The sequence below is a fragment of the Humulus lupulus genome, chromosome 8 (assembly GCF_963169125.1).
Source record: "Humulus lupulus chromosome 8, drHumLupu1.1, whole genome shotgun sequence".
In the NCBI taxonomy this organism is placed as follows: domain Eukaryota; kingdom Viridiplantae; phylum Streptophyta; class Magnoliopsida; order Rosales; family Cannabaceae; genus Humulus; species Humulus lupulus.
Window position 1 is genome coordinate 103,500,655 of NC_084800.1, and position 72,089 is coordinate 103,572,743.

At 40.4% G+C, this 72,089-nt stretch overlaps 2 protein-coding genes across 3 annotated transcripts; one reads left to right on the forward strand and one right to left on the reverse strand.

The window, feature by feature from the left end:
* The first annotated feature begins 26,220 nt into the window (after positions 1-26,220).
* Positions 26,221-55,115, forward strand: LOC133798257 (anaphase-promoting complex subunit 1). Its single transcript, XM_062236493.1, has 37 exons — positions 26,221-26,582; positions 26,735-26,798; positions 27,344-27,428; positions 27,975-28,261; positions 28,389-28,494; positions 28,572-28,732; positions 28,854-29,041; positions 29,159-29,228; positions 29,824-29,991; positions 30,219-30,703; positions 36,860-37,319; positions 37,486-37,824; positions 38,404-38,487; positions 38,588-38,680; positions 38,765-38,824; positions 39,398-39,496; positions 39,801-39,941; positions 40,094-40,174; positions 40,439-40,510; positions 40,810-40,881; positions 41,578-41,671; positions 41,765-41,847; positions 42,038-42,094; positions 42,260-42,337; positions 42,438-42,559; positions 42,647-42,807; positions 43,152-43,228; positions 43,315-43,425; positions 43,514-43,615; positions 44,631-44,771; positions 51,834-52,007; positions 52,148-52,211; positions 52,348-52,487; positions 52,566-52,723; positions 53,351-53,429; positions 53,718-53,816; positions 54,446-55,115. The coding sequence occupies exons 1-37, from the start codon at positions 26,356-26,358 to the stop codon at positions 54,830-54,832; spliced, it is 5,469 nt and encodes a 1,822-aa protein (XP_062092477.1). The 5' UTR covers positions 26,221-26,355; the 3' UTR covers positions 54,833-55,115.
* Positions 55,116-55,416: 301 nt separating this feature from the next.
* Positions 55,417-59,099, reverse strand: LOC133798258 (xylan O-acetyltransferase 1-like). Of its 2 annotated transcripts, XM_062236495.1 has the most exons (6): positions 58,746-59,099; positions 57,946-58,574; positions 57,685-57,856; positions 56,943-57,142; positions 56,629-56,787; positions 55,417-56,076 (listed from the first exon to the last, which is right to left on the reverse strand). In XM_062236495.1, the coding sequence occupies exons 2-6, from the start codon at positions 58,527-58,529 to the stop codon at positions 55,728-55,730; spliced, it is 1,464 nt and encodes a 487-aa protein (XP_062092479.1). In that variant the 5' UTR covers positions 58,530-58,574; positions 58,746-59,099; the 3' UTR covers positions 55,417-55,727. The 2 variants fall into 2 exon arrangements, with proteins under 2 accessions (XP_062092479.1, XP_062092478.1); XM_062236494.1 differs by lacking the exon at positions 58,746-59,099 and having other exon boundaries at positions 57,946-58,693.
* Positions 59,100-72,089: the final 12,990 nt, after the last annotated feature.

Below are 72,089 nucleotides of genomic sequence, written 5' to 3' on the forward strand. Positions count from 1 at the left end.
ATATATAAGATTACTTTACCATGTCGTTATAATTTATAATGCCAAAATTAAAATATAAACTATTTTTTTTTATGTGTCATTGAAAAGCTAAACTTATATAGGCTATGGTCACACTTTGGACTATTATGGACTCTTATGACCTTATTCCCTATTATTATGGACAAGTATTATGACCTGGACTTTTCCGTATGACCATGACCACGACTTTTAGACCAGAACCTTCCCATGGACAAATATAGTATGACCATACGCCTAGACATAAAATAAACAATAAAATAAGAAAAATAGAATAACAACAATCATAAACTAAAGTTACATCATGTAGATTTTATGTAAGTTAATAGTTTGTGTTTTTATCAGGAAGCTAACAATTTCGGTTGTTTTATCAAGACGCAAGGTAAGTAGAATCCTCATCTACAATACAAGTCTTTTATGTGTCTTAAGTGCATTTATATGCTTTATATGTTATCCTGCCATGTTCTTATGCATAAGTTATTTTCAAGAATGTTATATTTATTATGCATAAGCACGCTTAATGTTCACAAACAAGTTACTAAAAGCGTTAAAGTAGAGGTGCTGCTTGGGAGACCTAAGTCCCAAATATGTAAGGAGGGAGATGTACTTTCCTATATATAATGAATGTTTATGAGGGAGAAATTCCCTATTATCATGTTTATGTTCAGGTGGGAATGTGATTCCCTATGTAATGCCGGCAGCAGCATCCTCTAGGGCCCAAAAGAAAGGAAAGTGAAAGAAAGAAAATACATAACATGTTGCACGTTTATTTTAATGCATATGAGGTAGTTATTCTGCTTACTGAGCCTTAGCTCATCAGATAATGTTTTGTATTGTAGGTAAGATGCCCCAAATATAAATGGTTGATGAGTATACGTGGAGCCAACATGACTGTACATATGGGGCTGACCTGAAGGGAGTGGAGTTCTGCTATGCTATTTTATCAATAAATGAGAAACTTGATTTTATAATTATATTTCATTAAAAGTATTTTGTGAACTTTATAATTTACTTAAAGCTTTAAAAGTATTTCATGAACTTTGTAATTTACATAAAGCTTTTCAATTTATCGATTGGATACATCTTCATTTCTACGTTAAAGTGTAGTAACGCCACGAAAATTATTTATAAAAGTATTAAGATTTGTATGTAAGATAAAGTTTTTATTTAGTTGTGAGTATTGTATGGTTTGAGATTATGAACATTAGTTATGTATTGTTTAATAAAGTTTTTGTAAATTCAGAATTTTAATATTGTTATATTCAGGTTAAACTTTGTTTTTACACTATATATATGTATGTTAAGAAAGGAGGTCGTTACAAAGTGTCAGGAGTCTTTCTCTTGAAATCACTGGGGCCTCCGCCCCTACCTGACCCAGAATAAGGAGGCACCACTCTGCGGCCCTCGTGCCTCACTGCACCTTCCTTCCAAATCTTATTCTCCGCTTCCTCAGCGGTAAGAGCCTTCTCAACGGCCTGGGCATAAGTTGTTCCCCCAGGTACCGTTGTGATCCTAACATCTCGGGCTATCATAGCATTAAGCCCCCTAATGAACCTGTCTTGCCTAGCAACATTAGTAGGTACAAGATCTGGTGCGAACTTCACAAGTCTGTCAAACTTCAGGGCATATTCAGTGACTGTCATGTTGCCCTGCACCAAGCTTACGAACTCATTTACCTTCGTTGCCCTGATGGCAACATTATAATATTTCTGACTAAACAAATCTCGAAATCCTTCCCAACTCAAAGCGGTAACATCCCTGGCCTGTGATGCCACTTCCCACCAGATACGGGCATCCTCTCTCAACATATATGTGGCACAGGCTACTCTATCATGCCCCTCTATCCTCATAAAATCAAGAATAGTAGTAATCATAGTCAGCCATTACTCGACCTTCAATGGGTCTTGTCCACCCACAAAGATTGGGGGTTGTTGCTTCCTGAACCGCTCATATAGCGGCTCCCACCTGCTCCCAACCTCCCCTGGCTGTACAACTGGTACCACTGCAGGTGGTACGATAGGGGTAACATTCCCTAATGGAGCCTGCTGTCGCAGCAGACGAATCTGTTCGTCATGGCTCTGTAACCGCACTTGCATATCTGCCATGAGTTGCTGCCAGTTCTCAGGGACTGGCGGAGGAATCTGGCCCTGGTCATCACCCTCGGTCCAAGACCTAGTGCTGGCTAGTCGTGTAGATTTTCTTGGACGCATAGCTATCCAAGTCAATCTGCAATCAATGACTCGGCAGTCAGACCATGATGACAGGGTAAAAGCTTATCCAAAATCCACCAAAGGAACATAACCAATCACAAACAATCAAGATATAAGCATTTATCCACATGCACCGACTGCTAATAAGCATGCCCCAACCTTTCCACACAACAGCTAAGATATACGCATTCATCCATACACAATATGCAGTTAATCATCTAATTATTCATTTACATGCACAGCGATGCTAATAATCATGCCTTAATATTTTCATGCGATAGTCAAGGGTCAGGCCATATCAGTATCTCATGCTTCCTATTAATCCAATAAATAATAACATTCAAGCATATAAGCATATATACATATTACCAAACCCTGAATCGAGCTTGTCTCTAGCAGCGAATGTACATGTCCAGCCGATCTTCAAGAACCCTTAAACCTAGGACGCTCTGATACCAAGTTGTAACGCCATGGATAACCAAAACCGCTACATTGTGTACTTATAAAGGTGCAGGACTTGCTAATCAAGTCATTTAGTGAAAAACGTGATACAGAAACCACTAATGAACTAAGGTTAAAAGGTTTTGTTCTCAAAAGGGTACATATCATATAACTAAACATTTTTACACATGGGATCCCAAAAAGGAACAGCGTTCAAAAGTCAGTTTACAAAATTTCCAAAGTTTAAACAACCATTAGCCACTCTAAGGCAAAACAGACGTTTTTGGCTCTCCTGTTCTTGTCTCCCTCTCAACCGTGGTAGCTGAGCAGCTGATCATGTACATTCTGCTCTCAGAGCTCTCCGAACCAGAGCTAATCAAGCTTGCCCTTGCCTTTACTTACACCACGAAGCACCCGTGAGCCAAGGCCCAGCAAGAAAACATATCGTATTACATAACAAGCAATAACAACATTTGGATAACCCTTTAAGCATGTTCATATACTTAACATACCACAGTAATCACAAAGCATGAAGATTCAACCAGAGAATCAGCTACTCATGACTCAGCTATACAACATAACAATCCACCAATCAATAATAACAAACAAATCACATAATAATCAGGGTCGACGCCTTAGGTCGCACTCTCTGTTTATCCCACTGACTCCGGCCCGCTTAAACCGAGCTCAGTGCATTATAAGTTATCCTCAGCTACCAGTGGCCGAGTCGCGCCCTGTGTGTTAGTGTAAACCTTGGCGCTCTTAGGCCGTTGGTTTACTGTTTACATGGCATAATACCATCCTTTCAATGCATACAAAATAGGGAACTCTTAGTCCCATTATAAATCCACAACTGGGTGCAAGTTTTCTTACCTTTAGTTCCCAAGTGTATTGACTACGAGCGATGCCTCTTGAGCACGATCCAATCCCTGAGCCCTAGCTTAGTACCTAGTCACAACCAAGATAAGGGATACCATCAATAATCATAAAAGGGCTTCTATATAAAGTTCTAGTCTCCAGAACATTGAATTCCACCAAACATGGTAGTAGATTCAATCCCGAGCACCCTAGGTAAAATTCCCATGCTTAAAGTCCCAAAATCCCTTAAGGGTCGCGGCTCAAGCCACCCATGCCGCGGCATAGCCCCCAAACAGAGCCCATCTAGGCTCGGAACCAAATACGGGCCACAGCCTTACTCAGACCATGCTGCGGCCCGCCCTCCATCTCCAGCATCCATCAGCTTCAGAGGGCCGCGGCTCATCAAGAAATACCACAACATATACCAAAAATATGTAAGATATGAGAAAAAAATACCAAAAACAATCATATGTCTATTTCTTTAGGTTTTTAACTAATCTATGATATCCTTGTCCCGATTGGCGAGAGTAAAAAATATCACTAGTTAAATAGAGTTGTAAACTCATTTAATAATGGACACCACTATTAACAACCTACTATTCGATCAAAATAAGAAAACAAAATCTCTTATTTTATGAGCTAGACCCACGGTTTCAATAATCATAGATTTAGTCCTAGTAGTCACTGTAGGGGTGAGTCTAGTAGAATTTGACCTATAATTATCTATCTTTCGAAATCTAACATTGTCAAAATAACTAATAAACATCTTCCGAAATAACTAATGAACATCTTCCGTAGGGGGACGAATCAAAGCGCCTCAAGGCCCCATTAAGCTATTGACTATGTTAAACCAACGGTGGAGATCGAATAAAATTCTTAAAATAAGCTCATTATAAAATTAAAAATAGTATTTTTATTATTTTTAGAAAAAATTTCTAATAAATTTTTAACATGTTTTACACAAAATAAAGCATATATAAAATTAACATCATAGAAAACACAACAAAATAACCTAAAAAATTGCTAAAATTCACATAAAATCAATATGTTTCATAAAAACATGAAAACCATCCAATTATTCAAACATATCAAATAATCCAATTTTAAACATGTTCATGCATGAAAATAAAGATTACCAAAGGCTCTGAGGCCAGTTGTTAGGAAAACTTATACAGGATCTTTATTTATTTTCATGTATATCTAATATTAAACAAATTAATATGAGATAATCTAGAACATGTTTCTAAAATTGAATTCAAAGAGAAACAAAGATTAGAATACTTATAGTATACGCAGCGAAATTAAAGAGTCATTCCTTCAGTTTCTCTAACTCTTGTATCCTCTCTGTCGTAGAGTATTATCAAGAAACTGAATTGTTCTTCTATTTTCTTCACAGTCTTCCAATGTATCCTTAGAATCACCTAGACTAGTGTGAGAAATTCTCAACACATGAGATAGATATAGAGATAAGAAGAGAAATTAATCAAGAGGCTTAGAAAAAGACTTGTGTTTAGAGAGAATCTAAAACTATCAGAAAACCAGTGATTAAATTTATGTTTTGACTTCTCTCTAAGCACTCATTTTATAGACTCAATTAGGCCATTTAATTTAATTAAAAATTAATAAAATAATAGCCATTTTAAATCCCTATGTTGAAATTATCATGGACTTTAGGCCCGTGAAATTTCCTATTTGATTATAAGCCCATTAGACTTAAAAACAAGGCATGTATTATTTTTTATTGATTTAATTAATTAAATAATTATTTAAATCCTTTATCAAATTAATTATTTATAATTTGAACTTTGATTTAAACTTATTTATTAATTTAGATACCAATTTATCTTAATTAATAAATCTGCCATAATTTCTCTTTTCTTCTCAAAATTACACAACTCTGTGAAACTATCCAAAATTGACCTGGTCAACTTTGATAATTCTAATTGATAATTAAATCAATTAATTAAGACTATCTAGATAATTTTATCCAAGATACAATGGGGACCATGGGCCTATGAAATCAAGCTTCAATAAATTATCATAAATCTAACAAATAAATTTACTAACTTATTAATTCCTCGTGACTCTACTATAGACTCGGAATTGCACTATTGAATTCATAGAACGCTCTATAAAAAAATATAGATACGCTATTGATTATCCATTGTTACAACCATAATTGTCACTCAATCATATATAGACGCTCTACAATGAGATAGGACTAAAATGCCGCTTTACCCCTCATTGTATTTTATCCTTAAAACACTTAGTTCCTTGTAAATGATATTTCAGTAAACTAATTTAATTGCTGAAATGAGATCTCTATCATTTAACACCATGAACCAAACTAAAAGGAAACCATCGTTTCACTTCTTCATCAGAAGCTATAGATGTTCATATCTATGATTAACACTCCCACTCAATTATACTACCGAGTTCCCAAGATGTAAGTATGGGCTAGTCCGTAGGGTAAGCTGGTAACGAACAAGTCAAAGAACTCAAATAATACAATCAATTAGAATACTAACCACTCAGAATTGAGATTGAATTGACCTATGGTCAACTATATGATATGACTAGAATAGATAATAACGGTATGTTTACTTATCTTATCAACTGTGAATATCGGTCATGTCCGATGTAACAAATACATCCGATCTTATCTACTTTGCTAATGTTCTGGAAAGAACATAACACTGTAATGTGTAAGTAGATCATATCGTAGATTGGCAAGTCAGTGTAAATCCTGTGCACTGACTAATCTTAAGACTAACTTATTTTGAACATATAATCATATTTATATTCCATTGTGATTACGTCACTATAAATAAGATTAGCTATATGCTCGAGATTTAATAGATGTTTATATTAAACAAATAATCATGAAAATAAAATATGTGAGCAAAGTGATTGACCAAGTCAAAAAATGATTTCTATTCTTTTATTGAAAATAAAATGATATTACAAAGAATTTGAGTTTTAATTAGGGCATAAAACCCCAACACAGTGATGGACACTTGCCGCTCTTTCTAGGCCCAAGGACAAAGCTCTTAGAATTGAAGGACTATCAGATCAAAAAGACGGGAGGACCTCTAGGGTGGTCCTCAGAGGGTGGCCTCACTAGGAGGCATCAGCGCCTAAAATAGGGAACTCGACTTGCTGGGAGGATATTACACTTTGAGGAGCTCTGGGCGAACTTTATAGAGCTTCACCATCCTCCCGAGGAGCCTAATTGTAACGACCCAAATTTACTAATAAGGCTTAAGGGCCTTGATTAGTGTGCCAGGAGGGCATAATTGGAATATATGTGATTTAATGATTAAAAGTATGCTATATGACTATTTGAATATCTAAGATGCATGACTATGTGTATTAGTATGCATGTAGGCCCTGATTAGGTTAGAAAGGGCATAATTATAATTTTGGCCCGTTGAGGGCATAACTGTATATATATGTGATAATTGTTGAGACCACATTATTATGTGGATATATTTGTGATATGTGATTCGAGACGATCCTAGTGAGCGGGTTAGCGAAAAAGTCACGGCGGGGATTTATACCCGGCTCGGGGCAAGCCTAGGGGTATAAATGGGAATTTAGAGAATATATTGGGGTTAATTTTGACATTGAAGAATATAATTGGTGACTAGCTAAGTGTCGGGAAGCAAGCGGTAAATATTAGAGACACTCGAGGAATTAGCGAGAATTGGGTGAAATGACCAAAATGCCCCTAGGTGGATTAAAAGATTTAGAATTAAATGGGAGGGTATTGTGGTCATTTGGCATATAAAGGATAGTTATAACTGAGGCTTTACACTTAGTGGAACTTGTGCAAAGAAATAGAAGTCTGAAGGAAAGAAAAGAAAGAAAAAGAAGGGAAAGAAAGGGGATAGAAAAGCAGGGCTTTTCCAAGGTCGGTTTGGGACCTCTTCATCATTTTCATCTGGGGGTTTGAGGCTAGAATCAAAGGAGCTTAAGGCTGAGATTGTGAGCTTGAGGTCTTGATCAGATTGGGGAAATCTAGCTGAGGTTTTCTTCAGTTTCTAGTTTTCATGTTGAACTAAGATGTCTAAGCTAAATTTGATGGGAATTCTAGGGAATTCAAGCTAAGGGTTTGAGGAGGAGTAAGCCAAGGAGGTGTAGAGGCTAACTTAAGGTCGAATCCCCATTGAAGGTATGAAATTCTAGCTCTAAATTATGAGGTTTTGGTTGTTTTGCTGAAGTTTCTGAGTTTGAGGTTCAACCATGGTGAATTTTGAGATTGGGAGTGCATGTGTTAAAATTTTACGTGGTTGGGATGCTTGGGATGAGTTAGACATGTTAGTAAGTTTGATTCTAAGTTTGGTTGAAGTTTGGAGAAGTTTTGGTAAGGTTTGGCTCGGGGAAAATCGAAGGAGGGAAAAACAGCATTTGTTGTTCTGTGACTAGCGCTATAGCGCTAGCCTTTGGGCGCTGTAGCGCTAGGGCATATACCCTGGGATGATTTTGGGCTTTGTTTGTAGCGCTGTAGCGCCCTCCTTAGAGCGCTGTAGCGCTACCCTGTTTCCAGAAATGGGTTTTTGAGTTATTTTCAAGGGTTTTTGCCCGGGGGTTCGGGGTTCGATTCCACCACCCCGTTTGGTGGAATTGGGGCTTCCCGAGGGCTCGGGATTGGTCCTGAGGCTAGATTTTGGACTTGAGGTTTGGTGATGATTTTGATCTATGGTTGTGACTAGGTGTGCGCTAGGGCTCAAGAGGGATTGTGCCCAAGGATCAAAGCGAACGAAGCTAGCAAATTTAAAGGTAAGAAAACTGCACCTGGTTATGTGTTTGTGATGGGACTAAGTGCTCCCCATATATGTATAATGTCAAAGATGGTATTATGCCATGGGACATGTGATAAATGGCCTAAGGGTGTCGTATACAACATTTGCGCATAGGGCGCGGCTTGGCCACTGGTAGCTGAGGACAACTTAATATTCACTGAGCTTAGTTTAAGCGGGCCGGAGTCAGTGGGATAAACAGAGGGTGCGGCCTAAGGGCGCTAACCCTAGTTATCATATGTGGATTGATTATTGATATGAATTGATATACTTGGTATGATGAACACTTGATTGTCATGAATGCTTAAACTGATTAAGTACATGCTTATGCGATATGAGATATTTGACTGTTTGTTGATTGATTATGCTCTGTTATTGTGTTTTCTTGCTGGGCCTTGGCTCACAGGTGCTACGTGGTGCAGGTAAAGGCAAAGACAAGTTGGACCAACCTTGAGACGGAGAGCTGCGGGGCTGAATGTACATAGTCAGTTGTTCGCCCGCCATGGCCGAGGAGTGGATTAGGACAATGAATGCTTAACAGTCTGTTTTGCCTTAGAGTGCCTAGTATTTAAATCTTGAATCTTTGTAAATGGTTTTAATCTTATTATTTGGAGGTTCCCGTGTAAACAAAAAATGTTATTTATAAGAAATGCGACTTTTGAGACCAAAATCTTTTAACCCTAGTTCCACTATAGTTTCAGTAACACGTTTTTAATTACATGACTTGATTAGCAAATCTAGCACTTTTATAAACACACAGTGTAACGGTCTTGGCTATCCAGGGCGCTACACTAATTGCTTCTCTAATGACTGTCACTTGTCCAATGATGAAATCACAGACAACAAGTGCAATTGCAAATGTTGTGCTAATATAACATTTGTTATTTTAAAAAAAAAAATCAAATTTAGCATAATTTTTAAATAGGAAATTGTGGCAAAAATTAGTAAGTAATCTACAAGGTTGTACTTAAGTCACTAAGTAGTTTTTTTTTTTGTGTGGCAAAAATTAGTAAGTAGTCTAAAATGTAGCATTTAAGTCACTGAGTAATTTTTTCGTGGCAAAAATCACTAAGTAGTCTACATATTGCACTTAAAATCACTAAGTAGTTTTTTGGTTGGAAAAACTACATTTTACACCAATTTTGTCTTTTAACTTATTAATAAAAACTTAAAAATATATATTTCTAATATTGAAAAATTATTTGAAATCTATTTTAAAAATAAAAAATAATTTAAAAGTTTTAACATAAAAAAATTATTTTGTTGACGCGGTTCTTCGCCAACAGGTAATTAAGAGAAGAAGAGAAAGAGATTAGTGCTGAAAGTAGAACCGTCACAGATATGAAATCTTAGAGGATGAACTTGGTGACTCAAGACACGTTTTTAAGTGGTTCAAAGGTTAAAATCCTTTTACTCCACTAGTCAATATTATTGATATCTTCTGAGTATTTGGTTACAAAGTATATCTCTCCAGAGACTATTTGTTCCAACCTTTATCAACTCCCAGGGTCTCCATATTTATAGGAGAAGGCACCTGGAAGTTGGTAAGGAGGTCATCCCGTGACTTTCTTATTTGTCATATCAACTCTGTGACATTCATGATTAATTCCTAAACCTGACACATAAGTATGGTCAAATTGATAGGTAAGGAGATAATGGGCCGCACGGCCCAACCCAGCCGTGGGTGTCTGAATACGCACGTTCCTGCTGCGTGTCCGAGAAGTCGGGGAGATATCGGACACGTGATGTCAGATATAGGCACGTTTATCTTGCGTGTGTTGACTTTACAAAGGGTCAGAGATCCATGAGCAGCTCGTACCACGAGCTTCTCCCTTGACCCAACCTTCGGCCTTCAGACTCCTTCCCCCAGTCTTGGGCAACCTTGGCGAGTCCTTGAGGATACCTCGAGCTAATAGAGTACGACCTCGACAACAGGAGCTCCGGCCTGGGGAAATTTACGGACTAACCATGATTAGTCCGAGGCTCGACCTGCTAATCAGCCCGTGGGAAAACCAGGGCGTACATCTGCCCCCCAAGCTCCTGCTCGTGGTATATGACGTCATATATAGAAGACCACAGTAGGGGCTTTTAGACTTCCCCGCAACCCTTCACATTCAACTTTTTGTGCAGGCGTCTGATACGTGGAACGTCGTGGGTGGTGACGATACGTTTTACGAGAACCGCATTTAATGGCCTAGTCTATGCCCAGCCGTCGTTTCGTATTTCGAATGGAAGGCCTCGGATCCCTCACTAGGGTCATCCAAGAGCCTTCTACACGTGATTCTTCACGTATATAAAAAGGGGGTGGCCACCCTACGCACGGGCCACCCCTTCATTCAAAATTTCCCAAATCTCTTTTCTTCTTCCCTCTCTAACTTTCAGAAGAACGAAACCCTCGACTCTGTTGCTGCCATTTTCATCGTTCAAGAAGCTTAGGCGCACGAGTTTCTCCGAAGCTTTGGAAGCTACTACACCGAAGAAGCTCTTACCAGGGCAACACTCTCGTCTACCTTCCAGCCATACACTGTAAGTTTCCTGACCCTGTTTACTTTGAAAACATGCTACTGTAGCTTAGGTAAAAAAATTTACTGTAGCCGCATGCAAGGGTTTTCTGGGTTGCACGGATATGGAGGGTGACAGCCCTTTTTAGGTTAGGACATACTTGTTGTAGGAAATCGCCTTAGAGCATGGGTTTCAGGATGCTTTTTCTGGAACAATTTCTGGGTAGGAGTTTTGGGAATTTTGAGTGCAAAACCGGGTAGCTTAGGGAACACGCCTCATGGGCGGTTTTGCAATTCCTGCATACTGAAACTTTCCTCCCAAGGCAAATTTTACTCTGAACCCCCTGACACGCGAATTCCGAGTAATCTGGGATCTGTTGGGAGTATACGCGCGTGTTCACTGAGCCGCGTGGTTTCATCTTCCACAAGATGGGCTTACCTCAGCTCGTGCAAATAATAATTATTCTTCCTCCTGCTTGGGTCGCCTTTTCTAAAATGTTTTCTTGTGTTCACTAGGCGACCAGATGGCTCCAAAAAAGAACCTCCCTCAGAAGAACGTTGGAAGCCCGGCCTCCCGGCAGGAGAAAGGAAAGGCGGTGATGCCCAGCTCGCCGATCCCCCACTTTGGGTTGGTCGTGGAGAAGGAGGTCGAGGTGGCCCCCGACGCATTTTTTGAGGCGGAGAGAATCGTCTCAAAGATAACCGATCAGGCGAAGATCAACAACTCTTCCTCACCCACAACATTCCACTAGGGAAAGCCTCCGTTATTGCCCGACCTGCTGCGGAGGGCGAGCGGAGCTGCATGCCGCTCGACGAATCGTTCGCGGCCTGGAGCGGTGAACACTTCAAGGCAGGGGCCTTCCTTCCCCTGGATCAGTATTTCGCTGATTTCTTGAACTATGTGGGGTTGACCCCATTTCAGCTCCCCCCCAACTCCTACCGTCTGCTGGCAGGGTTGAGGTACTTATTCAAGAAGCAGGAGTGGGAGGTCCCCCCTCCTGCGGATATTTTATACTTCTTTTGCCTAAAAGCCAGCCCGGACCAGCGGGGGCGAGGCGACGGGTTCTACTATTTAACCCGTTTTCCTAATACGGCGGTGGTCATCGAGCTGCCAAGCCATCCAAATGACTTCAAGGACCAGTTCTTCATGTCAACTGGGTTCCGGAACTGCGAGCACCACTACTTCAACCGCCCTCGTAAGTGAACCTTGATCTTAGCTCGCCTTTTAAGTGTTATTTTATTTTAGCTCCTCCCATATTCCACTCTGATTCCAGCCAATCTTGCAGCCATCTACGCGAGGACCGAAAAGTCTGTGACCCTCGGGGGTCAATATGAAACACTGGCAGGCTTGCCCCCCAGTGAAAAGGACTATCGCGTGCTCGTGACGGACGAGACGATGGTGTTATGCAAACTGATTTTCCCAAATCAAACTCTGAACCTGAAGAGGCCCCGGGGGCCACCCCCAGCTCGCGACAACAGACCTATCATCGTGGAGGAGGTCGCGGCAGAGGAAGACGAGGAGGACGAGGCGGCTGAAGTTTCGCTCGTGAGGAATAGGAAGAGGACCTTGGAGGTCGCCCAGGGGATGGACGAGGAGAGGATCCAATCCAGAGCAGCCGCGGGTCCTTCCGGTCAAGGTAACCCTCATTTGCTTAAGAATGTAGATAGGGCCACTGCGGACCCCCGGCTGGTTAGGTTCAATCCAAGGCAGATCGTCCATCATCACCGAAGGGACCCGGACTTGAACACACTCCTGCTCCATTGTGTTGACCGGCTCGTGCTGGATCACCAAGATAGCCGGCCTAGGGGTACCATAGTAGTAGATAACACCCTAGCTTTTAGGTCGATCATTTTTTAGGAGTATGGGACCAACTTACGCACATGGCCATCACTCCAGAGAGGTATCTATGCTCCGGGGCTTAGGCAGTATGTAGAAGAGTCTAGCCCCGAGTCAGAACCGGTCCCAGAAGTTGCGCCTGTTTGGGAAATAATCGTCTTAGGTTCTTCCAGCTCGGGGGGTAGGGCTCCCTTAGTATTCGCATACTTTTTGCCTTTAACCTCTTGCTTTTATTTCTGCCTGATTGCTAACTTGTAATAACCATGTTTTTTATTTTTGGCAGAAGAGATGTCTCAGCCCGAGGATAGCCTGCAGGGCATAGACTTCGGGGGGAATCCCCCAGCAGGGCCAAGATTGAAAAGGCTCCGAGGGTCCAAGAGCACGGCTGGGGGCTCCACTAAATCTCCGGCAAAGGAGAAGGAAAAAACCCCATCATCCCAGGTCGAGGGGGAAATTCTTCCTGCTGCCAGAGCAGGACACATGCCCCCGCCGCCCCAGCGATCTCCATCAGCCACCCAGGACGTGGGAATGGAGGTCGGGACTCCGGCTGTAGTGGCCCCCGGCGTACGCTTCTCGATCGATCCCCAGGACCTGGAGAAGATCCCAGAAGCCTTCCGGGGGAAGGTGTACGAGTCGGCGAGCTACGCCGTCAACCATTTCTACAAGTTCAAAGAGAAGGAGCTCCGGGCTATTGAGACAATGAGCCCGGTCCACGTAATAGAGTCTTCGATGGACATGACCCTAACGGTAAGCTGCCCAATTTTTTTTTTTTTTAAGGCTTTACCCCTCACACACCGCCTTATTTTTCTACTTAGCCAATTTATCTTTCGTTTCTCGCAGGGCATCGCTGCCGTACATCGAGGCATCACCAGGACCAGGGCTCAGCTCGAGGAGATGAGAGCTGAGCACCAGGCCACTCTTCAGGAGGCTCAGGTGGCGAAAGATGTGCTGGCGACCTCGAAGGCCGAGTTAGAGAGGACCCGCTCGAAGGTCCAAGAGCTTGAGGCATCCCTTGCCACCTCGCGAACAGACCTTGAGGCAGCGAAGACCGAGGCCCAGGCCGCTCTTGAAGCCGAACGGACCACCTCGGAACAGTCCATGCAGGAACTGTTCTATCGTTGCTGGGCCCACAACCCGAAGGCTGACTTCTCTTTCATGTCGCCGAGTCTCTGGGCGCGCTTGTTGGTGAAGTTCCAAGCCCGCCTTGAGAAAGAGGCGCCGCCCTCGGAGACTGGGGAAGCCTCTGGCGCGGCAGAGCAGGGTGAGACCGCGACCTCCAAGGGGTCGACTGACGGGGCTTAGGGCGCTTTTTCTTCTCTTTTTTTATTTTGAAGTATTTTGTGTAATCCTTATCACGAGGTATTTTTACCTCGAGACAATTTGCCTTGCAATTTTAACTTATGTATTTCTTCATGCTTTTGGCTATAATACACATATATTTTTTTTTGATAAACTTTGTTAACTTCTAAGTTTTATGACCCGGTTAAAACCAGGAGCTTATTTTGAAAACTTAGTTCGTGTCAACTTTTATCCATATCTCGAGCTTCTTTAAGAAGAACCACGATCAATAAATTTAAGTTAACTTCTAAGTTTTATGACCCGGTTAAAACCAGGAGCTTATTTTGAAAACTTAGTTCGTGTCAACTTTTATCCATATCTCGAGCTTCTTTAAGAAGAACCACGATCAATAAATTTAAGTTAACTTCTAAGTTTTATGACCCGGTTAAAACCAGGAGCTTATTTTGAAAACTTAGTTCATGTCAACTTTTATCCATATCTCGAGCTTCTTTAAGAAGAACCACGATCAATAAATTTAAGTTAACTTCTAAGTTTTATGACCCGGTTAAAACCAGGAGCTTATTTTGAAAACTTAGTTCGTGTCAACTTTTATCCATATCTCGAGCTTCTTTAAGAAGAACCACGATCAATAAATTTAAGTTAACTTCTAAGTTTTATGACCCGGTTAAAACCAGGAGCTTATTTTGAAAACTTAGTTCATGTCAACTTTTATCCATATCTCGAGCTTCTTTAAGAAGAACCACGATCAATAAATTTAAGTTAACTTCTAAGTTTTATGACCCGGTTAAAACCAGGAGCTTATTTTGAAAACTTAGTTCGTGTCAACTTTTATCCATATCTCGAGCTTCTTTAAGAAGAACCACGATCAATAAATTTAAGTTAACTTCTAAGTTTTATGACCCGGTTAAAACCAGGATAGGACTTAGTTGGCGTTAACCCTTATCCGTGTATCGAGCTCTTTAGGAAGAGCAACGATCCATAGATAAAAATCAACATCTAAGTCGTTAAGGAGACCTGGTTATATCCAGGTACCATATTCCCCCCAAGTAACTGGGAAAGGGTCTTTCGTAGTTACTTTAAGATTGCACTTGCAAATAAAAAGAAAAGCTTGATTTTTTATTAATACATAAAAAGTGTCCTTCCAGGCCTTACAAGTGGGTCATTGATAATATTTCCTCAAGTGGATGGCGTTCCAAGCCCGCGGGACTACCCTTCCATCAAGTCGAGCTAACTTATAAGTTCCTTCCTTGATGACCTCAATGACCTGGTATGGCCCTTCCCAGTTCGGTCCCAAGACTCCATCTTTGGGATCTTTCCCGGCCAGGAAAACTCTCCTTAGGACCAAGTCGCCAACGCTAAAGGCGCGTTTTCTGACTTTAGAGTTGAAATAGCGAGTGATCTTTTGCTGATAATGGGCGAGCTGGAGTTGTGAATCCTCTCGCCTTTCATCGATAAGGTCTAGGGAATGGCATAGGAGCTCGTGGTTCCTATCTTGGTCGTAGGACTGGACTCTATGCGACAGAACTTTAACTTCCACGGGGAGGACTGCTTCACTCCCAAAAGTTAGGGAGAAAGGAGTGTGACCGGTAGGAGTCCGATGCAAGGTCCGGTATGCCCAAAGGACCTGGGGGAGCTGCTCTGGCCAGACCCCCTTTGCCTCATCTAATCTTTTCTTGAGGCTCGCCTTTAGAGTCTTGTTGACAGCCTCGACCTGGCCGTTTGCCTGAGGATAGGCCACAGAGGAGAAGCTTTTCACAATTCCATGCCTTTCACAAAATTCGGTGAACAGGTCGCTGTCGAACTGAGTGTCGTTGTCGGAGACAATTTTCTTTGGCAGGCCGAATCGACAGATGATGCTTTTAACCACAAAGTCGAGTACCTTCTTCGATGTTATTGTTGCCAACGGCTCCGCCTCGACCCACTTAGTAAAGTAGTCGATGGCCACCACGGCGTAGCGGACCCCGCCCTTTCCGGTAGGCAGGGCGCCTACTAAATCTATCCCCCAAACGGCGAATGGCCAAGGGGCCGAGATCATTTTCAGTTTGACTGGAGGAGCTCGGGCAACCACAGCGAATCGCTGGCACTTGTCGCACTTTTTCACATATGAAATCGAGTCTTTGGACAGAGTCTGCCAGTAATAACCTTGCTTGAGAACCTTTAAGGCCAGGCTTTGCCCCCCAGCATGGTCTCCGCAGAATCCTTCGTGAATTTCCTGCAGGATGGCCTGTGCCTCACCTGGATGAACGCACCGGAGGAGAGGCAGGGAATGTCCACGTCGGTATAACACATCATCGACCAGCGTATACCTCGGAGCTTGATACAAGATTCGTCGCGCATCGTTACGTCCCTTGGGCAACTTGCCCTCGGTGAGATACTCAATGACGGGAGTCATCCAGGTCGGCCTAGCATCAATCATCTCGACCTCTGCCCGATCTCCTTCTGTACTTGGTTCTTTCAAGAATTCTATTGGCACCAACCCCAGGGTTTCTGTCTCTCCCGAGGTGGCGAGTTTGGCGAGAGCATCTGCATTGGCATTCTGCTCTCGAGGTATCTGCTCGATCGATCCTCGCTCGAATGCAGACAGCTCGGATTTTACCTTTGCCAAATAGGCGGCCATCTTGGGTCCCCGCGCCTGATATTCGCCCAGAACCTGGTTTACCACGAGCTGGGAGTCACTGAAGCACTGGACGGAGCTCGCCTTTAACTCCTTAGCTACCCTTAGCCCAGCTAACAAAGCTTCATACTCTGCCTCGTTGTTAGACGCCTTGAACCCGAACCTTAGCGCCGAGTGGAATCTATGTCCCTCGGGGGATATTAGAATGATTCCGGCACAGGAGCCGTTCTCGTTAGATGAACCATCAACGAAGATCTTCCACGATGAATGCGGCGAGGCGACTTGAAGTAGGCCTTCTGATGGATCCTCCTGGAATCCCGTGCACTCCGCCACGAAGTCAGCCAATGCCTGACTTTTTATGGCAGTTCGTGGAGTATAAAAAATCTCGAACTGACTGAGTTCGACTGCCCACTTTAACAAACGTCCCGATGCTTTAGGCTTTTGCAAAACCTGCCTTAGAGGCTGATCGGTCATGACGTGTACCGAGTGGGACTGGAAATACGGTCTGAGCTTTCGCGAGGCTGTGATTAGGCAAAACGCCAATTTTTCCATCAGTGGGTACCGTGATTCTGCTCCGAGGAGTCTCTTGCTGATGTAGTAGACTGGCTTTTGAACTTGGTCCTCTTCTCGTACCAGCACGACGCTAGCTGCATCCTCCGTAACGACCATGTAGAGGAAAAGAGGCTCTCCTGCCCTGGGCTTGGACAGCACGAGCGGTTCAGCCAGATGCGTCTTCAGATCGAGGAATGCGCTTTCGCACTCTACTGTCCCCTCAAACTTCTTGTTTCCCCGGAGCAGGTTGTAGAAGGGCAAACACTTGTCGGTCGACTTGGAAATGAACCGGTTAAGTGCTGCCACTCTTCCTGTGAGGCCTTGGACATCTTTCCGCGACCTGGGGAAAGGAAGCTCGAGCAGTGACCTGATTTTGTCGGGGTTCGCCTCGATTCCTCGGGTATTGACTATGAACCCCAGGAATTTCCCCGATGCGACACCGAACGTGCATTTCTGAGGATTAAGCCTCATGCCGTATTCCCATAGTATTTTAAAACATTCTTCCAGGTCGGAAACATGGTTGTCGGCAGTCTTTGACTTGACGAGCATGTCATCAACATACACTTCCATGTTCTTTCCGATCTGGTCCGCAAACATTCTATTTACTAGCCTCTGGTAGGTAGCTCCGGCATTCTTCAGGCCAAATGGCATGACCTTATAGCAATAGGCATTCGTTGGGGTCATGAAGCTGGTATGTTCCTGGTCTGCCGGATTCATCGCGATCTGATTGTAGCCTGAGTACGCGTCCATGAAGGACATGAGCTCGTGCCCCGCCATAGCATCCACCAGCTGATCGATCCTTGGCAATGGAAAGCAATCCTTGGGGCAAGCTTTATTCAGGTCGGAGAAGTCAATGCAGGTCCGCCATTTCCCGTTGGGCTTTGGAACTAGCACGGGGTTGGCGACCCAAATTGGAAATTTGGCTTCGCGGATAAAGCCACACTTTTTGAGCCGGGCCACTTCTTCTTCTAGGGCTTTAACTCGGGTTGTTCCTAAACGCCTTTGCTTTTGAGACTTGGCAGGAACGCTTTTATCCAGATGGAGCGTGTGCATGATGACGCTCGGACTGATCCCCACCATGTCCTCGTGGGACCATGCGAATATGTCCAAGTTATTCTTCAGAAACGTAATCAGCTCCGCCTTTCTCTTGTCGCAGAGGTTCTTCCCAAGCTTAACCATCCGTGATGGATTTTGTTTATCAATGTTCACCTCCTCGAGCTCCTCAATAGCCTGGAGCTCGGATCTGTCCTCGCCAACTCGGGGGTCAATGTCCTCACTCAAGGCGATCTTTTCCTCTTTGGGATTCTGAGGTTTTTCAATCTCAGGAGCCGCCAAGGGTCCCTGAGATTCTTCCTCGCCCTGAATGGCCATTGCCAGCTGCCCGGGTTTAGACTTTCCCTTCATGGAAATGCTGTAGCATTCCCTGGCAGCGAGCTGATCGCCCTTGATGGTACATATTCCTGTTGAGGTAGGGAACTTCACGGCGAGGTGTCGAATGGAAGTGATGGCCTCGAAAGCTATGAGCGTAGGTCGGCCCAAAATGGCATTGTAGGCAGCGGAGCAGTCAATGACCACGAACTCAAGTAGCTTGGAGACTGTCCGAGACTCTTCTCCTAGGGTGATCACCAGCTCGATCGTCCCTATCGCAGCCAATCCTTCTCCCGAAAAACCATATAGCATCATGGAGGTCGCCTTTAGCTCGGCGACGGTTAGACCCATCTTTTCTAAGGTGGATCGGAATAGGAGGTTCACCGAGCTTCCGTTGTCCACCAACACTCTCCTCACTTTCCGATTGGCGAGCTGGACTGCTACGACCAAGGGATCATTATGGGGGAATTGGACATGGCCTGCGTTTTCCTCCGTAAAAGTAATCGGTTGCTTTTCTAACCGCTGCTGTTTTGACTGATGCTGCTCCGGGATGAACTCTGCTCCGTTGTGGGCCTTTAATTCGTTCACATACCTCTTCTGGGCGCCTCTGCTCGTGCCAGCCATGTGCGGTCCTCCAGAAATGGTGGATATCTCTCCCTCGACCACGAGAGGAGGGACGTCCTGATCTACCCGAGGCCCGGGCTGACTAGCTGGGACTTCTGGAGCGGGTCGACCCGCTGGGACCCTGTTTCGTGAATATTGCGCCAAGGGGCCTACTCGGATGAGAGTCTCTATCTCATCTTTTAGATGCCTGCAATCGTCGGTATTGTGGCCGACGTCGTTATGAAAACGGTAGATTTTTGAAGTGTCTCTCTTTCCTTTGTGGTGTTTCAATGGCTCCGGCCTCTTCCAGGGGACCCGAGCAGCGTTGGCCAGGAAGATACTTTCCCTAGACTGGGTGAGCTCGGTATATGTTGTGAACACGGGCTTGAATTTATCCACAGACTTATTCTTCTTTTGACCGTGCTGGCTATTTTCACCATTTCCCTTCCTTTTGCCACCACTGGGCTGGTTGTTCTGCGCGATCTCGGGGATCGCCACCACGATCTCTGTCCCCGTTCCAGCGGGCTTCTCGGGAACCTGGCTGGTCCCCGCGGCTGAAGCTTTAGCTTCTTCTAAGTTTATCCACTCTTGGGCTCTGTTAAGGAATTCGTTAACCAAGCTGACTCCTTTCCTTTGGATGTCTTTCCACAGGTCTCCCCCGACCAGGATTCCGGTTCTCATGGCCATGAGCTTGGAGCTATCATCTGCGTCTCTGACTCAAGCAGCGACATTCGCGAATTTGCTCAAGTAGGCTTTCAGCGTCTCACCGGGCTGCTGTCTCACGTTAGCTAGGGAATTGGCTTGGATTCGGGCGGCCTGGGAGGCGCAGAACGCCCTTTTGAAGTCAGCTGAGAAAGTCTTCCAGGAGCTGATTGACTGCCTTTTACTCTGCTTGAACCACTGCCTGGCAGGTCTGGTCAGTGTGGAAGGGAAGATCAAGCAACGCAGCTCCAGGCCAATGTTATGGGCCATCATTAAGGTGTTGAACATCCCTAAATGGTCCGACGGGTCCCCGTCCCCATTGAACTTTGACAAGTGGGGCATACGGAAACCAGATGGGTATGCCGTCGCTACTATATTGGGGGCGAAGAGTTCCATTTCGTCACCCGAATCATATTCGTCTTTTTCTTTTTCTGATAGGAGCTTTCTCATTAGTTCCTCCATCTGAGTTAGGCGCTCGAGGGTTTGGTCCTGAGATCCTGGGTTATTCCGGGGCTGTTCCACAGCTCCGGACCCATTGTACATATTAGGTGGGTTGTTGCCCCTCCTATCTTGAGATAGGTTATTTGGGACATTCCCTCTGTTACGTACTTCGGATCGAACTCCCGCCGAGCGGGCCGGGCTACCATCTCTAGCTCGATCCTCTCTGTGAGAGTTGAGGCGATCTCGAAGGTCGCCTCCCTGGGTGGTCTGGTGGCTCCGTGCCGAACTCAGTTGCTGACGCAGGTCTCCTCCGGAGAGATCACTCCCGCGGCTGCCGGTCCAATGACTCCTGTCGGACAGGCTTGGAGTCCGCCTTTGGTGGTGAGGACCTGAGCTTTCTTCAGGCGCCCTGCTACGCCGGGAAGGTACCGCTGATGGTGGGTCTCTCCTACTACTCCCGTAAGCCGGGATGTCTTGGACGGGCCGAGGAGACGGATATCTGATTGGAGAAGGAGGATGCCTGACTGGGGAGGCGATCCTAGTTCCGTCTGGACGGATCAAATTTGGTGGGGGCCTTTCGGCCCTGCCAGCTTGCTGGTCCCGCCCTGGGCGAGCTGGACGAGGCGCAGGACGGTCTTCTGGGACGGGCTGACACCGCTGGCCCTCCCCGAATCTCCTTCGGGAGTTTCCTCGAGCTCTCCTAGGCGTTCTCGAGGAAGGTTGAGAACTAGGAGTTGATATCCTGACCGAACGGCTGTATTGCTGTTGTCCGACCCCAGGCATTTCCCTGAAGTTTACCTCTTGATGGTGCGATGAAGGGGTGGAGTTGGCTGCATGAGGCCTATCCGACCGGCTATGCCTGGGCCGATTACCTCGGTGAGACTTAGGAGCCTCACCTTGCCTCTCTCCAACGTTAACGTTGGTTGTGAGAGGGGGTAGTCGGGCCAGAATATCCTAGATTTGCCGACCGGCTGTTGCTAACTGGCTTCTCAGTTGAGCATTTTTCCATCTCCACCGCAGTATAATAACACGAGTTCGGATTAGGTGGCCGGGGCGCTGAGCTACCAATGTCATCTTGGCCCGCCGGCTGCTTTCCTGGCCTCTGTTGGACTTCAGGAATTTGTTCATCAGGGATGGCAATATGGTGGGCCTCCTGCCCCTCCTGCTGCTCTGTTTCGTTGCCATGCCTGGATCGAGTGGTCACCATAGTTGGATGTTTGTGGCAGCACTAATCGAACTTGCTCTCAATGAAAGCACCAAACTGCTGACGCGGTTCTTCGCCAACAGGTAATTAAGAGAAGAAGAGAAAGAGATTAGTGCTGAAAGTAGAACCGTCACAGATATGAAATCTTAGAGGATGAACTTGGTGACTCAAGACACGTTTTTAAGTGGTTCAAAGGTTAAAATCCTTCTACTCCACTAGTCAATATTATTGATATCTTCTGAGTATTTGGTTACAAAGTATATCTCTCCAGAGACTATTTGTTCCAACCCTTATCAACTCCCAGGGTCTCCATATTTATAGGAGAAGGCACCTGGAAGTTGGTAAGGAGGTCATCCCGTGACTTTCTTATTTGTCATATCAACTCTGTGACATTCATGATTAATTCCTAAACCTGACACATAAGTATGGTCAAATTGATAGGTAAGGAGATAATGGGCCGCACGGCCCAACCCAGCCGTGGGTGTCTGAATACGCACGTTCCTGCTGCGTGTCCGAGAAGTCGGGGAGATATCGGACACGTGATGTCAGATATAGGCACGTTTATCTTGCGTGTGTTGACTTTACAAAGGGTCAGAGATCCATGAGCAGCTCGTACCACGAGCTTCTCCCTTGACCCGACCTTCGGCCTTCAGACTCCTTCCCCCAGTCTTGGGCAACCTTGGCGAGTCCTTGAGGATACCTCGAGCTAATAGAGTACGACCTCGACAACAGGAGCTCCGGCCTGGGGAAATTTACGGACTAACCATGATTAGTCCGAGGCTCGACCTGCTAATCAGCCCGTGGGAAAACCAGGGCGTACATATTTAATTTTACTTAAACTAAGTTCTAGAAAAAATAACTTAGTTTAAGTAAAGGGAAATTTAAAAGAAAAATACTAAAAATAGCAAAATAATTACATATATACAATGACATAGAGAAATTTTCTTTTATACTATTCAAGTTTTTTTTTTCTTTCTTTTTTATGGTGCATTGTGGTTGTGTTCCTTTGGCCTTTCTCCGGTGGGTTTAGATGCAAAAGTGTGGGGCAAAACGTACAGTTAAGTGTGCTGGTGGGATGGTTGGGCGGAGTATGGTGGAGCGATTTGGATGGCGTGGTTGCAGAACAAGGGTAGTTGAAGGTCATCAATGGAGTCCGATTACATGATTATTTTTTCATTTTTACAATTGTGGAGGTTTTTTCTTTCTCTTTTACGGATTGTCCTACTCTTCCCATCGACAAGAACCACTACATTTGCAGAAGAAGTTTGAAGATGAAAAAAACTAGTTGTGTTCTCCAGCAACTCACTATAACTTTTTCTTCCTCTTTCATTTTTCCCCATTATTTTTTTTCCTCTGCAAATAGTCAAAGAAGGGGGTTGAACAAAAAATGGGAGACCCTGGCCGCTAGTAATTGGATTTTGACCTATTGTGGGTGTGAGACCACATTATTTTGTATGTAGGCATGACAATGGTGTGGATTGGGGATGGTCTTTCAATTACCATTCCTATCCTCATATGTTAATTATATAATCATACACGCCCCATTAACCATTGGGAATGGGGTAGGTATTAACCAATAAATAATAAGGAATAACCATGATTACTCGTATCCATTAATAATAATAAAATGAAAAGAAAAAAACTTCTTAATTAAATGAAATGATCATCAATTTAATTTTATATTTTTATAATTTAGATACGAAAATAAAATAACATACTAAATAATATCAAACTTAAAATCTAATAATCATTTATTTTAATAATTAAAATCTAATAATCTCAAAATATTATATATTCAAATTTTAAGTAAAATATAGTAAAACATAGAAATTTTTTTTTAGTTTTTATTAATATTTCTATAAGTATATTATTTTTAATAATATATAAGTACAATAAAATTAGATATTTATAAAGTATAAAATTACATAAATAAATGAATTATTATGTATATCGGGGCGAGTATGGAGCGAATTATGCTAATACCATACCCGCACCATACCCGTGTATATGTGTGACAAATTATTCCCCACCCTAATCATTTTCCCCGCTTGAATGGTTTTCCCCCGTCCCATTCTACTCAAATAACCATGGGTACCTGTAACCATGGGTTATATTGCCATTCCTATTTTGTATTTGTATGCATATTAATATATGTGTGCACTTTTAATGGTTACTACCCATAAATATTTACTTTAATATTAACTATTGGGTTAAGATCAATGATCCATATTTATAGTTTTTAATTAATATTTCTAAAAATAAATTTTGATTTTTTCAAATTTTTAGAAGGATTAACTCAAGAAAAATGTGTATTTATTATGAAAATATATTATTGTAAATTTTTCATTTATCAAATGCATGTCAATTTCTAAATATAGCTAGTGTCTCTCATTGGTTGGAAACAATATTAATTATGGCAAAAAAAAAAAACTAAATTCAAAATTAATGTAAAAAAAAATATTTACCTGTTGGTGACTTCTTATACCAAGTAACTATGTTGCCACATCATCATAATTGTTAGTACCCATATATGAGTGTAACCATTGAAAACTCTTCCACTAATATATATATATATATAAATATATATATTTAATTATTGCTTTATTTATTTTTGAAAGATGCCTGTTGCTTTATATATATTTTTGTTACACGTTCTATACTTTTATATCAAACATATATATATTATTAATTTGGCTGATTTCTTTTTTTTTTAATGATTGATTTTTGGTAATTTTGTCAAAAGTATAACAACTAGGCAAAAAAGCTCGGTTTATATATATATATATATATATATTAATAACTTAGATTAATTTTTGGTAATTTCATTGTATATGATGGGTTAATTTTCGTTTTTCTAAATTTATTAAATATTATGTGTATTTTTATAATTTTTTGTGATTTATTTTAGTTTAATTTGGGTTGATGTTTAGTTAATGATATTATTAGTTTATTTTTGATATATCTAGGGTATATTTTTAATTTATTTTTGGCTAATTTCTAGTTGAAAATATTTTTAGTTTTATTTTATTTTATTTTAGGTATACCTTGAGTTTAATTGTAATATTTTTCAAGTTGTTTTTAGTTTATTTTGGTATATGTTTAGTTGTTTGAGTTTATTTTGACACATTTTAAAACGCATGTATATATTTTTCAAAGTTGTTTTTTAGTTTATTTTGGGTTGATGTTTAATTAATTTATAATTATTTTTTCACCACTATATTGTTGTGGGGTTGTTGTTTAGTTGATTTTAAATTACTTTTTTAATACTGTTTGCTATTGGGTTGATGTTTAGTTGAAATTGTATTTTTGTAATTATAAAACTTTAGAATTGTATTTTTGAAAGCTTGAGTTAGTAAAATTGAAAAAAATAAAGACATAAAAATGTAAAAATATGTATTTATAAAATAACCCACAAGTAAAATAAAATAATTTATTCATGTTAGAAATTTAAATTTTTTTAAAACATATTTCAAATATTTTTTTAAAGTTATAAAGTGTATATTTTTTAGATTTTTATTAATGAATTAAAATTAAGATAAAATTGGTATAAAATATGATTTTTTTTCAAAAAAAATAAAAATGACTTAATAACTTAAGTGCAATATTTCAAATTACTTATTCACTTATGTCATAAAAAAATCACTTAACTACTAAAGTATAATGTTTTAATCTTCTTACTAATTTTTGATGAAAAAAATTACTTACATTATGTTTGGTAGAATGGAGAGAGAGATGAATGGAGATGAGACATGGACGCAGATTCTCTCCCTACAAACTATTAAAATTCAATCATTTCAAGAAAAAGACAATCAAAATGTATAAAATACTATTATTATCCTTTTTAAAAAAGTAACAAATATTTATGTTACAAAAAATAATATAATAATTTGAATAATTATTCTTCTCTTCATCCATCCTTCTAACTTCATTTCTCATACTAAACAACATAAAAGAAAACTACTATCATCTCCTTCGATCATAGTCTCCATCATATCTAAACTCCCCATCTATCGTAGGTAGAGCTGTAAATGTGGGTCGGCCCTACCTGACCCATTTTATAATTGCAAAAAAAAATGTGAGGATGGGGAATTGAACCCTCTACGTCTTCTTTAAGAATCAATAGACTTACCACCAATCCAAATACATTTATTTGTTTAAATTATAATTTTAGATTTTTTTATATACTTTTTAACAATATTTTACACAAATATATATCAAAGATAATTATTAGAATTTGAATACCTACTAATAAATGCTAAAAAATTTAACTCACAAATCTTAAAATAAATTTATATAATTATAAAAATATAAACATTGAGAAAAATAAGTTCTATTACTATTTTAATTTATTTATATAAATAAAAATTTGTTATCATAATTAATGTGAAAATATCGGGATTTTTATTGTGTCATGTTTTCGGGCTAGTTTGTTCATGCTTTCGTGTCGTGCCATGCCGTGCTCAGGCCCATGTTGTGCCGTGTCGTGCTAATTTTCAATTCGTGCCGTGCCTGATCTAAACCCATATTTTTTCGTGCCGTGTGGTACTCGTGCCTTCCGGGCTCGTGCGGTACTCGTGCCTTCCAGGCTCGTGCTGGTTTCGTGCCGTGTTAGAAAGCCCGAGCCGTATTTAAAGCTCTAATCTTAGGGAAACATAGCCTTAATGATTTATGTATTACTTTCCAGGTTACCTCCTAATTTTTACACAAAATTGGCCTTTTTATATCATGAGAAGCCAAACAAAATTCCTTGCCGAGTCAGAACGAAACTATCCGCTGAGCCAAACAGGCAAATTTCTAGGGTTTCAAATGGCGCTAACGTTTTATTACAAAAATTAAAAAAAGAAAAGAAAAGAGCGGGAGGGGAGTGTCGCCTGCATAGGCATTAGCCAGTCTACTCCACTACCAGAAATGTCGATAGGGGTTCGTGGGCTCACAGTGCTGGGCGAGTTCAAGCCCTTCGGCTTGATAGCCGAAGCTCTCGACGGCAAACCCGCTGATAATTTTACCGACCACTATGACTACTTCCTCTTCGATTCGGAACTCACTCGGCAGAGAGACGAAGCCGACGATTTCGATGCCTCGGCTGCCCCCCTCAGTGATCGATGCGATCACGAGCTTTTCATTAGAGGAAATCGGTAATGTTGTGGGAAATTTTTTCGTTTGGCTACTTGGAAAGTCGCAAGAAACTGCAAGAGGAAAATTTAAAACTTAAGAGGATTAAATTGAATTTTCGTTTGGTTAAACATAACAAATAGCAGTTGTTAATTTGAATTTACCTTTGTAACAGGATAATATGGTCAACAGGTGCACGAGTGTTTAAGAGGTTCACTTTGTCGTCCCCAGTCATTATGGTATGTATTCGAATATGACATGATACAGTAACAAAAATATTATAATTTTGCTACCGTAGATGATGAGACTTTTCTTACATTACATGACAAGGTTTCTTGTTTCATTGAATCACTCATTTTGTTCGTTTCTTGCTGTATTTACTCTATAGTTATCTGCTTCCTCTAGGAGTTACAACAGTTTTATAATCAAAATAATATATCTGTGGTTAGTCTATAGCTGATCTTGAGGGGTAGTTCGACTGTTGAAGCTCATCTTTTGTTCAACTGAATTATGGTGATGGGTTCTATTCTCTATGGATAAATTACCTAGCAATGTGCTGTAATTTTTTTTCCCTTTCTTTTTAGCGATTGTATGGTTTAGAGATATTCCTGGCTGTATATTCAGAAGTTGATTCACTTCTTTGTATCTGTTTTTGTGTAATGTTATGTTAGGGAAATATAAATCCATACACACACATATATAAGAAGTCTACTCACTTTTCTTTTCCTTTTTATTATATCTTTTATATATTAATTTTCTGCTTAACTTCCTATGCAAATTTAAGGCGCGCTGGTGTCGTCTGGGTGATATGGCTGAAGCTCTTCTCTGTGTTTTACAAATTGCTTCTTTGACGATATACAACACATCAGGTGAGCTGACCAGAGCACCACATTGTTTAGAAAACATATACACACTTCACAATAAGCATTTCTTATAACAAAGATATACTCCAGCAGTCCATCGTGGTAGAAGTCTTTACCTTGTTGTGTTAACATTGCAAAATATTTGCTTATGGACAAGAACCATGAATTCCAAAGGATTTAATTAGAAGTTGTCAAAAGAGCAGGTGCAAGACATAGATTCAATAGTTATAATGTATCTTTTTTAGGCTTACACTAATTTAAATCTAAATTATCTGAGACTAAGGTTAGTTACAGCTCTTACCTACAAATCATGAACTGTATTGTTACAACTTGTATTTAAGCTTACTAAAAGTAGACTGTAGTGAAAAAACATTTTACTAGGTGTAGAGATTATAGATGCATTTGGAACTGTTTTAAAATGTTAATACATCCAAATTTCTTATAACTAGCCATGACATACTATGTTGCAAGACATATATATTTTTTTTTTTTCCCGTTCTTTCTTTCTTGCCATGTGATGTATTTTTTGAAATCATAGCCTGCTTTTGATAGGCGAAGTAACATCCATTCCTCTTTCACGCTCCATTGCATCAATATGGGCCCTTCCTTTTGGGTTACTATTTCAGCAACAAGTAGATACAAGTTCAGTGAGTCACAATCCCATTTCATCTACTAGTCCTTTATTTGGTAGGCGTGAAGTATCTCATCTTAGAAGAGAAAATGAATACAGTCCACAGCATAATTTGAGTTTGCTGAATGCCTTTGGAAATTTAGTTAAGGGGGAAACAAGTTCAATGTCCTCACATATGATTCTGAAGGATCCACTTGAAGAACCACAAGTATTTTTCTTGACCACTTGTTTCTTTTAATTGATTTCATGTCAGATACTTGACCTTGTTGTTTGCATTTTTTGCTTCTACTCTTGATTTATTAATGTTGAAAGATTTTGCTTTTTAAAAATTTCAGTTGACCTATATAGAAGAAAGAGGAAAGTATAACATAATGAAGGAATTTGATGAAACAACAATTTGGACGAGTGATCAAGTACCTCTTATGGTATCATATAACAAAGGTTTTTCAATATCAAGCTCTTTTCTCTTTTGTTCTTGTTTTGACTTTCTCATTCTGACACTATTATGTTGTCTGCAGGAAAGAAGCAGCACTCAGTTTGGGTTGTAGAAGTCATTAATTCTAACCTTGAAGTGGCAAATGCTAATTTTTTGGATGCTATTCCTTCTGGTGTACTACAGAAACAGTTCTCTTTCCGTAGAATATGGCAAGGGAAGGGTGTGCAAACAGCTGCTTGTAAGGTACCACTTAATTTTTTTTAGATACCCGTATTTATTTTTTTCAAGTGCATATGAAGGTACTTTGTAAAACTTGCCAAGTTTTTTTCACCATTTTGTTAAGTACCCTTTAAATTTTTGTTAGGTTTTTCTCGCAACTGATGATGATGCAGCTCCTATAATTTGTTTTCTTCACCAAGAACAAAGGAAACTATTGTCTGTAAGGCTTCAGAGTGTTGAAATTAATAATGAAATTCTCTTTGATATTAAACCTGACATGAGCTGGAGTATACCTGCAATTGCAGCTGCTCCTGTGACTGTAACACGTCCAAGGTAAAGTTGTGGCTTTGTGCTTTTCTCTTCAGTTTTTAAGAGTTAGTTAATTCTCATATAATCTTGTGGACTTGAATTTCTCATTTGACCTTTTTTTCTTTGTCTTTTTTTTTTCAGAGTGAAAGTTGGCTTGCTTCCATATGCAGACATAATTGTTTTGGCACCAGAAAATTCCCTTCTTCTCTATGTAAGATATGTCTGTTAATCATTGATAATTGATATGCAATCATCCATTGAATTTACATATATTTGTACTGCATTATACTTGTTACATTTATCACATCGAATTTACATATTCATTTGCTGGGAAATTTTTTAAAAGATCTTTTGGTGTATTAAGATTTGAATATTAATGTATTACCACCTCCACATAATGTTTTTCCCCCTCTGCATGATGACAAATTAAATGTATTGTTTTCTAATTTTTTTAGGTCATGATTTTCAGTAAGCATTATATTATATAAAATGATTGCTCTCTTTTGAGGCAATTACAGAATATTATTTAAAAAAGAAATAAAGAGAACCTAACAGGTGATTACCTGTGTGTGTGTTTACATGCTGTGGAAAGCTCTTTCAGCATTCTTGGGAAGATACAAGAGAAAATTATAATCTGGAGTTTGTGCGGTTTTTAGTAGTTTTGGTCTGTTTGAATTAGAAACAATGACTGGGAACTTTAGGCACTGCTTGTGAAAAGGGTGTTGTTTGCAATGCTATTAAGCATGATTTATATCGTGTCCACTTCATTTTGTTATTTATGTATAATCAATTGTTTTCTATTGCAGTCAGGGAAGCAATGCCTATGTAGATATGTTCTGCCTTCAACGTTAAGTAAAGATAGACTTTCCCATAATCTGGAGTTCAGGGAAACATCTGTTTCCCATGATCTGAAAATTATAGGTGTAGCTGATGCTATTGAGGGCCGTATCAATATCATAGTAAATAGTGGGAAGGTGCGCAGGCTTATGTATTTATTATGGTAATAATTATTCAATTTTTCTAGATTTGTAGATTCTGGTCAAACAAGTGTGGAAACATTTAGAATGTGGAATCACTTGAGTTCACTATGAGCCTGGTAATAAGCTATGATGCATCTATTTGGCTATGTTTCTTGTTAGTTATGTCTCCCAGATTCTAATAGCTTTTAATATCTTTATCATTCTTATCATACTTGATCCAGATGTATAGGTGTGCAATACGAAGAAGCCCTTCATCTTTACTGGCAAATGATTGCATCACAGCAATGGCTGAGGGGCTTAGTTCCAGCTTCTATAGTCATTTTGTTAGTCTTCTTTGGAAAGATGGTGACTCTGGATATTTGACAGAGGCTGATTATGGTGTTAATACGGAATGGGATGCTTTTTGTAGTATTATTCTGAAAATGTGTAGATCTTTTATCAGTACTCTAAAGCATTCAAGTTCAACAATTGAGTCATCTTGGGAGTTTCTTATTAGTAGCAAGTTTCACAAGAACTTCTGCAAACATAACTTTGTCACTGGAGTTTCTTCAATATCAGTTCATGGGCAAGAAATGGATTCTTTTGGATCAAATTCAGAAGGTACAAAAATAATAGAAAAATCATTTTACTCTGAACTAATAACGGAGAGCTTGGGTTGTTTACATGCAGTATATGAGAGTCTAAAACTGGATACTCTTAGGAAGAGGTATGTTTTTTTTTACTGTTTACTTTAATTTCCTTTAAAATGTTTGAACTATTCTTCTTGATCCCCACTTCATTTATTTAATGGTATGCACTGGGCAAGCGAGTTAACATTTCATTCCTTAAAACTTGTTTAAGCAGCATAGATTACTTTAGAGCTAAGAAATGAAGGAGATGGGGTGTTGGTAATACTTTCCAGCTGAATAACTTGCAAGAAATTGGAGGTGTAAGTTGTTTTAGCTGTTGCAAGTTTCCATTTTCTTTTCCCTCATAGGTAGGCATGGCTGTGACAGGTTATAGTGATGAGGACAGACGATTAGGGGATAGAAAGGGTAAATTTTAGGCTTTTTCTTGGAGCTTCTTAGGGTTAAAACATGGCTGAATGAACCTCAAGAGGTTTCACTGAACTGTCAAATAAAATATGATCTGTTTACACGTAGAATAAGTCATATGCAGGCGCTGTAAATTGATTATATCCAACCAATTGAATCCTAGGCGAATAAGAACCGAAGACTAATTAATTAAGACTCTTAACAAACTGACTAATGGAAGATTGCAAGAAAGAACATGATAGACCCCCCTTAACATACGTCTATGCTAGGAGGCACAAGAGGGCACACGTGGAGAGGGCTGTAGGGGATACTACATTCTAATTCTGTTATGAGGGGTATGTTCGGGTAGTACCTAGGTGCACCACTTATCCTAGAGGCTATGTATAAATAAGAGGATTAATTTCATTTGTATTCAGGTAGATATTTTTGGAGTGAACTCTGTCTCTGTAGGAGGGTCCAGGCTCTCTAATTCCTGGTTATTACAGAAATACAACTCTATTTCCATTCCATTGGTTCTCTTGCTGTTTGTTTTCTTCATTTTGTTCCATTATCGATAGACAAGGTTCTATCAATTGGTATCAGAGCATTCGCTCATGGGGCCTAAGAAAGATGCGATGGCTGAGTTGATTGATGAACGTGTGGGTGCTGAAGTGTCGGATCTGCGCCTGGAAGTGTTGAAGCTCAACGAGGGATTTCAGCAACTTCACGAGAGTTTACAGTCGACGATCGAGCATTCAGTGGCCAAACACCTCGATTCCGTGTTGTCAAAGCATATGGAAACGATGGCAAGTCAAGTATCACAGATGCTGCTTCAACCAGCTCGGATTCCGCCCGATGCCGCAGCAACCAGCGCCGACCGTCAACGACGTGCAGTGGAGGGCCATGCCTCGTCCATCAGCGAACCCAACTCCATCGGTGTTCCTCCAGCTACTCATCAGTCGCCCGCGCCACCACGACCACCGATTCCTCAATCGGTACCTCAGGGTGTGAACCCACCCATCCCACCAATTCAATTGGGTTCGTTTTATTCCGGTCCTACTTCCAGCCAAGATTTCCGTCCTCCTCGGATGGAAATTCCCTTGTTTAATGGAGAGAATCCCGATGGCTGGATTTACCGTGCCGAGCGGTATTTCTTACTAGCCAAAATGACGGAGGCAATGATGCTGGAGACGGCAATCGTGGGTCTCGACGGTGACGCGTTATCCTGGTTTCAATGGGAGAACCAGCGCTGACCAATCACTTCTTGGAGTATGCTCAAGCACTTGGTCCTTCTCCGATTTCGAGCCGTTCCGGTGGGTTCTCTGTCCGAAGAGTTTCTGTCCGTGGTCCAGACCGGTACCGTACAGGAATACAGAGTACGTTGGGAGGTCTTGGCTTCTCGTGTTCCCGATGTGCCCGATGTGCCTGACCACATCTTGGAGGGGTCATTCGTGAAGGGCCTTCGGGAGGAGGTCAAAGCTGCTCTTCACATTCTTTAGCCCAAAGGATTGGGCCAAATTATGGAGACAGCCCAACGCGTGGAAGAAGGCCATCACTTACTCCACTTGAGCCCACCGTCCAGGCCCACCACCTCTAAGCCGAGTCTGAGCCCTATTCTTCCCTCGCGGCCCACCTTCAGCCCCTACGTCGCACGAACCATTCCGTCAGGATCCCAGCCTCGGCCGAATCATTCTCCCACGGCATCCTCCGTCCCGACGGCTTCCAAAGGAAGCAGCAACCGTCCATCGAGCTCACCCGCGTACCGCCGTTTATCCGAAACTGAGTACCAAGACCGCCGAGCAAGGGGGCTGTGTTTTAAATGTGAGAAGAAATTTCACCCAGGGCATGACTGTGACCAAAAACTCCTCCAAATCTTGCTCACTTCTGATGAGGAGGACTCCGAACCCGCGGAGGAGAACCCTCCCCTCTCACCGGAATCAGGGGATACCATCGCTTCAGACGAAACCTTGGCCACTCTCTCTTTGAACTCGCTCATCGGGATTACATCCGCACATACGATGAAGTTGGCCGGACATATCGGGCAGCAGCAAGTAACGGTCCTCATCGATAGTGGCGCCACCCATAACTTCGTCTCCACAGAAGTCGTCTCCGCGGCGAGCCTGCCCATCACAGCCACCACTTGCTATGGGGTTCTACTGGGTACGGGTGGCAAGGTGCGCACAGAAGGAATTTGCGCACAAGTTGAACTCGACTTGGGTGCCATTCGAGTGGTCACTGATTTCCTTCCCCTTGAGCTTGGCGGGGCAGATGTTATCTTAGGCATAAAGTGGCTGGAAACCCTTGGCAACATGCAAGTTAATTGGCGGACTATGGTCATGAAATTCGAAGTGGCGGGTTCATGGGTTACTCTGCAGGGGGATCCCAGTCTGTGTAAATCGCCAATCTCCCTAAAAGCCATGGTCCTAGCAGTGGAGAAGGGGGCGGAAGGTTATTGGGTTCAGTTGGGGGCAATAGCGGGTGAGGCCGACTCTTCAACCCGCACGGCGTGTCCTCCAGTAGCCCAGTTGTTGGAACAATATACCGATGTCTTCGACATGCCCCCGGGACTTCCCCCAGCCCGAGCTCGAGCACACTCCATCACATTGAAACCAGGAACAGAACCTATTTCAGTCAGGCCATACCGATATGCCCATATGCAGAAAGATGCGATAGAGCAGATGGTGCGGGATATGGTCAAAGTGGGTATCATTCAGCCGAGTACCAGCCCCTTTTCGAGCCCAGTCTTGTTGGTCAAAAAGAAGGATGGTAGCTGGCGGTTTTGTGTCGATTACAGGGCCCTTAACCGTGAGACAGTCGCTGACAAATTTCCTATTCCGGTGATCGATGAACTGTTGGATGAGCTACATGGTGCCACGGTATTCTCAAAGATAGATTTAAAGTCAGGTTATCATCAGATTCGCATGGCTGCCAATGATGTTGAGAAAACAGCCTTTCGCACTCACGAGGGACACTACGAATTCTTGGTCATGCCTTTCGGGTTAACCAACGCGCCAGCCACTTTTCAAGCCCTTATGAATGATATATTCAGAGATTTTTTGCGCCACTGTGTCTTGGTGTTCTTCGATGACATTCTGGTGTACAGCCCTTCATTGGAAACTCATTTAACTCATTTGAGTTCTGTTTTGCAGCGATTACGTGAGCACCAGTTATACGCCAACGGTAAGAAGTGCATTTTTGCCCAGCCCCAAGTGGAGTATCTTGGCCATGTGATTTCGGCGGCAGGGGTATCAGCGGACCCAAGTAAAATAGAAGCAATGGTAAAGTGGCCAGTTCCGAAAAACATCAAAGAGTTGAGGGGATTCTTGGGTCTCACAGGATATTACAGAAAATTTGTTCAGAACTATGGGAGTATTGCGAGACCACTTACCGATCAATTGAAGAAGGACGCTTTCTGCTGGTCTTCCGAAGCTCATGCTGGGTTTGCACAGTTGAAGAATGCGATGTGCTCCGTTCCCGTGTTAGCATTGCCGGACTTCCGTGCACCGTTTGTGGTTGAAGCTGATGCTTCAGGGATGGGTTTAGGGGCTGTCTTGATGCAGATGGGGCGCCCAGTGGCCTATTTCAGTCAAGTGCTATCACCTAGAGCCCGTTTGAAATCCATATACGAGCGCGAATTAATGGCTATTGTTTTAGCCATTCAAAAGTGGCGCCCGTACCTCTTGGGTCGCCGATTTGTGGTCCGCACTGACCAACGCAGCCTGAAATACCTGCTGGAACAGCGGCTTGTCGCTATGGAGCATCAAAAATGGCTGACAAAAATACTTGGGTATGACTTCGATATACAATATAAGCCTGGGGGTGAGAATCGGGCTGCAGATGCTCTGTCTCAGATTAACTCTACTGCCGAGCTTGCTGCCATTTCAGTACCAAATATCCTTTCCATTCCAGACCTCCAGACTCACGTTGCCTCGGACCCAGCACTTTCTAAGATTCTGCAGGAACTGTCCATGGGCAGAGAATGTGGTGGTTACTCTTTAGCTCATGGCTGTCTCAAGTTTAGAGGTCGCTTGGTGTTGCCTACCTCTTCTCCGTTCATACCGCTGCTACTTCAGGAATACCATGGCAGCAACATGGGCGGCCATTCTGGGGTCTTCAAAACATTTCAGCGGTTGGCAGCGGACTTGTATTGGCGGGGAATGCGGCGTGATGTGGAAAAATTTGTGGCTGAATGTTCGGTGTGTCAAAGGAACAAATACTTGGCACAATCCCCAGCTGGACTCCTACAACCATTACCGATTCCGGAGCAAATTTGGGAGGACATTTCCATGGACTTCATTGAAGGCCTCCCGCTGTCCAAAGGTTTTGATTCGATCTTGGTCGTCGTGGACAGACTATCCAAGTACAGTCATTTTGTTCCCTTAAGGCATCCATTCTCGGCTTTGACAGTGGCAGAGGTGTTTGTTAAAGAGATAGTAAAACTGCACGGGATTCCTCGTTCGATTGTCTCCGATAGGGACAAGATATTTCTCAGCTTGTTTTGGAAGGAGCTGTTTCGGTTACAAGGGACTTCTTTGCAGCACAGTACAGCCTACCACCCACAATCCGACGGCCAAACCGAAGTCGTAAATCGCTGTCTAGAGACTTACTTACGCTGTTTTGTCAGTGCCAAACCCAACCAGTGGGCAAAATGGTTACCGTGGTCTGAATATTGGTATAACACTTCGCACCACACCTCCATTGGAATGACACCATTTCGCGCGGTCTACCATCGAGACCCACCACCGCTCCTGCGTTTCGAGCCCTCCAGTGCCAAAGTATCAGCCGTCGAACAGGAGCTCCACGACCGTGATGACATCCTCCACTTACTTAAGCAGAATCTACTTCGTGCATAGCAGAAGATGAAATCACAAGCTGACCGTAAACGCCGTGATGTTCAGTTCCAGGTGGGGGACATGGTTTATGTCAAACTCCGTCCGTATAGGCAGCGCTCACTTGCTAAACGGCACAATGAAAAGCTGTCTCCTAGGTTCTTTGGCCCGTTTCCAGTTCTGGCTCGTGTCGGGACCGCGGCTTACCGCTTGCAGCTGCCACCTTACACCTCCATTCACCCAGTCTTCCATGTGTCCTATCTTCGAGCAGCGCTGGGTCCACACCAGCAAGCTTCCACTCTACCTTCGGGCCTCACTGCTGGGCTGGAATGGATCTTAGAACCCGAATCGTTGCTGGCTATTCGTCCCGGGACGCATAAGACTAGTCCCCAGGCTCTCATCAAATGGAGACACATGCCAGAATATGAAGCCACTTGGGAAGACTTTACTGTCATTCAGCAACAATTTCCGCAATTCCACCTTGAGGACAAGGTGAAACTCCAGGCCGGCGGTATTGATAGACCCCCCTTAACATACGTCTATGCTAGGAGGCACAAGAGGGCACACGTGGAGAGGGCTGTAGGGGATACTACATTCTAATTCTGTTATGAGGGGTATGTTCGGGTAGTACCTAGGTGCACCACTTATCCTAGAGGCTATGTATAAATAAGAGGATTAATTTCATTTGTATTCAGGTAGATATTTTTGGAGTGAACTCTGTCTCTGTAGGAGGGTCCAGGCTCTCTAATTCCTGGTTATTACAGAAATACAACTCTATTTCCATTCCATTGGTTCTCTTGCTGTTTGTTTTCTTCATTTTGTTCCATTATCGATAGACAAGGTTCTATCAGAATACCTTCAAAGTAAAAGAAAACTCATAATACACATAAGACACATTTAAAATGGAAGGAAAATAACCCAAATGTCCTACATCTCACTTGCTGAATATATTATTGTTAACAGTTGTTCTTATTTTTATGATCCCTTTTAATTTACCAATCTTTGCATTGTTGTTTATAGGGATTTGGAGCTTCTGGCAGTTCTGTTATGTGATATTGCCAAGTATCTGGGTGAACAAAGCTATCTGGACCACTATATTCGTGATTTTCCCATTTTTTCCAGAAATATTTTGATTTCTATATCCTCCCTATCAATTAAGACACCACCAAGTTTATTCAGATGGCTTGAGAACTGTTTGCTGCTTGGATGCAGTTCTGCTAATTATAACGATCTTTCACCTTTAATATGCCAAAATGGGAGTTCTGTTGTGAGCTGGGCTCGGAAGATTGTCTCCTTTTACAGTTTGTTATCTGGTGCTAAACAAATAGGAAAAAAACTTTCATCTGGTGTTTACTGTAATATTGCTGTGGGATCACATTGCACAAATGAGGAACTTACTGTCTTGGCAATGGTTGGAGAAAAGTTTGGACTGAAGCAACTTGATTTGCTGCCTTCTGGAGTTTCCCTACCTCTACGACATGTACGTTATGCTGCCACTTATAAATGTGAAATGGTTGAAAAAAGTTTGCAATTGCTACATAATTTTTCTATTCTGCTTAATTTTTGCTGGAAATTTTAGCCATCATTGGTTATCCTCTTTAGAGTCAGTGTTTATACTAATTTCAGCTTGCTTCTGCACTCTGTAGGCATTGGATAAGTGTCGGGAATCTCCTCCTACTGACTGGCCAGCAGCTGCATATGTGTTGCTTGGTCGAGAGGACTTGGCTTTGTCATGTTTGGCACGATCATGCAAATTCAAGGAGTTTGAAACCCAAACGAATGTGAATTTAATCTCTATTTCTACACCATACATGCTACATTTGCATCCGGTGACAATTCCTTCCACAGTGTCTGATTCAATCAGATTAGATGGTGCAAAGTTTGAGGATACAGATTCTATTGATGGTTCTATGACAGATGGCATGGAGCATATTTTCAACTCTAGCACACAGTTGCGCTATGGCCGTGATTTACGATTAAATGAGGTAATTTTTGGTTCTTTCAACAGAATGGAAGCACTAATCTGAAGAAGATTAGATTTGCGAAAACTATTTTTTTTTTGTGTGCATATGTTTCCTACATTTTCTAGTTGCCTATAAAATCATTGTCTTCTTCCCTTTATATTGGATGAGTGTTGCTGAGATTCCATATGCGTGCGCCCTTATGTCCAGTTTCTACTGGCCATAATGTAAGTCTAGATAAAATTCCATATCTTCAGTAATAGCAATTTTTTTTTTATATAATAGTTTATTGTTTTTTTTAACTGGGCTTCTAGGATTTTGAAGCTTCAACACGACACCAAACTTGTTGAGTTTTAGAATTCTGGCCATCGTTGTTATCTATTACAAAAGGTCACTGCAGTTGATTGAGGGTGGTTAAATTGTTAATATAGGTTTTTGTCCAGCATCACAAGTTGTGGTTGTTATCAAATTTTATTGTTAGTCAGGGTGTATCTTTCTCATCATATTAGGTGTATATTTCTTTCCCTTGGTGTGCAAATAGCTCTTCTGAATTTATTTTCTTTTCAAGTTTTTTATAGTTTAAAGCTACTTTCCTTCTACCAGGTTAGACGCCTTTTATGCTCTGCAAGACCTGTGGCTATTCAAACATCCGTTAATCCCAGTGCTTCTGACCAGGACCTTCAACAGGTACATTTTATTAAAACGTGCATGTTTAGTGTAAGTTCCTCTTTTTTGTTTTGTTTGATATGTTCATTTTTTTTGGTTAATCGAAATGGTATTTATGAAGGCCCGGTTATGGCATGTTGCACAAAGAACTACTTCCCTTCCTCTAGGTCGTGGGGCATTCACTCTTGGAACAATATATACACTTTTGACTGAGGTATTTTCAGCATGTGTACATGTTCTGGGAAACTTGAATAATTGCCTTCTCTTTTATAATGGGTTCATGGGATTTTGTGTGCAGGTCTTTGCAGTCCCAAAGCTTGTTTTAGCAGGCCGGTTGCCTGCCCAACAGAATGCAACTGTATGTTCAAATCATGTTGTTTCTGTGATATGCTGGTTTTCTTTTTTGTCTGTCCTTTTGAGTATTTTGGTTGTACGTGCAGATCTGAATTGCTTTTTTCTGCATTTATATGGCAGGTCTTAAAGTGTTATATATAATTTTCAAAGGCTTGTCCCAAAAATACCAGATTGTTTTAACAAGATAAAATTAAGGATTATTCCATTAATGATGGTCAAAATATTAAGGTTGGCCTAGGTCAACTTGTGTTGTTTCAGTCATGTTTTTTTTTTCTTTTCGTTATATAGAATTTGTATAGTTTGTTACTTATCCACATAAGAAATTGTTTGGTTTCTGTTGTTTATTTGACCTTTTGCTTTCCAAGTTCTTATACGTGTCCATTTATTTACTTCTGAACAATCGTTTTCCTTGGGTTGTTCATTATGCTTTTTTTCATAAATGTTTTCTAAATATGTTTTTTTTTATTTAGACAAATGTTGATTTGCTCTTTATTTTCTTGTACCTTTTGCCTTTCATTTTCACATTTTTATTGTTTCACCTGTGCCTTATTCTACTTGTAACTTTTTTAATGAAAAGGTGAATCTGGACCCAACTGTGAGGAACATACAAGAACTTAAATCTTGGCCTGAGTTTCACAATGCTGTAGCTGCTGGACTGAGGCTGGCCCCACTTCAGGTTTATCCTCCTACCTGATGTAGATGCATCATATGTACAAATTTTATAGTGTCATTTCTCTCAAATTCCTTGGTGATGAATGTTTGATGTAAGTCCTCTGTAAATGGTGTGCTGATGCTTCTTGTGACATCCTATTATTCATTTTTTTTTATTATCATGTAGAGAGAACTAGTGATCTCAAGTTCGTGCTTATCTTTAATTCTTTTCCTTACCTGTCTTACTGTGAAATATGTATATAATATTAATAACATGTGAATTGCATTTATTGAGTTTTATTAGATACACAGAAGTTGTTTGTTTGCAGGGTAAAATGTCAAGAACCTGGATTATATATAACAAACCTGAAGAACCAAATGCTATTCATGCTGGACTTCTTCTTGCACTAGGGTTGCATGGATATCTGCGTGTTTTAACTCTTACAGATATTTTCCAGTATTACAATCAGGTTTGGACTTCACTATTTACTAGATATATATACAGTATTCCTTTGGTTGCCTTCCCATGTTGGAGTTTTTTAAGTTTTTATTTGTGATCATATAAATATATTCAGCATTGTTTGTGTTATCCTGGAAATTATTTTGTTTTCTTTTATTTTAGGAACATGAAAGCACAACTGTGGGATTGATGCTTGGCCTGGCAGCTTCTTATAGAGGGACTATGGATCCATCGATATCTAAAGTAAATATATGATTTCTTGATTTTTGGCTGTTTATCTAATTGCTATTCTTTTTCGACATAAATTCACACACACGTATGCGCGCGCGCACACACATAATTATAGATGAAGCATCAATGCTCATGTTATATGATGGAAACTTGTAATAAATGGGACTTCATTTTTGCGGAAGTTTAATTCTGTTTTTATTATTTCAAGATGTCTACATGTTTATTACTTAACATTGTCAACTGAAAGTCTGAAACTTCTTTATTATACTTCTACAGTCTCTTTATGTTCATATACCTGCTCGACATCCTTCTTCCTTTCCCGAGCTGGAGTTGCCAACCCTTCTACAGGTATCAATCAAGTTATTCTCATTTCACTAGAAATCTTTCAGTGACCAATTGATATTCATAAACCAGATTCACACATTTGTCAAACTTTGCCTTGTAGTGCCACACTTGTCTTGCATTTAGTTTCCTCTTTCTGATGTTGTGACTTAGTCTTATTATCTAATATTCCCTTACCTCAGCTTTGTAGTTGGTCTTACATGATGAAGTGCTTAATCATTATTTGCCACAGTTCTGATTTGTAGAATTATTTGGTTTTCCTCCATCTAGTGATTTTAACGAGTTCTTTTTTATTTGTTAATCAGTCAGCAGGTCTAATGTCAGTTGGTCTTCTTTACGAAGGGTCTGCTCATCCTCAAACGATGCAGTTTCTCTTGGTAAATTTCCTTTATGTGTTTCTCTAGTCATTACATCTTAAATATGCATGATACTGTTCTTAGTTTGTGCTCAAAAGCATCACACATTTTTTCTTCAAATAAAAAAAAATCACAATTTCAACTTTATTTATTTATTTGACACAACCTCAGCTTGCATTAAAATTGAAAAAATAATACAATAAAAAATGGGTAAAATAAAAACCCACAGAAAAAAAATTACAAAAAGAAAGAAAAAAACAATTTCAACTTTATGGAATATGAATATGAACTTCTGGAAGCTTACTGTTGTGGATGGGGGATTGTCTCTGAGTGAATTCTGATAGAACAAACCCAAGCTCACTAGCTCTTTCCCATACCTGGTCTGAGTACTGCATACCTCTATAGACTGCAAATTAAGAATACACACACACATCACAGAGGCTAGAAAACTGGATTAAAGAATCATTAGTACTATTGTTATAGCAGTGTTCAGTTTATTTTCTGTTCCTTTTTGCCTTAGCTTTTGTATTGCTGTTTTTTAATTGGATACCTTATTCTCTTTTTTATGTATCTGCTTTTATGTTTCTTGTATATATATATAAATCATCTGCACTTATAATTTCTCAATAGAAACTAGGTTAATTTCCATTAGTACCATTACATAGCCTTTTTTTCTTTTGTAAGATGTTCCCACATTTATTATAATCAACTCTGCAGGGTGAAATAGGACGTAGAAGTGGAGGTGATAATGTACTTGAAAGGGAGGGTTATGCTGTTTCTGCAGGATTCTCATTGGGTCTTGTTGCAGTAGGTATATGCTTTAGACAGGTGTATATAAGTATGCATTTGATGTAATATATGTATAGTAAAATCTTGGTTGTAACTACGTCAATTTTAAATGAAGGTCGAGGTTATGATGCACTTGGCTTTATGGATGCTATGGTTGATCGGTTGTTCCATTATATTGGTGGCAAAGAAGTTCATAATGTAGGTTTTCTGAATTTTAGGTTCTTCATTCTTCTGTACCATTTTAGTCCTTGTATGTGTATGCTTACCCCCACTTTATTACTGATTCATTTATATGTTGTAAATGCTCTGAATGAAGGTTCAATCATGTCAATTAATTCTTTATGGTTTAGTTAAATTGCTTTTTTTTCTTATTATTTTTTATTATCAGGAAAAATCCCTTTCCTCAGGACTTTCAACAGATGAGCACAGTCGTGCTGCAGCACAGGTGTCATTTACATACTTTAGTTTTGTATTAGTCACTTTACTAAAGTTGTTAGAAACTTCTTTCTGTCAAAAAAAAAAAAAGTTAGAAACTTAGTCAGACTTCTCCTCCCTTAAAAGACTTTTTTAAAACATTTATTTTTCCTCATGTGCTATTATTTATTTGTAGATGATGGATGGAAATGCAGTTAATGTTGATGTCACTGCCCCTGGAGCGATTATTGCTCTTGCTTTAATGTTTTTGAAGGTAAAATCTTATCTATATTTTTCTCTCACCATTCATAAAGGAAAAATGCATTAAGTTAATCTGTTATTACTTTTCCCTCTTTGCTCCATATCTATGACAGACTGAATCAGAGACAATTGTGTCTAAGCTCTCTATTCCTCGTACACATTTTGACTTGCAATATGTTAGGCCTGACTTCATCATGCTTCGCGTCATTGCTCGGAATTTGATAATGTGGAGCAGGTAGTGCTGATTCTTTCAACTAGTCCAACTGTTGAATTACATATAAATAGCTATTTCATCTAACTTCTTTAAGCTGTTCTGCTGCAGGGTTCATCCCTCTCAAGATTGGATTCAGTCTCAGATTCCTGATATTGTGAAAAATGGTGTTCAACGGCTTGGCGATGATACTAGTGATATGGATGAAATGGACGCTGAAGTATTTGTGCAGGCTTATGTCAATATAGTGGCAGGGGCTTGTATTTCTCTTGGTAGGATGTAATTTCATTTATTGTAAGAGAAGCATTGGTTTATACTGCTGGGTATTTGATGATCTTTTAATGTTTTGCTTGATGCTTTCCATATAGAATTAGAATACACAGGAACTTATTACAAGCTGTTTATCTGCTGAACTAACTTATATAAACTTAAAGAACTTGTAAAGTGCATAGTTTAATTAAAATGTTGTTACTTTCTACTATTAACATGTAACAATTTATTTATTGAGCTCCTATGGCTCTTTGATTTTGAGCTTTTATAGTTTCCTTACTTTAAGATGTTAATAAGCAAATTATTTGGAGGTCAATGCCTTTCCAACTTCATATTTTCATAACAGGATTGAGGTTCGCGGGTACGAAGGATGGGAATGCACAGGAGTTATTGTATAGCTATGCTATCTATTTTCTGAATGAGGTTTGACATTCAATTTGGTTTATCTTAATTTGTAATAATATAAGTATTATAGGTAAACATTTTATTTGTTATTATTTGGTTTGCAGATCAAACCAGTTGCTGCTATAAGTGGAAGCTTCCCAAGGGGATTGTCCCACTATGTGGATCGAGGAACATTAGAGATATCCCTTCATCTAATTGTTCTTTCACTTTCTGTGGTATGTGGACATGTGGTTTCTTTTAATTGTCTCCTTTCCTTTCATTCATAAACATGGCTGAACTTGAAGTTCTCATGTATGACATTAGGTTATGGCTGGTTCTGGTCATTTACAGACCTTTAAGCTATTGAGATTTCTCCGCAGCAGAAATTCTGCAGATGGGCATGCTAATTATGGTGTTCAGATGGCCGTAAGTTTTTTTTTACGATTTGTATGAATTCCCAATGTTATGATGTCGCATTCTATTTTGCTGGACCCATTAGAAGGATATTTTTTTCATGTGTTATTTTCTTGACTGACGATGCTTAACCATTGTGATAAATGTTATATTGAGGCACAAACTAACTTTAAGTTGTGCTGTTTGATCTTTGGCACTATGTAACTCTTTCTTTTTTACTAATCTTTCTCCTGAATCCTACAATCTTTGGGAGGTAGGAAACTTTTAAATAATTGCTAGGCAGGTCCCTGTGAGGAATTGAATGCTAGACCTCATGGGAGCAAATCATGCGCCTGACTACTCAACCTAACTTTCTTGGGTTGAGGCTTGCCTCCTTTGAACCATGCATTTTCTAATATTTACCTTGCTTCTACCCATTAATTGCTGCATATTAATTGAGTCATTGAGGTTTAAATGTAAATTGCTGCTTCTTACTTATAGTTATTACTATTAGGGTGTTTAAAGCCCCAAGTGTCTGAAGAGCCTAGCAAAATATTAGTCTTACACTGTAACAGTGTCACATTCTTTATGATAAGCAATCCCCAGTTTCTGAAAATGATGCAGAATGAAGAGAAACCTTAACCACTGGCCTGCATTGTAAATAACTAAAAGATTTTTTATGGGTGAAATATAGTTGTAATTTTCTCAGATAGATTATACTGTAATTGCTTTTTGGATGTTGACAGTGGTTCTGATAAACTGCTCTCTTCCCCTCTTTCCTTGGATTTGTCTTTTCTTACATTATGACCATTGTGTTTTTAGGTAAGCTTAGCCATTTACTGTTGTAAGTTTTTTTTTTCTTTTTCTTTCTTTTTCACAAATTATATTATACTACAATGAAATTGCTTGTATTTGTTTGAAAGTTGACAGTGGCTATGATAAGCCATTTTATTTATTTAATTTTTTTTAGTTTTGTTCTTTTCATTCTTTTTGAATATTCACTCCTTGAAATTTGTCTTTTCTTACTTCATGACCACGGTGGTTTCAGGTAAGTTTAGCCATTGGTTTCTTGTTTCTTGGGGGAGGGATGCGGACTTTTTCAACTGGCAATGGTTCTATTGCTGCATTGCTGATTACTCTTTACCCACGCTTGCCTACAGGACCAAATGATAACCGATGTCACCTCCAGGTATCTTTAGAAAGCAGAATTAATTACATGTCATGATGTCGATTATGTATAGTGGTCAGGATTCAAGAAAATTCAGAATGGTTATAGAAATACTTGAGATTGGTAGAAATTGATCTATTATTCTGCTGAATAAGATACAAATATATAGGCTATATGATAGATTCTTTCTAGGTAAGAACTTCTCTATCCGAATTTCCACACAATAAATGAACTCCCACCAGAAAATCACTTTATTGATGATATTAAACAATTACAAGTCGGAAGCACTTCAAGAGGCCCCGGCTCCTATTTCCACCATCTGAGAGGGTGAAGCTCTCCAATAGAATCAAACTCAGGTTTTTTCCCCCCTCTTACAAAGATTTCCTTTCCCTAATATATAGGTATCTCCCTAATAACCCCCAAAATGCCAGCTGGTCCAGTAATACAGTGACAGCTGGACTAATAAACTAATACGTACAACTTATAACTAAAGAAAAACAACATCAGACAATATAAGACAGCTAAATCCTAAAGTATGAGTCACAGAGCTATTTAGGATGTCTCCTATGATAAACAAGGCGTATAGGTGGCTTATCACTATACAAAATATTCTATCATAATTACAGAATCGAATATATTTCTAAATATGAAAACTAAATATTCAGACATAAAATACACATGATTTCTTGTCTGTCCATACTCTTCAAGTTTGACTATAGATGTTAATGAGTCCAAGCTTGTTTATTAGAAAATAAATACTCTTTCAGATAATCCCTTGTTAAGAATATTTGCCAGTTGTTAGTCTGTGTGCACGTATCTAATTTTGATAACACCTCCATCAATTTTCTCTTTAATAAAGTGACGATCCACTTCCACGTGTTTTGTTCTACAATGATGTATTGGGTTATGAGCAATACTAATAGTAGATTGGCTGTCACCGTAAAATGTTGACCAAGAGCTTCATATTCAATCTTTAACTCCTCCAGTAGTCTCTTTAGCCAAATTGCTTCACACACTCCATTGGCCATGGCTCTATATTCTGTTTTTGCACTGCTTCTTGCAACAACAGTTTGCTTCTTACTTTGCCATGTTACCAAGTTACCCCACAATAAATTACAATAACCAGAAGTAGACTTTCTATCATCAATTGATCCATCCCAGTCTGTATCTGTGAATACTTCAACTTTCCGTTAAGGAGCTTTCTTGAAGAATAACCTTATGCCTTGTGTTTGCTTTAAATACCTTGGCACTTGATACTCAGCATTGAGGTGACCTTGGCGAGGGTCATGCATATATTGACTTACTAGACTCACAACAAATGTAATGTCGGGTCTAGTGTGAAAGATAAATGAGATTTCCAACTAACCGCCGATATCTCCCCTTGTCAACTAGATCTCCCTTGAACATTCGTGCTTTGACTCCAAGTTCGATTGGAGTTTTGCAAGGTTTACTACCTAGCATTCTGGTTTCTTTTAGGAGATCAAGAATGTACTTCCTTTGTGATACAAAAATACCTCTTTTACTCGTAGCAATTTCCATACCCAAGAAGTATCTCAGTATTCCAAGTTCCTTGACTTCAAACTCCTTTGCCAATAATTCTTTGATCAGATTCAACTCTTTAGTATTATTACCGGTCACCATTATATCAACATACACAATCAAAATAGTTATTTCCCCTTTTCCCGAGTGTTTGATGAATAGAGTGTGGTCTTTTTGGCCATGTGAGTATCCAAGACCTTTGATAACTTTTAGAAATCGATTGAATCATGCTCGAGGAGGTTGTTTCAGGCCATAGAGTGACTTGTTGAGCTTGTAGACAATCTTGGTACTAGGAGTCTTCAAATCTCGACGGTTGAATCATATAAACTTCTTTTGACTCCATTTAAGAATGCATTTTTTACATCCAACTAATTTAACTCCCAATCCAAGTTGGCTGCTAGCGAGAGTAACACTGATAGTGTTGAGTTTAGCAACTGGAGCAAAGATTTTAGTATAATCAATCCCATATGTTTGTGTAAACCCGTTTGCAACTAACTGAGTTTTGTACCATTCGATAGATCCACTTGCATTATTCTTGGCAATAGACACCCATTTGCATCCTGCCATCTTTTTCTCAGGTGGTAATTCCACTAATTTCCCGGTCTCATTTTTCTTAAGGGTTTTCATCTCTTCAAGAACAACTTCTCACCATTCAGGAATATTCAGTGCTTCTTCAATGTTCCTAGGAATAACAATTTTCGACAAGCTAGAAGTAAAAGCTTAAAATGAAGATGACAAATTTGAATAAGAGATGATGAATTTGGAGATGGGATGTTGAGTGCAAGACCTAGTTCCTTTTCTCTAGGCTATAGGAATGCCTAGATTAGTGTTTGAGTGATTATTATTATTTGACTCGTTTGGAGGAAGAGGATCTACCATCAGGTTGGCTTCTTGACTGTGTTGAGGATTCGTGTTTTGTTTATATCTTTGTCGTCTAGAATAAATACGCAACTCTTGTTGTTGGTTTGGAGGATGTGATTCTGTTTCTATTGACTCAGAAGATGAGGCAAGATCTTTTGAATTTGGGTCTGTCGGAGGGTGAGTCAATTCTTGATCTGTCAGAGGGTAAGTCGATTTTGGAAGAGAGGAGTTTGTGGGATGTGATGGAATTATAGATTGACTCAGAGGTAGTTCTAATCCCCATGTCCACTGAGTTTCGTTGATAAGTGTTGGTCTCCCCTTAAAGCGAGGTGGGAGAGTAGTATGAAGAGTTTTAAAAAAAACTGACATCTCTGGAGACGAAGATTTTTTTTGTAAGAGGGTAGTATCGCCGATAACCTTTTTGAGTAGAAGAGTAACTATGAAGATAGTTTTAATGGCTCTAGGGTCAAGTTTGGTGCAATCTTTATGATGCATATGGACAAAAGCGGTATACCCAAAGGTTTTGACGGGAAGAGTGTTTGAAGATAGATGAGCATAGGAAGTCTGAAGAAGAGAACATGGTGTCCGAAAACCAATTGGACGACTAGGGAGATGATTGGTGAGATAGGCAGTGGTAAGGATAACATCTCCCCAAAGGTACTTAGGAACATGCATAGTAAAAAGTAGAGGTCTAACAACTTCTAAGAGTGACGATTCTTACGTTTAGCGATGCCATTCTATTGAGGGGTATCGACACATGAACTTTAAATAAGGCCTTTTTTTTAATATGTAGGGTCCTAAGATAGAGTTGAAATATTATTTGCCATTATCTGTTCGAAATATACGAATAGATGTTTGAAATTGTGTTTGAATCATGTTATGGAAATTTTGAAACACATGAAATGTATCAGACTTATTTTTGAGGAGATACACCCAAGTAGGGGTGGCAATTCGTGTTATCGTGTTATGTCATGGCGAGTTGGTGTGTCTAACTGGTCAACCTTAACTCGACCTGTTTATGTTTCGTGTAAAAAAATTTCAACCCTAACCCGACCCGTCGTGTTCACGTGTCGACCAAACCTATCACACCCTACTTGTAGATCGACATGATTAGCATCAGATATTTGATTTATTTTACATTTTTGTTTGCATCAATTTATTTCACTCATTTGACTAATACACTACATAAAAATATATAAAGTTTTTATTAAACAAAATTGATGAATTAAATAATTTATCACAAAATATTAACACAATAAACAAATTTTTAATATCAATTACTTATGCTAAATTATTTTAAGAAATTTTCTTTATGCTTTAGATTTATCTTTTATGGAAAATAAATAATATTTTAACTATAGATTAATAATTTTAAAGATATACTGATCATAAACGGGTTAATTCGTGTCACATGGATTGACCCCAACCTGACCCAAAAAAATGTCGTGTCAAATGGGTTCGACCCATTTTCGACCGCCAATTAATTTTCCCAACCTTAACCTGCATTATTCATGTCATTTTTGAGTCATATTGTCGTGTCGAAACCCATTTTGCCAACCCTTACACACCCAATTAAGACGTATGTGATCATTAATAAATGTGATAAACCACCGATGATCATGGGAAGTAGTGACTTTTGAAGGTCGCCACAGATCACTGTGAATTAAAGAGAAATGGCAGGTTGGAGTATAATGTTTTTGAGGAAAAACGGTTCGTGTGTGCTTAGCCAATTGACAAATATCACATTGCAAAGAACTATAATTATTATTGGAAAATAATGATGGAAACAAATGTTTTAAATATGAAAAACTTGAATGACCAAGTTGATAGTGCCATAACATAATTTTGCTAGAGTTTGAAATAGAAACATAGTTTATTGTAGAAACAGAGGTAGAAGCCAAACTAGATGAACTAGGTTGTATTATTGGTTGACAATTTTCAAAGAGATAAAGTTCACTATGAATTCTAGCACTGTCAATCGTCCTTCTCGAGGATAGTTCCTGAAATTGGCAAAGAATTGGATAGAAATTTAGCAAGACAACGATTGTCAGTAGTCAACTTAATGATAGAAATTAAATTGCATGTTAAAGAAGGAACATGAATGATTGATTTGAGGATTAAATCATGACAATTTAATGATACTAATTGCTGCAATAGGAGAGAGCTTGCCATCTGCTATTTTGACACTAGAATGACACTAGAAGGATTAGAACATGGAGTATAGGATTCAAACAAATAATATAAACTTGTCATATGATGAGAGGCGCTAGAATTAATTATCCATGGTGTTTGAGAGTCAATGAAAGCAGAGAAGAAATTACCATAATGGGCAATAGAGCAAGGCGCACTATATGATCTGGAACCCAGAACCCATTGCAAATAATTTTTACCTTCAAGTTTGTGGCTGTGATATGGAGAGAGCCATTGTCAGGGCTATAAAGAGAGCCCATAGAACCACTATGCTGAGTTTGGGCTGAATTGGAATTAGAAATATTTTCAATGGGCTATGTTTGGGCTGAGTGAGGCGCATAGAACCACTATGCTGAGTTTGGGCTGAATTGGAATTAGAAATATAAAGAGAACCCATAGAACCACTATGCTGAGTTTGGGCTGAATTGGAATTAGAAATATTTTCATTGGGCTGTGTTTGGGCTGAGTGAGGCGCAATAGTTTGAGAGTACACATCTTCATTGGTCGACATCTTTATTTGTGCAATTAGGACTTGCGATTGGACTTCCGAGGAGACCAAGGCTGGTAGAGGAGACTGTGGGCTTCTAATTGGACTTGTGACAGGACTTCTGAGAACTGGACGAGGACATCTACGATGGACTGTGGGGTCGCATGAAGATGTCGCCTGACTACCGAGAAGCTTCTGGTCCCTAGTTGCCAAGGTTCCAAGATAAAGGCGCCGATCTAGAGGATGCTGCCTGAAACAACAAAGAAAAGGTAGTGGCCGAAGAAGAATGGAGCAGAACAAATTTTTTTCTATTCGAGGAGAGAAAAGAGTCGAAAGCTCTAATACCATATAGAAATATTTGAGTGTATTATTCTGCTGAATATGATATGAGAGAAATATATAGGCTATACATAATATTCTATCATAATTATAGAAATATGGAAACTAAATATTCAGACATAAAATACAGATATGATTGAGTTTATACTTTTTTGGACCTTGTGTTTTGTCAAATTACCTGTTTGGATCCTGTGTTTTGACAAATAATTTTTTAAACCTTGTGTTTTGTGAAATAGTTCAAATAGAATCCTAAACTTGATTTTGGTCAAAGTTTTCCGAGTTAAAATTATAAATGATTAACCAAACTAACAATTTAAAACAAAAATAAAATCATTTTATCTAATAAATGTGTTATATTCAATTTTGTCTTCATCAAAATTGGGTTTAGGAGTTTATTTGAACTATTTTACAAAACACAAGGTCCAAAAAGAAATTTATCAAAACATAGGGTCCAAACAAATAATGGGATACAACAGTCAAAAAAATGTATAAACTCTATATGATTTCCTATCTGTCAATTATGGGAGTGATGTATTTTTATTGATAATGCTGCGCTTCTTGAAAAATTCCTGAAATACTCATCATTGTCTCAACTTAGTGTGTAATTAGTTTAGCTAGTCTGAAGCAGCGGTGGTATAAATGTTGGATGTATGGAGAGGTGACGAGGTGTTTGCAATCAGATTTTCAGCGCTGTTTTGAGTATCAGCCTTACACAATGGTCAGATGTCAGAGTTTTGGGTGGACCGAGAATGTAGGGATTTTGAGTTTTTCTGGTTGGAATTTCACTATTTCAGATGTCTTAATGATAGAGAGATGGGGGAATTGATAAAGCTGTTGGGATATATGGAGGAGTTTTGTTTTGTATCGGTTTCCAGATATAAATGGTGGTTTTTGTGCAAATCTTGTTTTGATAGTTTTCAAGACTTGGGAGTGTATTGAAGATTTTGTTCCTTATCCGCTAGCGTGGAAGTCTGCAGTTCCAGTAATGGTGAAAGATTTATAGGGGTTAGTAGGATTGGGAAATCAATCTCACAGAATGTTACAAAGAGTTGTTAAGCTATATCTTTGGGATGGTGTGTTATGCATAAGAGTTCAGAGGAGCATCGATCACCTTTATATTTATTTTAGTTTTGTTCAGAACTTATGGTGGAGGCCTTTGGCGGAGTCTTAAGTTATGTTGGGCAATTCCAAGAACTGGTGCTAATTCTTTTTAGTGTTCAGTTGGGATTGGTTGGTAGTGAAAAGAGGAAATTGTTATGGAATTATTCTATACATGCCATTTGTTGGGCTGTTTGGTGTGAGAGAAATCTAAGAATTTTTACAGATTTGAGAGGAGGAAATCTGGGAAAAAGTTAAATTTTGGCTGGCTGTTTGGCTGTAAATTGTCAAGGAGTTTATAAAATTTTCCTTTTCTGAGTTATTAAGGATTTAAGAGTTATTAGACTAGACTTGTTTTTTATTTTGTTACTCTGGTTAAGTTATTTTCATATTTTTGGGATTTTTTTTTCCGCTCCTTTAGCTTTTATGAGCTTTTAATATTATTGTTCTTATTATAATAAGTAAAAAGGTCTGAAGCAGATGCTTTTCTATACTGTAGCACACTTCTTCCCCTTACAAGTCTGATTGTTCCTTCTTTTTAATTTTTCTAATGGAAGTATATTTTCCAGGCATTCAGGCATTTATATGTACTTGCAACAGAGGCTCGCTGGATTCAAACTGTTGATGTTGACACTGGTCTACCTGTGTATGCACCTCTTGAAGTTACCATAAAGGAAACTGACCATTATGCAGAAACAAGCTTTTGTGAGGTCACCCCCTGCCTTCTTCCAGAACGAGCAGTGGTAAGTTACAATTGGAAAATTCTTATTTTCTTGCTATCACTCGGTTGAATCTGCACTCCCTTTTTTTAAAAAAAAAAAAATTAAATTAGTAAAGTTCGGTTTTTGGATTCATGAGTTACTTCATATTTTGCTGCTTGCAGTTGAAAACAATACGCGTATGTGGCCCTCGGTACTGGCCTCAAGTAATAGAGTTTGTTCCTGAAGGTAGCAGATGCCTCTGTTCATATTTAAAATGTTACAAATGTTATGATGTTTTTGATAATAAGTTTATATTTTTTGCACTTTTTTGCCCTTTCTTTCTTTCATACTGTATTCCGTTCTCTTTGTTGTTATTAAACAGATAAAACCTGGTGGACTTTTGGGGATAAGAGTAATCCATTCAATTCTGGTGTTCTGTATATCAAGAGAAAGGTTGGAGCTTGTTCATATGTTGATGATCCCATTGGGTGCCAGTCACTGCTGTCACGAGCAATGCATAAGGTCAAATTACTTTACCACTTGACAGCTCCCTTTATCTCTGGCAGATGATATAATATATGTCAAATATTTATGATCCAGGTCTTCGGTTTAACTGGTTTAAAAGCATCTAAACCTAGCACAGATGGGTGCAATGGGCCTGGTTCTGTTACAGTTGATCAGCTGGTCAGTACTTTCTCATCTGATCCAAGCTTGATTGCTTTTGCACAACTCTGCTGTGACCCTTCTTGGAATAGCAGGTAAGTCTATATTTCTTCCATTAAAAAAAATTCCATTTCCCGTATTTATAAATCAACTTCTTTAAGATAAAACCCTTTAGCATAAGGTCACTTGTTTCTCATTTATCTGAATTTCTTTTGATATTTCTGGATTAATATAAATGATGAGTACGTTTTATTTGACCTGTTAGACGTTTGCAACAAGCATGTTATTACTATGCAAGTACATTTGTGTGATTATATCAATGAAAATGTAAATACTTTTTGCATAGTCATCTGTAAAGACAAGAGTCTCTGAATAGTCCTTGATCTTAAAGAGTTGTTCAGATTTGTGCATATGGAATTTTTGAGGTAAGCTCAAATTGTGAACCATGATGTGCCAACACTACACTAGTTTAAGAGTTGTTCAATTGGTTTGGATTTGGAGTGTGCAAGTGTGTGGGAGGATATAGAAGAGGTTCAAAACCTAAGTGTGCATGTGCATTTTCGCTTTGCACTTGTATTTTTATATAATAGAATAGACGAACCTTCTTAACAGGCTGGAAATCAAATGCATAACATTGTCATTAACAGAGGACTTGTATTGTATAATTTCTTTTGTAAAGTAATTAATTTAATTAATATTTAAGTGATAAACAACATGTGCAGAACCGATGTTGATTTCCAGGAATTTTGCTTACAAGTGTTATTCGAGTGTGTGAGCAAGGACAGACCTGCTCTCTTACAGGTACACTATATACTGTTACAATGATGAGCTAATATTTTGATGGTTTCAACATCAACAGTACATTAATGAATCAAGTTATACCTGATTATGAATGCATACAATCAAAATTGCACCTTTTTTGTAGTAAAGGTTTGTAGTGTATAGTTGCCTGTGTTTATTCTGATGAAATCATTTATCATAGAAAAGTTTCATACTTGTTTCACTTTTTGTATCTCTATGGGAGTTTCTGCGTAATTCCTTTGTTTATTTGATTCTTATAATCAACTATTATTTTCGAATCCCTGGCAGGTATATTTGTCATTGTACACAACAATTGGGTCAATGGCAGATCAGTTCGCTTGTTGTACAGTTGTTTTGGGTGACTCACTTTTTATCTCTAATTTAAAGGTAGTTTTCTGTCTGATGACAAGTTTTTATATATTGACTGCTAAGATTGATTTTAGTGCACTATATGTTAATGAAAATGGTTGCTTGTTTCAAATTCTACTGGTTTTGGATGTTAAACAATATTAATTACATTTTGAATAAATAAAGACAACACATACGGTTTAGCAAGGTCTTTTGATATAGTTCGCTCTAGTGCTATGTTTGTTAATCTTTTAAGAGCTGGTAATTGGAAAAGAAATAAAGAAAGCATTTCTCTTTCTTCTTCATTCACTTGTGTTTACTTGTACAATTAACAGTTACAAGTAGCGGGATCTATATAATTGGTGAAATTGGAAAAGAGAAGCACAATTCTTGATCCCTTATCTTTTTCTTCATTTATCCAAAATCTTTCCCATTTTGATTGTTTTTGTTGAGGAATGGTAGACATGCCGAGTTAGTTGATGAATTTAAAAACTTAATTAAATAGTGGCTGAATAGGGTGATGTTTTGAGCTGCATTCTACATAATGCTTTGAGTCAGGCTCTAAGTTTTTCGAAAGGTGAATTTATTGAGGTGAAATATAGAGGATGGTTTTTAATAAGTTTCTCTTGTTAATATTTTCTCACAACCATTATTTTTCCTGCTTGCAGCTTGCAGTAGCCTACAATGAAGCTTTATTGAGTGGAAGATTGACTACTTCAAGAGGTGGCATTGTTCAATCCAATTTTCTAGGATCTCTTAGAAAGAGAGTAGAAGACCTCCTGAACTGTTTCGACGGATTACAAGATGATTTTGGTAACTATTTAAGATCTGGGACATGGCCGAAGGGGGAGGAGAAGGGTCCAATTCTCCTTTCTTGGTACCTTCAGTGGTTTGGTGTACCAGCTCCATCTGTAATTAAGACAGCTGCGGAGAAAATCAAGCCCAAAGTCAAATCATCATCTCTTGTTCCGGTATTGCGTTTGTTATTTCCAAACACAGACATCAACGTTATTGGTGAGATAGACAAGTTCTTGTCTTCCAACATCAGTAATTGAAACCTCTGACCTCCGCGACCCGCCCAGAAATTTTTGCATTAAGATAGTTTCCATAATTGTTGCTCAATATTTGTCGAATGGGCTACGAAAGAAAAAAATAATACATTAGTCATCAGTGTACTGTGTATCATAGCGTGGTCAATGATTTTCATCTGCCCATGGTTGAGATTTTAAAGAATCAACCCCGTTGTTGGTCCTATTGTATATTTATTTGTAGAATGTGTATATTTATTTCAACTGCTGTCAAAATTTGTATCTTCATTTATGACGAAAATTCGATCTAGTCTGGTTGTGTGATTCAAAATCATTATCCATATCAGGAGTTTGTGGCAGTGAGTGCAAGGCTTCTGATTGTACTAGTGAACTAACGAACGACTCTTGGAAAGAATAAAAAGACAGGCAAGTCCTTTTCACAAAGTCATTTAATGGCAGAAATACTTGTTGCTTCATCGGTTAGGAGTTATACTTAAGCTTCAATAATTGAATAGCAGAAGAGTTTAATGTGCTGGTGTAAAGAATAGCATTTATTCTTAAAAAAATAAATGCAAACACAAGAGGAGAAAGCTAGAGAAAAACAGTTGTGCTTTACGTACAATTTTGATTTACTTTATTTGTTTTTGTTTTGTTAAGTACAATTCAAGTAGGCGTATTAAATTGCCCATTGTCGGCCTATGCAAATTTTGCCCACTTGTCAAAAATGACATCCTCGGCTTTAAACAAAGAACGAAAAAATCGAAGTGACTCGAAACCTATATGAAACTAAAAAGAAGACAGATTTAGGGGAAATTTATACGAACCGAGGTTGTAGTAAACGAACCCAAAAAATAAAATAAGAAAATTCGGACGACCCCCCCAAAAAAAGTGAAAAAAAAAATAAAAAAAATTGACCGAAGTGTCAAGAACGAGAGATGATACGTGTATACAGGAACTCGTTCCACGTGTCGGGCAACCCAGGAAGACACCAATGTATGCAATCTGCATACGTGGCCGGGTCAGCCTGCTGCTCCTGGGTCAACATCTTGCCCTGTCGTATGGTGTAGACCGAAGTATGTGCATCTTTACGGTACTCAGAGAGAGTGGTTATGTTGAGGAAGTGAACCGGAATTTTGAGCGACCGGGTTATGTTTTTGGCTAACACAAAGAGCCGGCGGTCCGTCCCCACTTCAAGTGGGCTCGATATGTTCTGAACCGGCATAGTCTCTTTGGCACATTTAATGCCATCTGGGTTATTCCAGTCCAAGCTCCTATTCAATTTCAAGGCAAGTAAATAAATCAGTTTGATTATTAATACATGTGTAGTTATATATCATATCAAGCACAAGCACAATCACAAGCACATGACAATGATTGTCATATGAGGAATTTTTTAAACCTCTATTAATACGATCTAGGCCAAGGGTAATTTATGGTATAATAAGGCCCCACTACAACCACCAATGTTAGGTTCGTGCTAACCTAATTAAAAGTATTAGGTTCGTTTTAAAAAGGATTAGCTATAACCTACACGACTTGTAATTATTCGGAATGAGTGTCTTGAATTTTATAATATATCATGGTGGTGTACTTAGAAATCAATTAATTAGAAACATCTTCTAAACTACTTCAATAATAAACCGAATAAGCCAATTTTGTTTGGTTTTATCTTATCCTTGTTGCAAAGCCAAAAGAACATGCCCAAGTCGGTTAAATGCATCACTGAACTAAACTAAGCCAAATTTTGTCCAAAACTAATTTCAATGGTAAAAGAAAATTAGATATAGAAAAAAGTGTGAAGAGTAACAGGATTAGAAAATTACTTGATATGAAGAGGTGACATGCTACTAAAGAAGACAGTAGTACGATTGGGATCTATATTCTCGTTCACCCAATTAGCCCATGTCCTCAAAACTCTTCCATATGCTACTGGCCGTTCGATCTCATCGTACTCTGTGGCCCCTTCATCGAACGATCCTCGTCTTTTCGATTAATCCCACAAAATAAATTCAGAAAAAAAAAGAAAGGAAGAGGGATCAGTCTCATTGTTGTGGTAGTAGCCTGATTGAAAAGAAAGAAAAAGAAGGATCATATAAAGAGACACAAATAAGCTTTTTTTTTAGATATATATACTTACAAGACTTTCATGGAAAAAGTGTTCATCCACCAGATGTATGTGTTGAAGACAAGATAGTCGACACTTTTCCAGTTGACACCATGCTTATCGATTGATTCAGGCATTATTATACGGTTCAATATACTGTGCATGTTTGGATCGTCTGAATTTGACTCCACCAAAAATGGGGCCCAATAAAACTCCACTGTCGCATTATAATCCTATAAGAGGTCCACAAAGATCAAATGAGATACTTAAAAAGAAGAATCAGAAGCCGACTCTCAAAGCAAAGGTCACACATCTTTTGAGGCAATATCCAACTAGCCATTAACATTGCTGCCCCATGCTTTCCAATAATAATTTCGATGAAATGTAACCACACAAATTATTATTTAAAAAAAAAAAAAAAGAATATAGGCTGAAAGACAAAATTGGTTGTATATTTTAGTAGAAGTTTAATAGAAGATGCATTAAGTCTAGTTGGTTTGGTGTTAACGAGGATCATGAGGTTGGAGCTTGGAATTATCAATTCTAAATATCACTAACCACCAAATATGATATTAAATTAAGAATATGAAAAATGTTTTGTTGACCTTATTGTTACTTATTTTATTTTGCATTAAAGGCTGTGCTATTATATTTATATGTTTATGTAATAATGCATATTTGTCTTGACATTAATGATTAATCATGATGATGATCCACATTAACAAATATTCCACTTGCCGATCCCAAACAAAAAAAAAAAATAGAGGAAAGGTACCTCAATTCTGAAAATATTTCGAGAGCCAGACTTTTGTAAGCTCTTCCTTCCCGGAGGTATAATAGATTGAGCTAAGCAAACCATTGATTCCCACTGATTTCTATTTAGTGAGTCCCCAACAAACATGAGCCTCTTGTTCCTCAGTTTCTCTAGTAATAATCTTGCTTTGAACCTTGAATACAAAAATTAATCAATCAATATTAGTATTAAAGCAAATGATAATCATAAAAGCATTCAAGAAAAGAAAAGAAAAGAGCTTACTTGGGCAAAGAGCAATCTCTGGGTTGCCATTTCCAACCTTGGTACATCGAATCCTTTCTTCCATTTCTCATACAAGTCACTTGAGCTGTGAGAAACTCGCATTCATCTTCCTTATACAACGGGTGGGTAGAATTATCATAAACCCATTCCCCTGTAAACAAATCGCAATCTTCCGGGGGCAAAACGACATCTTCACCGTCGTCGTTTTCTTCTTCTTCTTCTCCTCCTCCTCCGGCGAGAACTGGCAATTCAATCTTCTGCTCCTCTTCTTTACTTGGTTCCAACTTGATTTTTTCTGGGGTTTCATCAGAATCCTCAGCCGGGGTTTCCTCGAGCGAAGTTTGGGAATTCTTCACTGCTTTGTACTCATCGTTTTTTTCCGGTTTGGCTTCTTCAACCACGACCACCTTCGCCGGCGTTTTGCTCAGTTTGGGCACCGATTCTTGGATTTCTTGAGCTTTGGGCCTAGAAAAGGGGAACTCGGCTATGGACTTTACGTCCTCATTGTACATGAACACCCCAAATAAGAAAATGGAGAAAACAACAACGAAAATGGAGAGGTTGTTGTTCTTACGACCCTTCATCGCCCCCGGCTCCGAAGGGAACAGAGGGGTTTTCCGGCGAGGTGGCTGCATGGATGAGAGAGAGAAAAAAAGAAGAAGAAAGAATATGAAATTGAATAAGGAATGAATGAAAGATGGTGAGAGTGAGAAGCTGATGGGAAAATATAAGAAAGAAGAAACGACGCTATCAAGTTAAAATTTTTTAAAAATAAAATAAAGACAGAGAGAGAGACTTACCGAATTAGTGTTGGATTTTGGGGTTTGTTTAATGGAGCGTTTGGTGAAATGGGTTAGTCTTCAAGAAATGGTTAAGGCATTTGGTGGAGGGAGAGTTGTCTTTCTCAAGATGTGTCTTCTTCTTTTTCTTGGTTTTTTATTTGTTTATTATTTTCTTTGCTCTCTTTTATATTCCATGGCTAACTACTTTCTTCATATTTTGTGTACATTTTTTCTTGGAGAAAAAAAAAAAAAGAGGAGAGAGAGAGGCCGAGGAGTGATTTCAAAGCTTGGGTGAGTTCGTCTGAGTTAGCTGTAGCCTAAGGATGACAGGAAAGAAAATGGTTATCAGTTATGGCCTCTATGGCTTGGCGGGCAGTTGGTTATTGTCAATCACAAATTGTAATTCACAATATTATACACTCACTCTCTTATTTTATTTTTTTATTTAATAAATAATAATAATAATTTTAATTTAGGGTAGTCACTTTGTTGGGTCAAAGTCGAATAAGGTCAAAGAGCAACAGTTGGTCAGTAATCTGGGTGGTTCTCTTGTTTCAATCAGACAACACTTTACTTTTCATCAAAACGACATGTCGTCCATTTCTTAAAAATGTTTCTAGTTGATCAGTTATCACAAACTAAAACTGATTTTTATAGAATCTTCTTTCAGAGTTGTGGTACGGAATCAGGCTTGTCTAACCAAATGTCACGAATATAATAATAATAATAATTTTTGAAATAAAACCAATAATATTGTTATTATTGCCTCTATAATTGAAATAATAACATTAGTTTACGGAGACTTGAAGGAAACATTAAAAATTAGGCATCTGACAATTCACAAAATGTCACATTAGATTAATAAACAAGGTTTAATAGCCTACCTATAATCCACGTCATTTGTTCTTGTAAATTTTCAACATTACTTTGATCATCTTTTCTGTTGTGCTCTCGTCTTCCTCATCTAATGGGTATGAAAATTGAATAATATTGTATTATTTATTTTTCCTTAAAAAAAATCTCAAATGAGGAGTATTACCACCACCAAGGTAATATATAAATTAAAACTTAAGGAAGATAATTTAGAAAAACATTTTATGCGTTCTAAAACTTTGGTAGGCCACCAACTCTATTACATTAAATATAGTATATTTTTACATAAATTACGAAACAAATTAATTTTTTTCATTCGTACGTGACACTTTTGATTTGACATATCAAATGTTGGGTCTTATTAGTGGTTGATGTCCCCTTAATAGGAAATTATTCTGTATAATGAGAAGGATATGCAAGAGAACCACTTATTATAATTATAGGTACAAGATATGCCAAATAAGAAAGAAAAAAAACAAACAAAACCCTTTGCCAACCATTTATTATTTATTTATCAATTGCCAAAATAAGTAGCTACTCCCACTAATTTTAAAATTTGAATTATACTAATAATAATAATAAGAAGATTTGTGATTTGTAATACTTCAATGCAGGAGAACTTTAGTCCAACCAAACAAGTTGATAATCTATTCTTCATAGTTACTTATTTTGTTAGAGCACTGTTAATATCACTCAAAATATTTCATTAAAATCTTTTTTTTTTATTTTACCTCACACTTTTATATTATACTATATATAAACTTTTTTACATTTTCTTTTACATCATTTAAATATTATATTTATAAATAATATTTATTAGTTAAAATCAAAGAAAAAAATTGAAAAAAAAAATATTAAAAAATGTTTACATTCACATTTGAAGCTTAACTACAACTAGCTTTGCAATTATTAGTATTTTACCAAAGCATTTAGAGCATACAATGGAAAAGGATTTTAAGGCATTTAGCTATTTTTTTTTTTAGATATTAGCTTCTTCGAAGCAAGCATTGGGACTCTTCTTAGTTCGTATAAACTCAGTACTATCCTTTCCTTTGCCCACAAAAGACTTCATGCAAATGCCTTGATTTTAATAATAATAATTTTTGTAAGGAGAGGGAACACAACAATACATTTAAGAAAACACGATTTCAATTATGTATTATTACACATTTATACATTCACACATTTACACACCGATTGTTTGAGCTGGTCTTAAGACATATTTCTAAGATAAGAAATTGGAGCATTATTTGATTTGTTGTACTTGAAGGGTTTTATTTTCTATAAAATAGGAATAAAACAGGAAAGAGTTAAATATATATATACTAGGTTGAAATAATTTACAATGCAAGTTTTTTATTTTATTTAGAAAATTTATTAATAATTTTTATTAAAATTTTATGATTGTCATATAAATTTTAAATAAATAATCAATTTTATATATAAAAGAATGACATAAACGCATTAAAAGAAAAATTAAACTAAAATATTTTTTATATTTTTAAAATAATAATAATAATAAGATAACCTTTTAAATCACAAACTATCCTATTTAAGGAACAAAACATTCGTGATATCATTCAAATCATACCTCAATAATTAGATAAAAAACTTATTTATTTTTTATATAAGAAAAATATTATTCTAATTTCTTATGTAGTTACACAATCGTACTATTTTTATACACATGACACCTATATATAATATATTTATAATGTTTGTTGTTATTTAATATGAATATATATTTATATAAGTTAGATTAAATAATAAAAAAATAACATGTTTTATTTTTAAATATATATAATAATTTTTTTATGAAAATTAAGATTATGTATCATATATTATTATAATAATGATATTTTATCATTTTTGAATTTATATTAATATAATTATTAAATATCTAGTCTAATATTAAATATTATTACAATATTTGAATTTATATTAAAGATAATTATTAAATATTTATTTTTGATTGATTTTAAAAGCATATTTCGTTAAAATATTTGTAATATTGCGTTAAAGTTAACAAAAAACCATTAAACCAAGAAAAATCATTAAATACACATTTTTTATATAATATATAAAGAGGATGTAGGTCTCGTTTGGTTTTGCTTATTTTAAGCTGTTTTTAGTTTCTAGAATTAAAAAAAGCACGTGCTTTTAATTTAAAATGTCTTTTTTGAGAAATTAGGTGTTGACGACTTTTTTCGTTAACTAATAACAAGACAATTAAGCAAATGTAGAATTCAGAAAGAAAAGAAGAATAAAGATTTTTACGGGGTTCGATAGTTAAAATCTATCTAGTCTACGAGTCACTTTTATTTATCTTTCAGTGTCAAAGCTTTTAGAGCAATTTCACAGAGTTTTTGCATAAAATAATTGAGTGTGTCCTCTAAAGACCATTGTCTAGACTATCCGGGTACACCAAAATATCCTCTCGTAATTTTAGGGAAGTTACAATATATCATATTTGAATTTGAAATACAAATTCGTACATCAAAATACCATTAATTTCATTAATTATAAATAAATATCCCTAAATAATAGAGTTGATTACACAGTTTAAATTAAATCCCATGATTGTAAGTGTTTACCAAGTTTTTCGGAAACGAATACAAACAAAATAATAAAAAGATAAGAACTGTAGAAGTGCAGAAATATAAATAAACAAACATGTTTTTTACGTGGTTCAGGCGTTAACGAGCCCTAGTCCACGAGTCGATGTTATTATACTTGTAGTGAATTACCGTGAAATGGCTGGTGTATAAGACCCTCACAAACTCACAATGTTTCTCTCGGGTTCTCTTGAAGAAGATGAAGCTAGAGAGATTTTTAGCAGAGTTCCTGCTCTCTAATTTCTTGACCCCCTCCTATCGTAAAATGAGGAGGTCTTTATAGCTAGGGTTTTGGATTAGGGTTTCACTCTGCCCCCCTGAGTCTTAATTACACCAGCCATAAATAGGGGATACAATTACCGTAGTCGCCTGGCTACCAGGTTCTATGTGGGTATATTTACATGAAAGTATGGGGAATGCACAAAGGCAGCTGTCTTTTCCAGGCTGTCAGCGGAACAGTAGGCGAAATGGTACTTTTAGGCGTGCTGGGATGTGTGCGGTCTCGACCTGTCGGGCGTGTCAGGCGGGATCCTGTGTCAGGTGGATATCATTCCAACTATGCCTCCTCCATGACTCGACCGCTTGGTCTTCTTTCGTGCGAGGCACGGAACTGTATCCGCGAAGGTAACCTGAAGAGCTTCTCCTGGAAGGACCTTTCTTGAAGGATATCCCTTCGAGAGTCCGGGAGAATTGACGAGCTTCCGTGTCGCGGTCGCTTGAAAGAGTAAGCTGGACACTAACCGGGAGAGGCGAAGCCTTTCTGTCCATCCGCGAGCTCTGGTCACCTTTCGTGAAAGACTTTGATAATTCTGCTTCCCTGAGGCTATCCATCTAAACGCTATCTGGAAATCTGGATAACATTTACCCCCCAAGGTCACGGGGCTTGAGAGGTCCGGGAGCTTGTACAGTCCTCCGGGTGTTCTGGTCTCCAGATTAGGCGAGGGGTCACCTCCGGTGTTCCTGGAAGAGTTCCCTTTTCCCGCCTGAGTATCAGTACAAAAGGAAATTTCTTCTTCTGTTTGAACTCAAGTACTCAAGTGTGACAAGGGCCATGCGTCATGCAGGGAATGGCTCTGTGACCAAGACGTGTGCGCGAGGCGACCGGCTGAGTGTGCATGCGTCAGGTGCCTGAGTATTGATTTGACGGTATTTAATGGTGCACTGGGCCCGAGATGGTATAATGATGGGAAATAAATACTTTATTCCCATCCGAGGAGTCTTAAATGGGACCGGCACTTCATCCCCAACCGTTGGATTTGATGCATGCAGTATGGGAAGATCGGGACCGTTCATTTGTGGAATTCGAAACGATTTCGTTCCTGCTATAAAAACGAGGGAACATACCTTTCTTCCTCTTTACGCTTTCAAATTCTCGAGTCTTTCAGATTCTCAGATTCCCAAATCTTCGAACTCTCGAGCTTCCAAGCTTCCTTTCCTTCGAATTCGCCACTTCTTTTGGTAAGGAATCCAGAAACTTTTCTTTCGATTTGGCAGTAGGTTCGATCGCCGAAGTTCTAAGTTTGAACCGTTGCTTGTCTTTGCAGCCTTTACTTAACGTGCTCGTGCGGTGCAGTGACCCGATTACCCCCTCAACCTTCAACTACTTGAATACCAGTAAGTATTTTTACTTTGCTTTTTCCTTCTAAACCTCAGATTGTTGGTAGTTGTTAGGGTTGAGTTTTCTGCCGGTGTCATCCTTATGCATGCGTGAATAGGGCTTTGATTGGCATGCGACTAATGTGAGTCAATAAGTCATTTCCTTGCATGTTTCGACGATTTGCTTTTGGAAAGTTGTTTCTAGTCTGCTTGTGCTGTTCTGGTTTGTTATTTTAGGGCATAAGCGTGAACGCCTTTAGGGTGTCTTCCCCTCAGAAGACACTTCCCTCGGCGGGCTTAGGCTCGAAGTTTGAATCTGGTTCCTTGCTATCCTCCGGGTGGCATGGTGCCAGCCCCTCGGTAAGCTCGGTGGGAGCCTCTCTAAGCAGTTTTCGGGGAGGGTCTCCCCGACGCCTTTAATACCGTTAGGGTATGACAGGGGTGCTGACTGCTTGGAGTGTTTCCTTCTTTGTTTCTTTTGCTCAGTGACGAACACCTCAAAGGAACAAATCGTCGCTGTGGTAGAAGTTGAATCTGCCCAGGAGCAAGGTTCCCCTGTTGCCGGCGCAAAGGGGAAAGCAAAAACTAAGGTGGCCGCGGCTAGCCCACCGGCTATCAATAGTTCCATCTGGGAGATGGACCAGAAGCCGAACCTGCTTAGGAACTACGGCATGCTGGACCTGTATTCCTCAGAGGCAGGCCTGAAGAACATCCCAGGCTTGATGTGGAACCGTCTGTCGGTGCTGGGTGAATCTGCCAGCCAGAGTCACGAGGGTTTTGGTGCCTGGAGCTGGGCACACATAGTGTGTGGGGCACACTTGCCCCTAAGAAGTTACTTTGCCCACTTCTGCGTGAAAGCGGGGATTGCCCCCTTCCAGTTGATTCCCCCTAGTTACAAGCTTCTAGCGGGGTGGTATATCTTCTGCAAGTCCCGGGACCTGGAGGCCCCTACCCCGGAGGAGGTGCTATACTTCTATGGGCTGAAGTCTCAGCCCATGAGAGGTCATGCAGACAAGGTGGGGTTTTATAGGCTGGAGAGGTATTCGGACGTGATGTGTCCCACATGTCATACCGCGAGGGTTCCAGATCTCCGGGAGTACTGGTTCCTGACGACTGGCTTCCCGTTGAAGAGGGTGCCAGCTCTGTCTTTGGACTTCAAAGTCCCTGGTAAATGCTCCTTCCTTTCTTTTCTAACTTTGCTTCTTTACGTTTGGTTTGCCTTCCGGAAGGATCTCTAACACTCGTGTTTGGATTTTGCAGAAGCCGTCCCGCGGACACCTCGCTGTGCGGAGATGATAAGGAGGTCAAATTTCTACGAGGGGCTCTCGGAGGAAGAGCTGAAGGTGGAAGGACTTGTGACCACCGAATCTTTGAGGGAGTATAGGTTACTCGCCTCTTTCCAAAATATTGAGCCAGTGAGTGGCAGGGGGCAAAGTCAGGTGTCGGCTGACGTCCGAGAGCAGATTGCCTTGAAGCTGTCCAAGGTGATCTGCCAGGCGGTCCAGGACGAGGATAATTTATCCCCCAGTTGGGCGGAGAGGTTCCCCGATCCCCAGTCGGAGGAAGAAGAAATCGAGGCTCGCCACGCCGCAGCTTACCCCAATGAAGGGACTCCGGGAGCTGGTACCTCTGGGAAAGGTAAGACTAGCTTTCGATTGATCCACACCCCCAGCCTGTCTGAGGTTTCCCGGACTTCTCAGGTGGGGTTCGATCCCCGCTTCCTTAGGCTAGATCCGCGTAGGGTACCCTTTGACAGATATTGCGATAGGGTAGATGAGCTCCTCGGGTGTTTGAGTGACGGTAGTCTGCCAGAAGGTGTCACCGTTGTTGACCCTTCTTCCCTCAGCATGTCTTTCCCGGACTTCGAGGAGTACGGGAGCTTCCTGGAGCAGGAAGCGGTGTCTTGTTTTGCTCGGGGAAGGCCATCCACGTTTCTCGTGCATGGTCGTCCCTTTCAAACTCTTTTCTTTTCTTTTTGCTTCTTGTTCCCTGCTGGTGGATTTGTTTGTGCTCTTATGTTGTTACTTGTTTTATCCTCTGCTTATCTTTTTTCACATCGCTTGCTGGTTGGTTAACCTTGCCTCGTACATTTCTTGCAGAACATCCCGAAGCAAAGATGTTGGGGAGAGTCACCTCACTTATCAAGAAGGCCGCCACCAGCCAAGACCCGTCCAAGGGGAAAGGACGAAAAGCTAGAGCTGGTAGGGGAGGTAAAGCTGCCACATCCAAGAAGACAGGTGGCGAGGCGCAAGTGTCTCCGGCGGTGGAGAGGTCTCCTGCCAAGGGGCCTTCCGAGACCATGGCGGCCTCGAGTAGTAGCAGCGACGGGGAAGGGCTTGTGTTCCCCGCGAAGACGACCGGGACGAGCAAGCGCCCCGGAGGAGAGGCTGAGGGCGACAAGAAGAAACGCCTCAGACATTCTTCTCCCGGAGGTGATGGAGACCTCCGGGCTGCGCGCAGTCCTCGCCAGACTATTGTCACCCAGCAGCAACCACAACAACAACAACAACAGCAACAGCAAAGACAACCACCACCGTCGCAGCAGCAGCAAAAACAACAACAAAATCAGCAGCAACAACAAAGGCAACTACCTCCGCCACCGCAGCAGCAAAAGCAACAACAACAACAGTAGTAACAACAAAGGCAATCACCTCCGCCACCGCAGCAGCAAAAACAACAGCAACACCAGCAGCAACAACAAACCGGGGCGGTAGTGTCTTCCCTACCGTCCCTAATACCCCGTTTACCTCCTCCTCCAGTCCAAAGGGAGTCCACCCTTCCGGGGTATCCTTCTTCTCCTTCTCTTCCACTTTCTCAACAAACAAGCCTTCCTCAGCCTAGCCTGAAGTTCCAATTCCCTCAGAAACCAACCCGTTTCTCCGCTGCCCTCCTGGAGGGTGTAAGACGGGCTGATAATTTTTTGAAGAGGCGGTTGGAGGCCGAGAAGGCTGTTACTCAGGGAAGGGCAGACAACCTGTCTGCCGTGAAGAGAGCTGAGCTGGCGGAAGGGGTGAGATCCCTTCACCCGGATGGAGCGGTTCTGGATGGCCCAGCCTTGGAGAAGAGGCTAGTGCCTAGACTCGGGCGTGCTTTGGCGCCGTTCGGGGCGGAGATGATGGAAGACATGGCCTTGAGCTTGTGCGAGCTCAATTCTGAGAAATGGGCCATCAGTAGCAGTAAGGACCCGCTGTTGCTGACACATGCCGTAAAGCAGCAACTTACTGGGGTGAGCTATCAGTTACTGTGTTCTGGGGTCATTGGTCTTAGTACATTTGGTTCTGCTTAACTTATTCTGCTGTTTTTCCTTGCAGGCCTCTCTTATCGCGGAACGCTCGTTCCGGGAGGTGGGTGCAGTTCTGGTTCAGCTGGAGGAGAGCCAGGCGGGTCGCCAGGCCTTGGAGGCGGAGAAGCAGAAACTGACCCAACAGGTCGAGGGCATGAAGGGGGAGGCTATGGAGAAGATTAGCCAGGCCTGGCGCACGGCCGAGGAAGAGGCGGATAAGAAATATCTTGCCAAATATCGAGAGTATCGGGCCAGCGCGGAGAATGAGTTCAAGCAGCGGTCGGATGACTTGAAGGCCCAGAACTCCAAGCTCCAGGAAGAGCTATCCCAGGCCAGGGGGGAGAAAGACACCCTGGATGCCCGCTTGCAATCGAAAAACGATCTCCTCCTTAAGCAGAACGAGGAATACGCCATTCTTCAGAATAAGCTGCACGAGGAGGAGCAAGATCACAAGAGGAGCAAGGATCTCGCGTCTATGCTGGAGTTGGGGCTTACTGAGAAGGATAAACAGATTGGAGCCTTGCAATTTACTGTCAGGGGGCATTTGAACGAGAGGTAATCCTTGCTGGATCAAAATAGGGTGCAGCGCAAGGAGATTGATTCCCTTAAGGGAGAGCAGGATGCATCCAAGGTCGAGCTGGAAAAACTGAGGGCTCAATTGGCTGTCGCGGAAGCAAAGCTGGCGACCTCTGAGGCGGAGAGCTTGAAGGAGAAGGAAAATGCCGAGGTGGTGCTGAATAGAACGATTAATCTATCCCACATGGTCCTCATGCACCAACTTTGGAAAATAAACCCGGAGGTAGTAGGCTACCTGGGAGAGGACGCCGCCGCCATGAGGGAAAAGATACAGGCGTGGGATCAAAGCCCAGAGGTGTACGTCCAGACTTATAACATCGACGAGCTTGCTGGAGTCCCTGAGGCAGAAGATCCCGAAGAGGCGGGGATCTCTGAACTTGCCATTGATGACGTTCCATCTTCCAATGAACTGACTCCGCCAGCCCCAGTTGAAACCGCTGTCTCCGAGACCCCGGTCGTGGATGCCGCTGCCACCCCCAGTGCTTGAAGGGGTCTTATCTTTTGTAAAAAATATTCTTTACTGATTATTATTTTTCATTTGTATTTTTCTTTGGGGCGAAGCTCCCTGTACTCTTTTCTCATTGCAGACATATTTGCCATAATTATAGCATTCTTCTTTCCTTTTCTGCCGAGCTCTTTGTTTAACTTTGCATTTAGGGTAGACTTTTATACGGTAGAAACTGATGTAGGGGCGTATGAGGTTTTGGTTCCAACGGCCAGAACCTATGCATTTCCAACTTGAAGCTCCAACGGCTAATGTCTTTTCCCACGTAGTTTCTAGGTTACGAAGGTTTCTTGGTTCCAACGGCCAGACTCCTTTCACCGTATTTCAGCTTTCCTAAGGCAAATAGCCAATCCCGGGACTTGTAGTTATACTGTTTGCTGGGATTGCTAAGGTGAGCCGTTCCATGGTGCCGGAACGGGAGTTCTTTTGGTGAGCGTCGTTAGACTTAGGGTTAGATCTTTGCGAAGCAAAACTAACTGTCGTTGCGGACCTCACGGTGGCCGACTTCAGGGACCTGGCATGAAGCCTTGCGAGGCAAGGTTCTTTGCGGTCGGGGAAATCGCCACGCCTACTATGTGCGATCCCGGAGTAGGGGCTTTGCGAAGCAAGGCCTGCTGTAATTGGGGGATCGATCATATCTGCTCCTGGAGCTGAAGCTTGCGAAGCGAAGCTTGCAGTGGTCGAGGAGCTCACCATGCATTATTTTGTGAGATCCGGAGCTGAAGCCTGCGAAGCAAAGCTTACAACGGTCGCGGATCTTGCCATCTTTCGCCTTGCGGGACCCGGAGCTGGAGCTTTCGAAGCAAAGCTTACAGCGGTCGCGGATCTCGCTATTCATTACTTTATGAGACCTAGAGCTGAAACTTGCGAAGCAAAGCTTTACAGCGGTCGCGGAGTATTCTGCGAAGGACTTGTCAGGGAGTTGGGGGTGTTTCGGCGTAGCTCTCTGAATGTGCCTCAACCCCCAGTCCTGTTCATCGCTGGGCTACACAGGAGATAATTTTCATGATGCATAGTGGCAGACATTTGCATGGCAATTTTCACATAACCACATAAGGCACATATGACACGTAATGCATTTATGTTCATGGCAACAAATCAACTTAAGCTTAACAATTTAAAAATTTCAAACACAATGCTAACACATAAGTGGTGTTCTCTGTATGTTTTGTTCAAGGGGCATATGGCTATGCCTTAGCCATGTATACCCCCCCAAGTGAGCGTGGGGTCCGGACGTCTCCGGACCGCGTGGTCACTTGTTAAAACGCAGCTTGGAACAAAGGGATAAAAAATGCAGTAAAAGCGGAGTGAATTTCTCCGTGTTTTATTAAATTAGCCTGTTAGGCATGCGTTTTACAGCTGGGAGGATTATCTCCATATTTTACATTTTGGCTACGTCCACCAAGGACTTTCGACTAGATAGTCCGGGGCCTACTGATAGTAACGGCGGAGGTGCTCCGCGTTCCAGGCACGTGGGACTTTAGATCCATCGAGTCTCTTTAAGTGATACGTCCCATGGCCCACTTTTTCTTGGACTTCATAGGGGCCTTCCCAGTTGGGTCTGAGGACTCCCACTCCCGGATCCTGCGTAGCAGGAAATACTCTCCGTAGGACAAGGTCCCCAACTTCGAATGTACGGCTCTTGACTCTTGTGTTGAAGTGTCGGGCTATCTTTCCTTGGTACATTTTTAGTTGGACCTGCGACTGCTCCCGGAGCTCTTCGATCATGTCCAGGGACTCCTGGAGAAGGGCGTGGTTCCGGGTAGGGTTGTAGGTGTCCTGCCTGTGAGAGGGGATCATAGTTTCTACTGGGATGACGACCTCGCAACCGAAGGTCATGGAATAAGGTGTGTGCCCCGTCGAAGTTCTCTCTGTGGTGCGATAGGCCCAAAGTACTCGCGGAAGCTCTTCCGGCCAGTGAGCCTTGCATGCTTGGAGTTTTTTCTTCAACGTGGTCTTTAAGATTTTGTTCACTGCTTCCACTTGCCCATTGGCTTGAGGTCTGGCGACTGCGGAAAAGCTTTTGATGATTCCATGCGAAGCACAGAAGTCCGTGAAATGCTCACTGTCAAATTGCTTTCCGTTGTCGGACACAATTTTTCGTGGAAGCCCGAAACGACACACTATATTCTTGATGACAAAGTCCAGTGCTTTCTTAGAGGTGACCGTGTTCATAGGTTCAGCTTCAGCCCATTTGGTGAAGTAGTCTACCGCGACTATGGCATACTTCACTCCACCCTTTCCAGTTGGGAGGGAACCTACTAGGTCAATGCCCCAAACGGCGAACGGCCAGGGGCTGGTCATTAAGGTAATTTCTGTAGGCGGCGCACGCGGAACCTTGGCGTACCTCTGGCACTACTCACATTTTCTGACATAATCCACACAATCCTTCTTCATGGTGGGCCAGAAGTATCCTCGACGAAGGATCTTTTTGGAGAGGCTCAGCCCGGAGGTATGGTCGCCACAGAAGCCTCCGTGAATCTCATGGATGATGGCGCTGATTTCGGTTCTGGCAACACACCTAAGGAAGGGTATGGACAACCCCCTGCGGTAAAGCTTTTCATCCATAACCACGTATCGGGGAGCTTGATATTGGAGCTTTCTTGCGTCAGCTTTATCAGTGGGGAGCTCTCCGGTGGTGAGAAATCTGAGGATGGGTCCTATCCAGGAATGGGAATGGTCGATGATGGCATTTACCTTCCGTGTCTCGGTACTAGGCGCTTCTAAGTGCCCGATGGGCACTAGGCCATATTGTTCAATGTCCGGGTCTGTTGCAAGCTTGGCCAGTGTGTCCGCGAGTGAATTCTGGTCCCGGGGGACCTGTCGGCTTTGGTGGCCTTTGAAATGCTGCAGGAGGCCGCGGGAGAGAGACACGTAGGCAGCCATTTTTTCTCCTTTCGTCTGGTATTCTCCGGATATTTGGTTTGCCACAAGTTGGGAGTCGCTGTATACTTCGATTTTTTGGGCTCCGACTTCCCTGGCCAGTTGTAATCCAGCTAGCATGGCTTCGTGTTCTGCCTCGTTGTTGGATGCTGGGAACGCGAAATGGATGGCGCTCTGGGGCTGATGTCCGTGGGGAGAAATTAGGATAACCCCTGCTCTAGCTCCTTTTTCATTTGAGGCTCCGTCTACATAGACCTTCCAGGTGGGAAGTTCCGGGACAGGATCTTCCGGGAGGTCATTCATTCCTGAGCATTCCACCATAAAGTCCGCGAGAGCTTGACCTTTTATGGAAACACGTGGCTGGTAGTGGATGTCAAACTGGCTCAGTTCCATGGCCCATTTAAGTAATCTGCCAGAAGACTCGGGCTTCTGCAAGACTTGTCGGAGAGGGTGGTTGGTGAGTACTCTGATGGTGTGTGCCTGGAAATAGGGCCTTAGCTTCCGCGAAGCGATTAGTAAGCAGAGGGAGAGTTTCTCGATCATTGAATATCTGGACTCGGCGTCCAGTAACCTCTTGCTCACGTAATACACAGGGAGCTGGAGACGGCCGTCTTCTCGGACGAGAGCGACACTTACGGCATGCTTTGTCACAGCTAAGTACAAGAACAACGCCTCTCCTTCGACAGGTTTGGACAGTATGGGAGCTTCAGTTAGATGTTCCTTGAGGTGTTGGAAGGCTACTTCGCATTTGGGGGTCCACTCGAACCTCTTGTTTCCTCGCAAAACATTGAAGAAGGGGACACATTTGTCAGTGGCCTTAGATACGAAGCGGCTGAGAGCAGCTATCCTTCCCGTAACGCTTTGGACATCCTTATGCTTTCGGGGAGAAGGCATATCTATGAATGCCTGAATTTTCTCAGGGTTGGCCTCCACTCCGCGGGAGCTGACAATGAAACCGAGGAACTTCCCCAACGAGACCCCGAAAGTACATTTCTTCGGATTCAGTTTCATTCCGTACTTTCGGATCACGG

Coding starts and splice junctions, on each gene's coding strand:
- LOC133798257 (XM_062236493.1), top strand. CDS start 26,356: ATGTCGATAGGGGTTCGTGGGCTCACAGTGCTGGGCGAGTTCAAGCCC. Junction 26,583..26,734: donor CTTTTCATTAGAGGAAATCG/GTAATGTTGTGG, acceptor CCTTTGTAACAG/GATAATATGGTCAACAGGTG. Junction 40,175..40,438: donor TGGATCCATCGATATCTAAA/GTAAATATATGA, acceptor ATACTTCTACAG/TCTCTTTATGTTCATATACC.
- LOC133798258 (XM_062236494.1), bottom strand. CDS start 58,580: ATGCAGCCACCTCGCCGGAAAACCCCTCTGTTCCCTTCGGAGCCGGGG. Junction 57,143..57,684: donor GAAATATTTTCAGAATTGAG/GTACCTTTCCTC, acceptor GACCTCTTATAG/GATTATAATGCGACAGTGGA. Junction 56,077..56,628: donor ATGTCACCTCTTCATATCAA/GTAATTTTCTAA, acceptor GAAATTGAATAG/GAGCTTGGACTGGAATAACC.